Here is a 66,861-nt window from a genome sequence, read left to right as displayed (position 1 = left end):
AGCGAAGACAGGATATGTATGTGAGAGGTGGCTGTGGAATCAGAGGTGTGAACTCACAGGGCTGGATGTTTGAGAGCGGAGAGGAGCAGAAGGAAGAGAGGATGAAGGTGAGGTCGAACCATGATACCACTGCTAACACTTTTCGTTGACTTTGCCAAAAACAAGCTAATACTGGTATTGACTGTATTTGGCCTTCTCCCACGTTTTCATGGCAAAAAAAACTGGCATGGAAAAGCTCTTTTTTGTAAGACTTTCCTTCGTTTCATGTTGGAAAAGGCTCTGAAACAGCATTTAGAGCCTCGTGGAACGCAAAAACGTTCCAATGAAAGCCGTAATGACATTGATTTTACCACGAGGAGCTCCTTAAAGCCAGCGGAGGCAAATTTCATCGCAGGTTTTTACCGACTGACACCTTGATGCGGTTGAGTATAAGCCACCCACACCAGTGATCATCAGCCGAAATAATAATCTGAAAGTGGAGGGCGTGATCAGATTTTTTTTTTTTTTTTAAGGATGATTTCAGCCAGATATTGGCTGATCCTGAGGGATGGAGCGGAGAAAATGAAGGTGACAGTAAAAGGCTGAATCCAAAATTTTGGGAAAATCACTCAGCGTCAATTAAGTTGGAACAGGTCAGGACAGAGGGAAAATTATGAGAAAGTGATAATCAGCTCCCGAGAGAAAAGTCATGACTCACAGATAAAAGGCTTTCATTATGAATGCTCTGTGTGTGTGTGTGTGTGTGTGTGTGTGTGTGTGTGTGTGTGTGTGTGTGTGTGTGTGTGTGTGAGCTTATGTGTGTCTATCTGAGTGAAGATAAAGAGGGCGATGGAGCGATTAGATATTGCATAATGCCAACAAGTGATAATCATCTCCTCCGCTTCATATCTCGCTGACATAAATCTTTATCTCGCACCATTCTCCTTGGAGAGCTGTTTCAGTTTCAGGTCATATCATTAACACTTTCAGCCGGCTCGGCAACTTAAAACTATATTAACCCCGCTAACCCTCACCTCATCGGGCAATCGGAGTTATGTTAGCTCCACCAGGGAAGTAAGAACACCCTGTATGAACGGCGAGTCAAGTCAGACCAGTCGATTTAAAAAACTAGAATTGCACTCATACCTCCGCCAAGGCCAAACATTGACGAAAAAGTCTCAAAATGCCTATATCGCAATGTTAAGGAAAGTGATAACATAAATTCCTGGATCCGACCCTTTAACATTTTTCCTTTTATCAGCTGAACTGAAAGTTTGTTCTTTGGTTGTTTTTATTGTTTTATTGTAATGTGTGTTGAGATACTTTCATGTGATAATGAAACTTGACTTGACCTTGAGATGCTGGTAAGTGGATTTTGTTACCTTTAGACAGTCGGGCTAGCTGCTTCCCCCTGTTTCCAGTCTTTATGCTAAGCTAAGCTAACCATCTGCTGACTATAGCTTCCTATTTACTGTACGGACATTAAAGTGGTATCAACCTTCTCATTTAACTCCTAAAACTGAAACTGAATAAGCTTAATACCTAAAAAAAAAATAAAAATTACTCCTTTAAATGCAGTCATTTAATTATTAAACATGGTTAGCTCGATAATGGCTCAACTTAAGTGTGGTTGGTGAATCTCCTGAGCTTAACATCCATGTTAAGCTATACAGACTAGTGAGTTAATGGGCATTAGGAGATGGGAAACTTTATTTACTTTACTGCTGGCAGTGTTATGTATGATTGCATGCCCCCGCCTTGGCACAATTTACTGTGGAGTTATTTGTATGCTTGCAAACATCTGACAGCTTTCACATTTAGGTATCTGCTCTGTCGGCAGTGCCATTTGCAATAGCGTTTGTTGTTGAGTCTCAGATTTAAAACACAGCAGTGTGTTGTACACACAGGCTATGTCATTCCCTCTTTTTAATGCGTGTTGATATGCAACTGTGCTGCGTATACTGAAATGCTGTTTCTCGACTTTAATCACCCACTGGTAGCCTTTTACAAAATACGGAACAGCAGTTTGATTAATCATTGCTGCTCTGAAAGCAGACTGTAAAAATCTATATATGATACATGCGGTTCTCGTGGGTTTGTTTTATGTGTGTCCCAGCCAACAACCAAAGCTCGACCACCAGATTGATCCTGGTATTAACTCTATGGTAGCTAAAATGACCACTAAATATTGGTTCTAATTGGGAGTCTTTAACATAGACATTATATTAAAAAACTGAACGTTACGCCTTCACCAAAACCTGATGTTTACTGCTGATGGTTTGTTTGTCTCCCTTTCAGCGCGCATTAAGCATGCCTGTATTGTAATCGTTTTTTAGTGACACGTGAACTCCAGCTGTAAATTTACCCATTATGCGCTCCGGCTCAAATGAACAAATGAAACAGGTGGCTGGTCAGCTCAAGTAGAAACACACTTGTCAAAAACGAAATGTTAAGATATTCATGTATGGGGAACAAGAGAGATGAGGCGTTTAACATCTGTTTTAAAAGACGCAAAGCTCACAGGAGGAAGTGGCATGTTTAGCAAATCTGTGTTTTGGCAAAGGAGAGGTGGATTTGATATCTGTTTGCTGACTCAAGAACCAGTGGCAAGGTGTAAACGTTATCCAAATAAATCCTGTCTCACAGACATAATTACGCGCTCATGCCGCAGTTGAACTTGCTATTGGCGGCAGAAGACGATGAGCAGAGGCAAATGGGGCTATGAGGCAGCATTCCTTTTTCTACCTGAGGGGTTTTTATGTGACAAGAGTGAGGGGGGGAAATGAGGTTACTCTGCTGGGTGACTTGCTGGAGTCTTGACCTGGTTCTACTAAGCTTAAATCTATCGCTGGCTTGTGTGATGCCATCAAAAGACTGATATCCCACCAGCACAGTGACATTTAACTTCCCTCCCTCCCTCTTTTTATCTCTCCTAAACACACATGTATCTTCATGTGCTCTATCTCCCTCTCCTTCTCTCTCTCTCTCTCTGGTTCACCCTCTCTTTTATGTAGGACATAGCATGTATATAGATAGATATTTTCAGTGTCTTGGTCCCCAGGAAATTTCACTGGGAAACTTCCAAAGAACAGATCGCCCCACTTTCCTGCCACTAAACTGGAACGGCCAATTTTCCTCTCTCCTTGTTTGACATCTACACACAAAATGACACTCTGATTCACACATATGGACACAAATCTCCTTTACAACCTGTTTGCGTGTGTGTGTGTGTGTGTGTGTGTGTGTGTGTGTGTATGCCACAACAAGGAGTTACACACACATCCATTGTCGCAATCCCCCATGAAGCTGTGGATACAGATGGATGAGGGCTAATAACGTGTGTAAACTTTGACCCTCTGGTTAGCTGAGCACACACGCAATGATTCTCCTGCACCAAAGTGTCCACATGGGAGCTGTGTGTCACAGAAAATGCCAATCTAAACTGCAAGGACCCAGGGGGGCTTGAGCAACGGAGAATGGAGCCACATGTTCTACGAACGATCTGATGTAACCTTCCCTTGTGCTCTTAAAATAGGGTGAGCGCTGGTGGAGGAACCTGGTTTGAGTTTGAGAGGAAAGGGCGGGGTGAACAACAGCATCGCCAGTTCTCTCATCATGGGAATTTAGCAGAATTAGGCCCAGGACAGATACGAAAAGAACACCAGCGCATTTGGTTTCCCAGAATCTCCCTTCTACACTCAACCATATCATCATATCTACACTCAGCATGCCAACAGGAAGACTAAAGGGGGCTTCATACTCCCCTCGGATAGCTTCAGAAACCCACACCCCCCACGCCTTTCCGACAGACAAATTCTGTATCTTTCTGAAACCGATGATCAGACATGGCCGCCCACTCCACGCCGTGATCGGCCAGCTGTGCGGAGGTGAAAAAGGAGCCAAGTATTGAACTTCTCTCTCTAGCTCTCTTTTATCATTTGTCACCCAACTATTTGTGGCACATTAAATGTGAACCTAATGGACGTGCTTGAGGAAAACTCAGGGGATCACCAAAGTCATTAGGATTCATCCTCTGGGCACCATGAATGTCTGCGCAAAATTTCATGGCAAACCAACTGAGAGATTTCAGTCAGTTGTGGACCGACCAACAGATCAACTTTCCCACCCCTAGAGCCACACCACTAGCATGGTTAAAAACCATAATGTATCATAAAGTTTATGATGTTTATGAAGTTCATGAAGTTTACGAGTGGTTTATGACATAAACCACTGACCCCTCTACTTTCAAACAAACTAATCAAGAAACTATATTGTTGCTTTAACCCATCTTGTAATTTAAACCAAGGCCAAAACATTCCAACTGCAAAACAGAAGCCACGACATCAATGCTTACAAGAAATCAAAAACCCTTCATTCCGACAATAAAGCCAAAGACATCTGCCCAATTCAGCCTCTCTGATTTTTGAGCATGAAAAGAAACAGCACTGTAGTACAGGAAGAGGATTTAGAGACATGTTGGGGAAAAGCAAAAAAACAAACCCCCGGAGGGCTCGCTATATATAGACAACAGTGGTTTATAGTGAAGATGTGAGTGGGTGTATCAAACTACATAAAGAAGGAAATGATCGTGTGAAATCTTCCTGAAGGCTAAGAGTGACCTCGTAGCCTATTTCCCTTTGGTTTAAAATGGTATTGTCCTCGGGCTACCAAACTGAGCCTCCCAAAACAGTGACGTTTAAGGTTTTTCCCATCAAAATCATATTTTGCAGACTATAAAGTTCAGTAGCTGGAAGCGGCGTCAGTCAAATCAGAAAAAAAATATAATCAGCATCCTAATTTATAAAGATTTCTCCTTTTGTCTGCCTGTCCTCCGTAGGTCACCTGCAATAGTAATTTGTATACAAATATTATTACAAGGTTGCTGATGTCCCCTGAGCCACACAGCGGCTAATCTGCAACTAGTTACGACTCTTATTTTGGAACGTTATGGTTGTGGCAGTGATAATACAGTATAAAGGCTATTTTAGCATTTATTCAGCCAGGAATGAGACTACTTCTGCTTCATTTTACTCCAAACGAGCTGAAATTGGAACTCTTCACTTCCTGTTTCTGACATATTTTTCAAACAAAAGACCTATCCGAATCTCAATGTTTGCAAATGAAATGTTAGGCAACGGGTTAAATCGCCATTATGTAGTATCAGTTTGTGCAGAGGTATTTTTACCGTGTATTTATTACTATAAGAACACATACTGTCAGGTAATTTATAATAGGATGATAATTTTTCAATTAATCATTGAATCGTTTGCCCTATAAATGTCAGAAAATAGTGAAGTATTTCCATCAAAACTTCCGAAAGCCCAAAGTCACATCTTCAAATGGCTTGTTTGGTGTGACCAACAGTTCAGAACCATAAGATATTCAATAAACTATCACATGAAATAAAGAAAAGCAGCAAATCCTCACAAATGAGAACCTGGAGCTAGAATGTTTGGTGGTTTGTTTAAACAACGATTGAAATAGTTTTTCTGACGATCGACTCCTTGATGAATCAATTATTCTTCTCAGCTCTGCTTTATAATAAAGCTGTCTTGTACAAGCACAAACAGTATCTCTCTGCATGTATGTGAGGGAGCACAGTGTTTGTTATAGCTTCTCTATTCTCCACAGAAGAGATGAAGACATTGAATCAGCTGGGGAGCCAGAGAGCCGAGATCACATTCAAATAGCCTGCTAATTAATTAGCTTTATTCGTCATCGGCACTAAATCTCTGTGGGACTCCACAGAACAAGTACTTGCTCCCTCCTAGCAGCTATACAGTATATGCTGTCTGTTTCAGAGAGCTGAGTAATATCTTAAATCACACAGACTCATCTCTCATGTCTGGCTGAAGAGCTGAAGTGGTGGCTTGGCTCGGAGTGGCAGGACCCACTTGCTGATATCTCGGGGCTCACTGAGGGCCAAGTTGGGGCTGTTAGTTGGCAGCGTATGAGGAGCTCATGAATAAATGAGCCACAATGGGAGTAGCCGTAAGGGAGGAGACTGCCTGAACATACGAGGAGCTGTGAAATATTAAAGGTGGATGCTGAGCCACGGCTTGGGGCGCCGAATGGGAGCCTGACCATGTGGCAACCTCCAGGTTGCCCCTTTTTGTTTTCTACAGGCCAACAGAAAGCAAAACCCCCCCATCCAACTTCACACGTCTCACTGTCGGTCGCATTCACAAGAGCCTGCCGGATTTCTGCTCTGCTTCTCTCCTCAGAACAACATCCTTTGAAGCCCTGTCAGAAAGTGCCAACTGTCAGCAGAGTGAGCGTGGCAATGGAAGGTTTGATCTCAACCCGCTGGGAGTTGACCAAAGCCGGGGTTGTGATGACCGTGCAGCACTGACAAGACTAAAAAGTTTTATAAGGTGGTTGGAATTAAACACCTTCAACGGGGAGACAGGTCGAGAGCTGCGATACACACTCACTTATACACACTCGAAATGATTTAGAAACGAGCGGAGGGCCAAAAGCTGGACCAAGCCGTCATGGATTGAGAAAGCCTTGTTTGACCAACTGAAGAGAGTTTTTTAGCTCCCTGCGGTGCAGCACAGGCTGAATCAGCACTTCTTCCAGGAGGGTCTGTGGTTTCACGTTTCAAGGCTTTTAAATGGAAAATCTATTTCCTTAGACAGATACAGCATCCCACAATAGACACATTGCTTAAACACATTTCTCACCCACTCTATCCCACTCTAGTTCTTCACTATGGGATTATTCCATACAGACTAGCCAAATGCAAATTAATCATCAATGCTCACTTATAATAACAATTTTATATCGATTAAGGATTGTCATAACACATACTCACATAATTACTCTTTACTGCAATCTGTTACTGTAGTACTGTACTCAAGTTAAAGTTTGAGCTAATGACATGATGCTAATGTTGGCTATATAGCAAAAGCAAGAACTTACATATAGCACCTTTAAGCTTTTGAGTGTAACACTTTAAATCGTACAGTGTACAAGGTATTTTTACATTGTGGTATTTCTACTTTGAGTACTTCCACCACCATCATCTTCATTCACATTAATCTCAGTTGATCTTTAGGCAGCTATGTCATTGTCACAAACTTGTCATGGGGCATTACTGTTGTTCTTGCAGCTGCATGGTATTACTGTCCTTTATTTCCTAAGATTCCCTGCTGTCTTGTACAAAAACATGTTCACCTCCTTGTCCTTCACTTCAGCAATCCACGGGGACTCGCCCGCTTTGGATGTGCAACTATCATCTATGTTTCTTGTTATCTCGCTTGAAAGTGACAGATAAGTAAGAAAAGAAGATGAGGAGCCAAATGACTGCGAGCCGCAGATTCAATCAGACTTTTTAAACTCCAACAACAGAGGGGGAAAGCCATCACGTGTTAGCCGTTTAATCTAAGCTATGTAGGCCAATCAATATAGCTTCACATCAAACGAATCCTATGGGCCATATCTCCTTTGCCTCTATCCATATGTTCCTCCCTCCATTTTCAGCTTGTGTCTACTTCTTCTCTATATGTTCTACTCATTCTCAGCCTATAGCTTTGACTGACAATCTCAACAGCTTTCTGATCATCAGCAGCACTCCGCTGATGAAACACCTTAATTTCACATCCAGCACTGCCTACCCTACTCACACTGTCTGACGTCCAGGCGAGCTGGCAGGATGTACTGTATCTCATATATCACTTCCCATTCACGCTGCCACAGCCCCCTTCCACTGTTACTATAAATACTGCCTGCTGTGCTTCCATTATTAATGCAGCAAGATGCCCAAACCTTCCCTGGCCCTAACATCGCCGGTTCATCATCTCCCATAAACTTTAAAACACCCACTGCTGCCTACTGCTGGTGCAAACAGACACACATAAACAAGCAGATAAGGTGCATGCACACACACCGACACACGCTTCTGTCCATGACAAGTTCATTGGTGGAGGAGGAGGCAGGCAGAGAGGGAGAATCAGCATGAAAACCAAAAATAACACATTTCATCTTGATGACAGATCAGTTACTGTTTGAAAAAGACTGTAATGCAATATGGAAGCAGAGGACTGCAGCTCAGTGGAGGTGAATCGAATTAGGCTCCATTCTTTCTTGCTTAGATGCAGTAACAAATTGAGACACAATACTGTTGTTTAAAGAGGTTGCAGAGAGAGGAAAAAATAAACTCTTCTGGTAATGCCAAAGCTAATCACTGCATTGGAAAATGTAGTGTCAAAAGCTAAACCACACAGACTGTATTTTGCATTAGCTGCAGCCGTTTCCCCAACAGGGTAACACTATGACAAAAACAAGGCGATGCAGCTTGACACCTTTCATCCCCAAGTAGAAAACCTTAAACCAATTGGAGTTTGCACAAAGTGCCGAGTCACACATAGTGACAGCAACGTCAGCAGAAGTCTCAGCTACACCACAAAGGTCCAGGGCTGAACTGACAAGCTAGCTGACATGTATTTTATCATACGGACAACTTTAACTACCGACTTAAACATAAAACAAAAATAAAACATATTCAATAGAATAATTCAAAAGCCTAACATTTATTATGTGGCATGCAGCAATATGCCAAACAAGATCACCTGCTTATCAGAAATTATTTGTCTCCAGCATATGGCATAATGCTTTTTACAGGTTACACAGATCTTGCACATTTCAGTGTTTGGCTGAATCAAATAAACGTCGCACAAACAAAAGAACATGGAGCACTCGCTGTGGTTGGACAGTTGTCGAACACAGCACACGATCCTATCAAGCTGTAATGCTAGACTCAAGGCTTATGGGAATAACTGTGAAAATGAATTCAGGATTTCCAGCAAACAAACGTGGAAGTGCTTGTGTGTCTGAACTCCTTTTCAGGTGAAAACGAGAATCAAATTTGCATTTTTTCTGCTCAAACTGCATGATGCTTTACAGGTTTTTGCATTTAACACACATGTAATTAGTGGGTGACGCAGTGGAATTCATGTTAATAAAGTAAATTAACCATAACCTTCACTTACTCATACAAAATACACCTATCATGGCATTTAAGTAAAAAAAAACAAAAACAGGAACAATCAGAGACTAATGTACTTAAAATAATTCATCGTTTCTTTTAGGAATGAAAACAGCATCTAGCAATTTGCTATATTATTGGCGATGTTGCAAATCCTTCAAATTTACCACCCGAAAGCTGATGCGAAGAGTTCTTTCAAGTAAGAACTTCATGCCTACTGTCTTTCCCACAGGATGTGAATGCAGCATTAGATCCTGCGGCTGATGCTTATGCTGCTGCTTTCAGTCATGCACAAATACAAAACACACACACACACACACACACACACACACACAAATCATACCCCACCCTACACTCTGATCGTCATCCCGGGCCGGCACTGCTCCACCGACACATGCATCTGCTGCTGCTAATAATAGCATCCCCACTTTGATGATGCAGCGGTGACTGTTGGGAGAATTCAACCCCCACCCCCTCTCTGCCTCTCAATGGCGCAATTAGCCTTAATAAACTGAGAGTGTATTCATGATGCATGGCGGAGTCTGGTCATAACCCCCATCCCCACCCCCGCCCTTCCACCAACCTCCCCCCTAATTACCATGAGTGGAGTCTTTGCAACAGGACAGATGTGATCTATTTGTGAGGAGACAAGGTAGGAGAAAGTTACATTACAGAGAAATGCTAGTGATAAAGAGATACAGGTTGTGTGTGTGTGTGTGTGTGTGTGTGTGTGTGTGTGTGTGTGTGTGTGTGTGTGTGTGTGTGGTGTGGTGGGAGGGTAAGGGGTATCCTCTTGGGGACCAAAGCCTGGCAAGGCATGGTTTCTACATTGACATACAAAACCAGAGCATCTTGGAGGGAGGATTCAAATCAGACGCGTCACTACAAATAACCTGGGCAATACACGCCCCCATCATACTGTACAACACAACTTTTTAAAGTAAGTTTTTTTTAAAGTAAGTTAAAGTAAGACACTAGTGCATTTTTGTTTTCAGTTTGTTTTGTTAGTAAGCATTAGAATCTGATCAATACGTGAACTTTTGGGGCTGATACTGAAATCGATCGTGCGTGCGGCACGGGTCTGTGGATGGCACTGTGGGTGCGTCGGTTGGTCGGCCTACAACTTTGGTCCAGACTCAAACATCCCACAAGAATTAGATGGATTGAAATGAAGTTTTGCACCGGGATTCATTGTCCCCAGACGGTTGACATTCGAGACATTTCAGAGTAAAATACCTGCCTCCGCCAACCAGTCAAGTTGCAGTTCATATCCATGGCTAAAAAGACTCATATATTATATGTACTGAAGACTTTGAAGGAATCTAAACAAAGGACTTTGTTAAGCTTTGTTTTCCTTGTTCTGCTCTATGTCTACTGTTTATTAGTGTGTAAGTTCACTGAGAGAAACAAAAAAAACAAGAGTCAAATTCCATGTATGTGGTCAAATGCTTGGCAAATAAAGCTGATTCTGATAGAACGCAAAGTTGTATCCATGAGAGTAGACAATGCTTCAAAAAATGGATGCTGCTGAAGAAGCTACAAATTCTAAAACATGGATGCTTCACAAACATCTTCAACCAAGCAGCACAGACGATCCATACAATCATCACAGTTTCAAGGTGGGCACCCAAGATTAGTGTCACCAATTCAGTTCCTGACCAAATGTGAAACATGGTCACAGTCTCCCCCTCTGTTCCGGAGTTATGGTGTAGAATAAAGGTCAGAAAATTGGTTTTGCAGAACATCATGATGTCACAGTGAAGTTGACCTATGACCTTTTGGATATAAAATGTCCTTACTTCATCATTTTATTCTATTAGACATTTGTGTGGAATTTTGTCATAATTAGAGTATGAATTCTTAAGTTATGGCCAAAAACGTGTTTTGTGAGGTCACAGTGACGTTGACCTTTTACCACCAAAATCTAATCAGTTCAACCTTGAGTCCAAGTGAACGTTTGTGCCGGCTGAAAAGAAGATCCCTCCATGCATTTCTCATATATCACGCTCGCAAGAATTGGATGGATTTCAGGTCACAGTGACCTTTGACCTGTGACCATCAAATTCTAATATGTTCATCCTTGAGTCCAAGTGAACTTTTGTGCCAAATTTGAAGAAATTCCATCAAGGCGTTCTTGAGACATTGCATTTATTAGAATGGGACGGACGCACGGACTGAAAACCCGAAAACACAGTGCTTCCGGCCACGGTAGTTGCCGGCACGAAAGCATAAAAACTCTGAAGCTACGCTTACTCCTAATCATCATCTCCTTTCAGATAAACGGAGAGGTGTTTCATGGCAGACAAGCATCAATTTTCTACATCACGCCAGGTAGAGAAAAATGTACTGCTGGTAATGATGGCGCCTCTGTCTCCCAAACAGCCTGACAGTCTATTAACAGACAGAACCATCACTCTGGTATGATGAAACACACGCACATGGCGAAATGATTAATAGACTGAGACAGAGCGAGCCAAGAGATAGGTGGACAGAGGGAAACGACAGAGGAAAAGGAATAAGGAGAAACAAGTGAGAGGACAAAGCTGAAGTAGGACAGAGCGCAGGGGAGGCCTGTCTGTCCCAGATCAGTCGTTTACCGCCGGCGAGAGAGGGAGAAGGAATGAGTGACATAGGAAAAAAGAGAGGAAGGAGTAAGAAAGTAAACGAGATGGCTAAATCTGGAGTTATGAACTACATCCCCCCCTGAGCAGCGTAGCAAATATTGAAAAGAAAGTTGAGCTCCACTCCCTGCACTTGGGCAAATAAACCAGGAAATAGCTTGAAAATAATACAGAAGCAAAACCTCAAAGAAAACAGGGCTCTGACAGTGGGGTTGAGGTTGTCAGCACAGCAGCAACTGAACCGAGGGACGATCACCCCAAAAGACACAGCATTTACCCCCTTTGTTCCTTCCCACGCCCCTGTGGAAGAGGATTCTGAATAAACATGATGCTTGAAATAATCCAATTAATTCCAAATAATCAACATATATCTCCGTCAAGGCCTGTTTTTCTCTCTGAGTCAGGTAAGCTCTGCCCTAGTGTGCTGATAAATCCTCTTTCTGTCAAGCTTTGTTGAATTGAATGAGTGGCGAGTAGAGATTTCGGTCCCCTGATCCCCAAAGAGGGATCTGCATGGGTGGAAATGTCATCTGTGTGCTGGGTCCTCTGTGTCTGAGGTGGAACTTAAGTGTGGCGTTCCATAACACTTTCCTGCCAAAAAGGAATTAATGGTATTTCCCCACTAACTTGATCTAAATGTTAATTCATCCATTGGGGCAGCAATCGTAGGTGTCTGCTAGACCTTGAATCTCTTTATGCCAAACAACATCTGAGGTACAAAAACAACATGACAGACAGTTAATCAACACTCAGCAGCGGCTGCACCGGCCTGTTGAAACACATCAAGTCGACTTACAAAGGCCAAGTTAATTGAGCTGCCTGGGAGTTGGACTAAACAGATCTGGACTCTAAACTGGGCCGAACTGCCAGACATCACACTTACTTTAGCTATTTGTTTGAGGCTATTTCTCTGTTTTCCCAACATTCAGGACCTCAAACTTTATTCAAATCTGGCCAACCGGAGGAGCAGCTACGTGAACAGCCAGATGTTCAGTGTCGTACTGGTTTAACAGTGAAGGAATGGCTTCGTTCATTGACAGGCTGCCAGTTGATGAGGTAAATAAAAAGACATAACATGGTGTAAACTAGTCGTAGAGTATTGCCGGATTCCAGAGATATCAGTTGTCAAAAATTCCCGTTTCTTACTTTCTACCGGAAAAATGCAGTAAGTTTTTCAGATCAGAAAGTAGAAACGATTTGGCTATCAGGTAGTAAGCCAACATGGTGGAATACAATTAGATGGTAATAGTGCCTGTAGCTAACCATGAACAACAAGGCAGCAATAACTAGGCCCGCGTAGAGAGCCGGAGTGGAACCAGAACTTTCTTTGTTCTGTTCCAGAAATAAGAAAAACTCTGTGATCTTTGATGAACACCATTTTCCACAAGCCCCACAAGCCCAACTTCTTGAGCTAAGCATCACCACTTGACAAAAGAAGCAGGACACGAAAGTAGCAAATGGTGTGGACATTATTAAGCAGCAGAGATGACAACTAGAAAGATGAAAATATGACTACAGAAGAGAGTGTTGGTGTCTTTTATGAATATGGATGAAACCAAGTTATGATGGCGCGAGTCGTGGAGTGTGTGCTAACAAAGTAATCATTGTTTAACTTCAGTTTCTAATAGTAAGTGCTGTAGCAGATGCTGATCTGTCTTAGAAGATGAACACTAAAGCAAAGGATCAAGTTTCATTTTTTTGGAAAGATCGATGAAAGAAATGTTGAGTGAGACATTGCACTGAATTACTGAAGCCAGTGCAACGGAGGCTAGCCAATACCTGACGTCATGACTTTGACTCTCTTTAGTACAATTACAAGATTAATTGTTTATTACAACACAGTGGAAATCTTCAAAAGTAACTTACAAAAGTTACACAAGAGATTGATGATGGTGGTCTTGACCCCTATCACATAGCAGTCCCATCCCAATAAAGACAGTTCTATAAGGTTATGCCAAAGGATGCATTTTAACCTCAGAAACCAAACTAAACATGACAAATTCACAAACCATTAAATGGTTAGTGATCAGTTGGACCTTCACAACTCCGGCCTTTATCCCCCTTAAATCTGCCTCAGCAACGTGGAATCTAATGTGTCCGGCAGATTAAGACTTCTTTCTTCCTATTAGCAAGCGAAGCACCACTGACACTGATCTATGGGGAGCTGGCAGCAACGGGTTAGCGTGTAGCCACGGCTTGACATCAGTATGTGATGAGTATGTTTGAACTCATCAAACACTTAAAAGAATTATCACCACAAATGTGACAAAAGCACTTCACTTTCACACATCAATACCGACTAGACACTTCTCCTAATCCACCATTAATGGACTGATGGTGGAAAGTTTTCCCTGCTACAGATTTTGCTCATGGTGTGATGCGTTGGCTGTCTTCTCTGATGATCCACTCCGCCATCCTCTACCTCCCTGTCCACATCACGTACAGAGCACGAACAACATGAGCATGTGTGAGTTACTATGACTGTGTGTGGGCGATGTGCTCGCCGTGTTTCATCGTCCATACCTCTGTAGAACTGACACTGAGCACACAGCCACGTCCCTCACGCCCAGACACCTCCAACAGCAAGTTATTTGCTGTTTAACTTTCAGTTCTGCTACATTATGCTGAAATCCTCCTCGCCTCTCGGTGCAACACTCCACAATTCAGAAGTAGCTTGTGTGTAATTATGGGTGCCCTGTCAAGTGACCTGCGATCACCTTCCTGTGGGCTGCGTTCAGTAGAGACAAAGGCATCTATAGATAGACTAAACTCAGGTGGAGAGATAATGCCAGGGGCAGGCCAAACACTTGTTTCCTGCTGGCAGGGTGACCCTTTTCTTGTAGAGGTAGCCAGTCAAGTCAGAGGACAGCAGTTTGAACATCCACTATCAGATATATCTGCTGTTTTAATGCACGGCAAAACCACCTACTACGTCTCCTGAGTAGAAACACTCCACACATTTTGAATGCTAAGGTGCATCTGGGCCCGTGTCCATCCATGCATACCCTGCCATTACATGCTACAGTCAATGTGTCAGGGTAGCCAAAGTGTGATTTACTAGGTGACTTCATGCACTGGTTAGCCTTTTAATGTGAACACTGAGCAGCGAGCTGCTCTGTGCACCAGATCATTAGCAATCCCGGGCATGTATGCAAATGTATGTGGGAGGGATGATCACTTTGACACGATGATAAATTCAAGAACTGACAAGGATCTTCTCTCATACATCTGCCTAGCTCTTATAAATGATGCCACATAAATGGTCTGAATCCCTGTCTTGTCTTGTGTTTTCATGATCTACAAATCTGTCCCTCCACTACTGCCTCCTCTTCTTTTTATTCTGCCACTTTCTCTATTCGCCTCTCTTCTTCTGCCTCTCTATAAAGCTGGGATAGTGTATTCATCTGCTGGCATCAAGGAGTAATCCAACACCAAACACTGCTCGGTTTGCCATCCTTGTCTGTGTATCCCTCAGCAGATCCTCTCAAGGCTGTTTTGTTTTTTCTCCTTTCATTTTATTTTAATTTCAGGTGTTTATTTTGTGCAACTGCTGCATATTTTCATTTAAAACCAGGATATTGCCTGCACAGACAGCCATGTGACAGGGGAATTAATGTTTCACATCAATGCAGTGAACTTGAACATGCAAACCCCCTCCCACCCCCTGCTGCACACACATACACACCCCTTTGACTCCACCAGTATCCCTCCACAAACATAAAATTTGCCATGCAGCCCCCCTCCATCTCCATGCATGTCTCCTTGAGAGAAGAGGGGAAAGCAGAAAAGACAGAAAACATTCTTACTGTCTTCTACAATCCCTGATGAAATACAGAAATCCCTCCTCTGGAAAAAGGGACAGAAGTAGAAAAGATAGGAGGGGGAGCCCAGCGGTTGCCAGTTGCAGAGGAATAAGGAGTGAGGAGGGGCGAGCGGGAAGATGATGAAGAAGACTATGGTAAGAGCAAAAAAAAAAAGAAAAAAAAAAAGAAAAGAAATGACAATCACTGCTGCAACAATGAAAACCCTCCTCCTCCACAGCTGCCGCTGCAGCCGCGAGAAATTACAAGGCGTCCGGCGTGCCGCTGTACTCTGAGGGATGGAGCATTATCCTCGGCTCCCAGCCCGTCCTCCAACAGCAGCAGCTCTGTAGTAACACTTCTATCCGTTCAGTCCGGCAATCTCCCCATCCCTCGCTCGCTATCCTCCCCTCCTCCCTCCCTCCGGCATGTTCAGAGCGCCCCTCTCTCTCTCTTTTTCTCTCTCTCTCTCTCTCCTTGTACTGGTTGGTTGGTTTCTCTCTCTCACACACCCCCCTCCCGTACTTCTCTCTCTCTTTTGTCCCCCTTCCTCCCTCCATCTCTCTCCCCTCCATCATTACCCAGATACAGGGCATACCTCTCCCTCCCTCTTGCTCTCTCTCTCTCTCTCTCTCTCGCTGTGTCTTTGATGTTTTGGAGTTAGACACTTAGCTGTGAAAAGAATCTGTTTTTTTTCCTTCTCACGGAACTGAAAGCACCACAGAACAAACTGGGATCCACCCAACAGTGCAGAGAAATACACACCAACGCACACACACACACACACACACACAAACACACACACACACGCAAACACATAAAAGATTATCCAATAATTACCACGCAATATTTTAACAACAAAACCGCACACATCAATTAGAGCAAAATTTCTCATTTTTTCTATATTCCGTCAATAATCCAACAACGCAATCTGCAGCAGTGCAGCCGACATGTGTATTTTCTCTCTCTCTCACACACACACACACACACACACACACACACAGAGAAATATGAATTAGCAATGAAAGAGATGTGTATAAGAGGATGAAGGAAGCCACTGCTGCAATGCTTATTACCATACATAGTGGTGGGTGAGGGAGGAGAGGACTGTGGGTGGAGAAGGAGCTTTCTACTGATGAGCTGAATTGAATAGCAAGTAGAAATCAACTCCATTATGCCAATCAGTGGTGAGTGAAGCATGTCAAACTCGCCTCGGAGGCTTTGATGAGCTGACACCCCTTTAATAGCTGGGGATGGGGGGGGGGGTCATGATGATTGTGTATAATAACAATGATCACAGAGAAAAACAGATGTTTTTTCAGTCAGATCTCGTTGCTAAGGGTGATCAATCTGAAGCCTGTGCTGCTGGCTTCCTTGAAACTCGCTTAGTCAGAAGCACTTGTGGATATTCCAGTGAATTCCAAGTGCCCCAAAACTACCAAAAAAACCCCAGAAAAAACACCTTGCTTGTGTAATTCTGCAGCTGGAAAACTGTCTGGTTACGGTTGATGTGGACGAGGGCCAGGCTGCGCGTCAAATATCGACAAAATATCCCTGGTTCAGAATCCAGTGATGACTCGAAGAGGACAAGCACTCCTGCGTCAGACTAATCCACATTGTGAAAAATTAACGTTGGAGCATGAAAAATGGCTTCTCAACACACTGTTTCTCAGAGGTATCAGTGAGAATTTTGATCAGCCCTTCAGCTAAATTTTGCCTTTAATTTACAGTTGGACATTTTGCTGGATGTGATTTTCATTCTCCTCAAATATTTTCCAGGACTGTGCTGATCTCTTTGATGTTGCAGGTCATCCTATAACTGTGATATAGCAGTGACATTTTTCCTGTTTCGCGAAACGATATTTCTAGGTAACGATATTTCAATAAAGTTGCAATAAACGAGCTATAAATCCGTGGGCTCATATCGTTAGGGCTGCAACTACCTAATCATTATTTTATTTATTATTATTTTTATTATCTGTTAATCCTGTTTCTCAATTTTTCATTTTGCCTATGAATCATCCGGAACCAGTGAAAGATGTCCAGCACGCCGTCAGCCGCCCACCGCGGTGTTATTCTATCTACTGTTGTGCTTTTTTTATAACAGTCCCAAAACCCCCATTTTTAAAAACGTCCGGACGGAGAAAAACAGCGAGAAATATCACAGTCAAGATGCCGGAACAATCAAATGTTTGGCATTTTCTCTTGAAAAATTGTTAATTGATTATGAAAATAGTTGCAGATTAATCGGTTAATTGATTCATCAGCTGGTCATTGCAGCTCTAGCGATCCTCTGCTTTTTTAAAACTGTGTATACCATCCTGCACCTGGACTAAATATGGCACGAGGTACTCATTCAAACATACTGCATGTTTCACACCATTAACATGAGTGAAGCAAATGCCATGTCACGGCATCTTATCTCAGGCGTGGTGAGGCATTCAACTCAAAGGTTAATGCTGACACGCCAACCCTGACACCTCAGCTCTTGAGAGTGGTATTAATTAAGTACAAATATCACCATCCGTCACTGTATTTTCTCTCATTAACGTTACATCCATTAGCTCCAACCTGCGCATTCAGAAAGGGGTGTGAATGAAATGAACCCTCACACGGTGGGGGCCGTACACCTCCTCACTGAGCCAGTGACTCATGCGGAGGTAACTTTCTCGCACATTATTAAAAGTATTACAACATCTGATCCAATGGTTTCTCTAAATTAGGTTTGCATCGATTGGTCAGCCTGCATTTGCCAGCGCCACTCCTCTGACTGACTGAGTCTATACGCAGCAGAGGAGGGTGCGATTTAACAGGTTTTGTTCGTGCCGATCCAATAGTATTAATTGGATGATAGTATAGAAGCATGCAGTAGCAGTGAGCTAAAAAGGATGGCCGCGCTTCATCAAAACAACACACGCGACTGCAGCTCGTACAAGGAGACCGAGTCACCTTAACAGCCCTCAATAGCAAACAGTCAGACTAAATAAAGAAAGATGGCCATAATAATGATAAGAGCAATATCCCTGCTTGTGCAGTTGACATATTTATTCAGCCCCCTCTGTCAGACACACAGGGCTTTGTTACAGTCATAATTTACACTAATGCACTGACATATCAGCCAGTAGCCAGTCATTTGGAGCTTCTGCCACCTGTCACCTGGGAAATAATGTGCAGTGCCAGTGCCGCTTTCTGAAGCTCTCTGAATGTGTTTTTCCTCTCCGCTCCCATCCTAAGCTTGTTTCTCAGGGCTACAGACAGTTTGCGTTTCCCTGCTGCTTCGCTGCTAATGGTGATGGTGGTTCAGGCACTCCAGACTCATACAAAATCCAACAGCAGCCCAACACAGTCGGCCATTTCGCGCGGCTACCGTTGCTGTGCAACTCCCATATCCCATGACGGATTATAATCCCCGGAGCCCTGAGCATGGAGAACATGGAGTCATGTGGCTACAAGCTTGCATGTCGTTAGGGTTTAATGGAATTATGATGTACACAAGAGTAAGATGAAGAGCAGGTGAGGTGACGTCTCAGTAAATAATTTAAATGTGGAAACCTATCAGCGTTAAAATGGTTGGGAAACGTTTCGTGTGGCCCCAAATGGAATTCCGCTGTACTCTGTTTAACACAGAGGAGACCCTGGTAAAAGCAGCAAGTACATTTACTCATGAGGTGAATTTAAGTACAATTTTGAGGTACTTATACTTTACTTGATTGTTTCCGTTTCATGGTACTTTACACTTCTATTCCTCCACATTTCAGAGGGACATATTGTACTTTCTTCTCCGCTACATTAGATGTCAGTAGCGGGACTTTCTTTTCCCCCTTAATCATCTCACGACCCCTCAAACTTATCTTGTGACCATTCTGAGGGACTCGAACACAAGGCCAGGAACCACTCGAGTAACCTATTAAACCATCCATAAAGTAAAACTAAAAGCTGTGAAACTAGCTCCGTCTCGACCAGCTCCAACAGTAAAATGCTGCTTACACATTGATACATCAGTATTGACAATCTAATAATGTCATATATAATACGCCAGTCACGGGGGACTTTTTTCCAGTACTTTTACCGTAATGGAGTATTTTTACATTAGCATATTGATACTTTTACTTACGTAAAGAGTCTGAGTACTTTTTCCACCACTGTTTAAAATGAGATAAAAACTGAAAACGTCATGTTTTGATAATTTGCCGTAAACAGACTGGAAACACTGTAGAATTCATGGGTGCAAAAATCTAAGTGATGCGGTCCTGGTGGAGGGGACCCCCACCCCCACCCCCCAGCCTTTTTCCCCTGCTCTTTCTGCCGCTTTAACTGTAACATCTCCAAGAAACCCATTCCCTTACTGCTGTAACGGATAATCTCTCCTCTTTCCGTCCTCATTTTGAGAAAACTGTTATACTTGGCATCAGAATGAACTGCTCGGCTGCTACTCAGAGTCACGAAGAACAGCAGAAGTGGGTCATATGCTGGGAGAGGGAAGGGGAACTAGGGGAAAATGGGAAGAAGAACACAAATGCCGGTTGGGTGGGATGAAAGCGCAGGTAGAGAGGAAGGAGGTAAAGGCTGAGCACTAAACCAGGAGGATGAACGTTTGCCCCAAGCTTTGCAATTAACCAGATGAGTGTGTTAGAGCAGGAAGAGACTGAAAATGAAGCAAAACCGAACCTTACAGAGGAAATGACTGGGAGACTCTGGGAACAACTGATAGAAAAAGAACAACTTTTTCTCCCACACTTGCTTATAACAGCGATTTAAGGATTATAATTTATTTTTATGATTGTATGCTGTAGTGGACATATCACATACAAAAACAGCTAAAATGTAAACATTTGATCTTAATGTCTATTTAACAGTGGCAGCGGAGTACTCAGGTCTTTTACCTAAGTAAAGGTAGCAATACCACAGTACAGAAATACTGTTACAAGTAAAAATCATGCACTCAAAATATACTCAAGGTACCAAAAAGCAAAAGTACTCATTATGCAGAATGGCCCATTTCATCTATCTATCTATCTATCTATCTATATCTATATATCTATATATATCTATATATCTATATCTATATATCTATATCTATAGATATATAGATATATCTATATCTATATATCTATATATCTATATCTAAATATATATCTATATCTATATATATATATATATACTATATATCTATATATATATAGCTATATATATCTAAATATATATATATATAGATATATACATATCTATCTATATATATATATATATATATATATATATATATCTATATATATATATTAATTTTAACGACTTTATATAGTGCTTGGTAGCTTAATCTATAATATTACATCACAATTTATTTGTTGATTTTATTCTACATTAATAATCATAATCTTCAAAATAACTAAAGATGTCAGATAAATGTAGTAGAGTGAAGAAGCATGAAATGCAATTACTCTAGTACTGTACAAGTACCTTTGCAGTACTTGAGTAGTGAACTAGAGTAAATGTACTTATTGCTTTTTAATCATTTCATAAACTAATGCCAGGTGTAATTAAAGGGGACAATTAAAGAAGATTTCTAAAAAAAAAAAATTAAAAAAAATAGAGACCTACAACATAAAAAGGAGTGTCCAGTATTAAGATTCTTGAAGAATCTAAATCTGTTTTAGAGCTGAAACAATTAGTTGATTAATCAATCAGTCACTAGACAGAGAGTTAATCAGCAAGTATTCCGATAACTGATGAATCGTTTCAGTCTATTTTCAAGCACAAATGTCAAACATTTTCTGGTTCCAAATTCTCAATTATAAAGGATTTAACGTTTTTTGTTTTTTTTTTGCTTTTTTTTTTTTTAAGCAAAGATATACTGCATTTAACATTGTAAAACTGCAGAAATAATGCAACTTCAGCAATGCGAAATTTTTTATATTATGCAATTAATTATTTAAAAAATGTCTTTTAAAAAAAGACTCAAAGAGAAAATACGAAAAAGAATTAAGTGTCTTTAATGATATAGGCTACATTTGTACATTTCTACAGCAGACTTTCAGTAAGACTAACTGCCAATTAGAAAAAAAGACAGAGAAAGTTTTACCAGTAACAACTGAAAAAACTGGATGTCAAAGGCTTTGAAATTAAATACTCAATGTAAATATTCAGTTCAGTATTTTGTCCCGTTAAATAATAATAAAAAACATTTAATAGTTTGAACAATCAATGTGAAATATAAATTACAATAAAGCACCGTTTCAAGAATGAGGATATTAAAATAAATAATTGGCCTTTCCATATCAAGACAGTAAGTTTTCATGGTAGAAATGTAAGGCTGTGCAGTCACAATGAACACTCCTGCCCAATGATGTCAAATGGGTTCAACATATAGAACATCATAACATGATAACATGTCTTCCACAATCGACAGCGAGTAACTGTGGTTACAATATAAACACCTATGAAAGTGTAGCTCCATCATCAATAACCATTGAAGGTGATGTTCAACTATTCCTTCTGTTCTTTCCCTGGAAAAAAAAGACCAAATAAATGACAAAAGTGAGTTACTCTGTGAGAAGATTGTCACTTTTTTAGGATGTAACACGGTAATATTTAAATGTTTCTTTTAAACTTCCAATCGGTAGAACTCCCATTACAAAGATCTGATATTGTACTATCCCTCAATCCTTTAAGCAAAACTGGCCTGAAAAAACATATTGCAGTTTCTCCCACTCACTCATCCACACGGGTTTTCAACAAAGCAGCTGTGATCAACTGCAGCTCTTCACCCAGAAGAGTTATCCTAGAATATTTAATAGAATGATTCAGGTCTGGAAATCATTTTACTGTACACTATTCATGCACAAGCCTCATATATGCACTAATGACTAATGATCTTACTTAAATCTGGCAGAGCAACGGCCACGCTATCAGGTACGACAACACACCGTACTTTGATCCCTAAAGATCTGCCTGCCAAATGCATGCACACACTCACACAGAGTTACACACACACACACACACACACACACACACACACACACACACACACACACACACACACAAAGTGAGAAAAGAGCTTACTGTGAGTATAAAAACGAAGGTAGACTGTTTCAACAGGTGCTTCAAAAAGTCACAAGAACATATCAAAGACTGAGGCACAAAGCTGCCTTTTTAAAACCCACCAATACAAGTACCAGCAACCAATGATGGTGCTTCTGTCTCTACTGCCATACATGGTATAGAAAAATTCATACAGCTATGTTACAGTACAGTAAGAGGGCTTTCAATGTTTACAGGGCCTGTAGGTTCAAACTCCTAGTCACAAATATATCTAATGCTTTGTTTTCTTGAATTTGGTATTCTCAGCAAATTTGTAGTGGCTATTTCATTTTTAAAAACTCATACAGTAGCTAAAACACAGATACGCCCACTTTACATAAAACCCTGTACAAGCCATTCATACAATAAAAGTCCATCAAAATAATGATTTAGAAAAATGTCAATCAGTCAGTGGGCTTTAATAACTATTAGACTATGAATTACATGTTTACAAAAACATTTTGTGGCAGATACTGTATAATCCCCTTCGAGCAAAACAACGTCCAAATATATGCAGTGTTTCCGGCAGGTATAAATCAATCCGAGTACTGGAGATCTAAGTCTACTGTGCCGTCTGTCACCACTAACCTCACCCTCTTGGGTTTTGTGGCACCCATGGAGTGAGATGTTGTAACAGGTCCATAGTGTGGTGCCCCTTGGTGTTCCCCAGCCTGGCACTGTTGCTGCATGTCCTTCCTGCAATGTTCATCCTGACCTTTGAGCCCTGAAAAACCACCCAAGGATATAGACGCTGGGTTTGAAAGCTGGGGCCCACAGGGCTCGAGAACCAGCCGCCCCTGTGTGCCTGAAGGTTCCATCAGGCAATGGTAGGTGTAGTTTGTCGAGCCGAGTCCTGGGTAACCATCAGCACCATCCCTGAGACCCAGGGTCAATGAATGATCTCCGCTGAAGTTTAGTACGTAAGGAGGACCTTGACAGCCATAGGGGAAAGAGGCTGAGGAGGTTGTGGACTGGCTCTTGTGTGCTGGTGCTGGCGTACCAGGAGGTGTACTGTGGGCCACTTGGGGGCTGCTGTGCTGAGACATGGGCGTAAGAGACGAGCCAAAGCTGAAATCAAAAGCGTCTTGCTGAGTGTAACATGGCTGGTGTTTGTCTGAGGTTGACGGAGTGGATTTATCATGTTTCAAACTCTTGTCATGTGGTGATAAATAACCATCAGTCACTTTGCTAGGAAAGAAGAAAGGTCTTGGCAGCGCAGCAAAGTTTTTGTATGTCATGTTAGTTTCTCCACTGTCATGTTTATCAGATGACATCTTACTTTTACTAAAAGACTGAGGGAAAGAGGAGTTGGCTTTGTTGAAATGAGGGCTGGACCTGTTGGGGTTGCTGGACGAACCAAGATGGCTGACATCTTTTCCAAACCCTTGAACAGACATGTTTCCTTTATGATGAGTGTCTATATTAACACCAAGTTTCTGACTCTGCTGTGTCTTCTCAATAGCACGTGATTTTGTACCAAGTGTCCGGGACGCGACAGTCGGGCTGCCAGCAGCCGTTGTGTCTTTACAAGGTGCACTATACAAGTTCTGACTCTGATTCCCCCCCTGAAACTTAAGCACCCTGTGAATAACTGTAGAGGTTTTCTCATGGAAGTTGAATGGATTGTCTGGAGGATTGTGACTTTTCACAGTGAAGAGCTGAGGAGAGAAGAATTTGTTAGACATTTGAGATGTTGGGACGGACTTTGTCAAGCAACTCTGGGACACTCCTCTAACTGTGTTTGGCTGACTACTACTTGAAAAAGGCTGAGATTTACTAGGAATGGTCATACGATGGAAGGGGCCCTGGGTTTTAAGGTTAGTCTGGGCTTTTGACTGGCTGGTGCTCGGCTTGATGTTGATGGAGGGCTGGGTTAAACTGACAGGATTTTGAGATGTACCAGAAGATGATGTTGCACCAAACAACCGAGGCTTGCCGACTACAGGCAAGGACTGAGCTCTGAGATCTTCTCTGGACAGCCTCATTGCTGGATTTTTACTTATACTTCGATCTTTAGCAATAAAGTCAGAGTTGCTGAGAGCTGAAAAACTGAAACTGGGGTTGGGTGGGTTTCTGTCTTTGGAGGTATCTTTCGCTTCACATTCCAGAGGAACAGAGTCACTTTTGGAAGAAATTAGACCTGGAAAAAACTGCAGATCTTCACTGGTAAAGTTATTTCCTGGACTGGGAGGGCCAAGGTACGGCGTCTCAGTTGTCCATGTATCAGATGGGCTGTGAGAGAGGGGACTGCTGAAAGGATCTGTGGGGGGATCCAGTGAACACAGATCTGATGGAGAAGATGGAAGCATGTTCTGTGGCTGATAATACCCTTCAAAGTTGAGACACTGAAAGTCAAGAATATCATCGCAACAGTTTGTGAAGCTGGGCTCACTGGAAAGCATGTTATCTGCATTTGTGAATGGAGGAAACTGGGATGAGGGCTGGATCACAGAATTAGAAGCACTGGAACTTGTTGGCTTTTCCAAAGTCTGAGATGAACACAAGCCTTCGGAGAGCCTCGACAGACTGTTGTCAATTTGTTGGAGGGTGTGACTAAGACAAGTGGTGGGTGCTTCTACAGGCCCACACTTGCGTGTACGCTCTATTTTGTGCCTTTGTTTCCTTCCTCCACTGTTCATCTCTAGCCTTTCAGTGATTCTATCTGCAGCCGAGGATATAATTTCAGTTTTATTGTCATTAAGAGGGGAAGACAGAGAAAGTGGTGACAGAGACAAGGAAAATTGTGGAGGTTCTGTTTTCAGAAGGGCTGAGGTGCTGTTCAGTCTCTGAGAGGATGGACACTCTTCTTTGAGCTTGCTAAACTCAAGACATCCTCTATTTTGTTTCCCTAAAATGTGACCCTTCATCTCTTTCTTAACTTTGGGCTCTAATTTAAGATCAGCGTGCATGAGCTCCTCTTTGCTGTCCACCTCCCAAATATCCTCTGTCTTTCTGCGTAGTTTAATTACTGGTAACAGAAGACCATTTGAATCCAATTCTGGCTCCTGTTTATGTTGTGAGCCAGTTTCAAACAGGCAGCAATTCTTTATAAAACGATCTTCAATTTTTGTTTCTTGGCCTACAAGTGACAAAGGCTCCCTGTCATTTTTCTGACACTCCATTTTTTCAGGCAGCTGCTTGACTCCAACCAAAATCTCCCTATCAAGCTTCTCTTTAATATCTACTTTGTCATTGGTAGATTCACTGGTTTCACATGCATTTTCAACATATTTAAGGCCTTGGTCTTTGTCGGATTTTGCCTCTGATGAAATATTTGTAGCTTGCCTTTCACACAGCCTCTCGCCTCTTCTTTTCAAACGATGCAATCTGCTCTTTGACTTCTTACTGGCGTGCACATGAGCCTGTGCTGCCTCCATCTCCATGTTTAAAATTGATACAGAATCCATGATGGCTTTAAAAGGATCACATGTCACCAACTCATCTCCCTTTTCTGTTTTTAATGCCATATTTTCTAATCCTGCACTTTGCATTTCCCATACTCTACCTCTCCTCCTTTTCAAACGAATCTTAAAATTAAGGTCAGGCTTTGTCTCCTCCAAATCGCTTTGTTGGATTAACATTTCCACCTCATTTTTCTTTTGAAATTTATTTAGAGTTGGATTTTTACCACAATGCTCTATGATTACAGCAGGATCCTCAGCTTGTTTGTCCTCTGCAAGCTTATCACTCTCTGGTGTCTGAGCTCTGTCAATGTCATCCTCATCTTGCCTCTCCAGTTTACACCTTCGGACTTTCCTCGATAAACAGCCTCGCTGAACTTCATTAGCTCTGGAGCGAAGCACTCTGGTAAAGGAGTTTTGTTTCGTGATCCTTTTGGGGGTTAACTTCTGGACTTCTGTTCTTCTAAATCTGCCTCTACTATCTCTTTTCACTTTGCTACTTTCCCCTGAACACAGGGTGAAGTCCTGCCTCGGCACTGCAGACGAATTTATCTCAGTGGCTTCTTTAGTAGCTTGACCCGAAGCAGAAGTCAAACCTTGTTCAGATTCTATTTCCACAGAACTGCGAAATGTACGTTTCTTCAGAGGTATGTTGGACTGTAAGTGTGCCTGTGGATTGGTGTCTGGATGCACATTATTCGTAGCTTTCATAGCTGAAATTAGTGACTTATGAGGTAGTGGGCTGAGGCAGGTGGCCAGTGGGTCATTATGCCTCTGTGTTAACTGAAGACATGAACTATCCTCACTCAACACTGTCTTAACTGGAGCTGGAACTTCTTTGCTAACATGTCCCTTGGTGCTTTGCTTACCTTCTGCTTTTGTTTTTGCTGCTCTGGGCCTCATCTTTCGTCTTCTCATAATGCTCCTCTGCACTGAACGATGGTACCTGCCTCCATTTATTTCAGTCTGTTCGGCTTCCTCCTCAGCACTTTGTGTTTCTTTAGAGGCAGAGGTAGAAAAACCTTTTCCTACAATATCTCCATGTAATCTCTTACCTATTAAGGGTTTATCTTTTCTTAAAATATCAGACAGCAGAACCTTTGCCTGCTTTATGACAATATCTTCTCCATGCCTACTTACTGGCTGTTTACTCGCAGTCCTAGCCATTTGTTCCGATAGGTTAACAAATCCCTCCCCCTTACATGCATGCTTGACTTTATTTTTAACACACTGGATGATATTTAGTCCTGTAGTTTTTTCACTGGACACTATTTTACATTCAGACTCTTTCACTTTTTCAAGGGCTTTGTTACTTTTACATTCCATAACTGCAGATGCAGCATTTGTGTTTTCTTTCTCCCCTTCAATTTTGCCTTTTAGAATGTCTTGCTGCTCCTTTTCTAAACAACCTTTTTCTTCATCTGACACTGTTTGTATTTCAATAACCTTGTCATTCCCCCTTTTCTCGCCATGGCATAAAACACCCACAGTTTCACTTGCGTGTCTCTTCCTTACATTTACTTTATCGATGGCCTTGAAAAACATTTCCCTCACCCCTCTGTTACCTTCAGCTGTGTAGATCACTGATCCTCCTCCCTGCCTCTGCTGAGATCTGGACACTCTTTTTTCTGGCTCTACTGTCAAAGTCGCTGGTCTAGGACACTGGCTCTGCCTGCTCCTTCCTCTTATCTCCACTCTCGCTTTCCTGTCTTCAGGCATCTTTTCTACTTCTATACTTTGTGGCACTGATAACCTTGTTAAGTTGACCGTAAGGTATTGCTTCAGTGATATTAGTGGATTGTCCCCAGCTTTCTTGGATCCGTCTGTGACATTCTGACAAACTTCTAACAGGGATGGAGCTCTGATGGTCTCGTGCACCGTTTGCTCAGCCGCTGGGTTTTGAGCCGTAGCGATGACGCAGGATTCAACGCTGCTGCACTTGTTGCTTTGACTTTCTGTGATTGCTTTTTCAATCTTCTCCTGTTTTACTGCACTGCAGGTTTTGTCAATCTCAACAGGGGGAGAAATAGTTATAGTGTTAGCTGTGTCACTCGACCCTGTTTGATGTGCGAGCGTGATCCTTGTTCGTGAAGAGGTCCTCATGTGGACTACCCGTTTGTCCACGACTTTGACAGACTTCCCATTCAGACCAGCGCTATTTACTGCAGGTCTACTTTTCTGATGAACCGGCATGGAGGAATTTAGAGTGAAAGGCTTCAAGTTGACCTCACTGCTGTTGTTTTCTTCAGCAGTGGAATTCAGTTCACTCAGCCTGTTAACTTTTGGCTTCACTTCCTCCAGTTCTTGCAGCAAGGCCCTTTCTTTGCTTTTTGGATCCTTACAGTTGAGTAAGAAATCCACTGAGTGGCGCCGTACTCTGATTCTGAGGTCCCTCAGTGTAACTTGGGACAAAAGTGGAACTGTCCGGCACTGTTTGACTGTGGAGGATTTCAGTGGGTGCTTTCCTGACCGTCTGTGCTTCTCTCGTCTCCACTTCTTTGTCTGACTCAGTTTTCTGTTCTTCAAGGCATTTCTCCTCATCTGCTGGGTAAAGGAATTCCTTGAGGGGATGGCTATGAATGAAAGACAAAAAACAAAATAGCAGTTGAACTTGATGCTGTTCTATAAAATAGTATTTCTTCTGCTGATAAGTAAGCGGTGCGTGAAAATCATGTTTATTTAAACAGTAAAAATTAAAATAAATAAATAAATGAAATTAAAAACAGCCTAGCCATAGATATGACCTGAGTGGCTGAGCCCAGGCCCTGAGCTGAGATGTGAGTGTGGAGACACATCAGCATGATTTCAAGTACCCAATTCATTAAATTGCTTTAAATAATTTTCTGTCCTGTGAGCAATTAACTGCACAGCAGATGCCAAGGTAGCCCATGGTGCTAACAAAGCATGTGATGTTGAAAAGGGTGTGGGGCAAAAGTTAACACATTCACACAGTGTTCAGGATGTACAAAGACTACACCGTGAAATACATCTAGCAGGTTTTAGCTTATTTTCTCTTTAGCAGGAAGCAACCTGGCATGTCTACTGGGGAGAATACATTACGGCAGCACTTTGACATATTACAGATGGTATGAGTCTAGCATTTCAGTTTATTATTTGGGTTGAAACCTATGCTTCATACAAATGTAAGTATACAGGCACTGAATGTGAGTAAAGAAAAAAAAAACAGCAGGAAACATTACAGAATATTTCAATGGTGTTATAACTTCTTAAAGACTTTCAGTATATAGAGCTTGTAGCAAAGGAAGTGCTGCTTCCTGCATCTGCAAATAAAATGTCCAACAGCCAAAGCAGCCGAAACCGATATCATGTTCCATGCAATACTTCCTCCTGCTGTGTTATGCCACCATTAAGTTAGCTCCTCAAAAGACTCAGGATCACATCTAATCTAATCAAAACTATAGCTCCTGTTGTAATGTAAGGCATTACCTACAGTATTATTCAATGACTTTAAAGAAATCTAACCAAACCTACTTAAGAGTTTGAATCTACCGAATTTGTGTGTGTTCTCACTTGTTAATGTTCATGATGTTCCTTGTCTCCTTGTTCCTTGTCCAAGTCATCTAATTATTTTAAATCCTACATGGTAAATCCTTTGTTTTGCTATGGTTACATGAGTATATGCAGACTGATTATAACCAAACAGATAAAAACATAAAGAAAATAGAAGTGGTTGAATATTGTGAGAAATCTCAGTAATCATACTTGCAGATTCCATATTACATGGAGTCTTTTGATCATATGAAAGCAACAGGAACTTTTTCCTAAAAAGTTTCATGGTACCAGTGAGCTTGTCGCTCACTGTCTCAGTTTAGATCATATTTCAAACATGTATTCGGACAGGCTCTGGATGATTGCATTCACCGTAATTACAGAGCTATTCTGCACTCCCATCTGTTTCCACAGACCGACACAAAGTTGTTCATCAGCAGCTAATTGACTTCACGAACTGATCTGGTTTCTGGTCTAACATTGTACAGAGATGTCCAGTTGACTTTAACAATTTTTCAGTGGGAGAAAAACAGCAATGCTAATTTTCAACCTGAATCCCGTGATTTTGGGATGTCTTTTTGCAATTATACTATCATCACAGGATTGCAATTTTAATATATGAAAACTATGAGTATATGTATATTTTGAACCAAAATATTTTAAACCTGGACACAATGGTCAGAACATGATTAAAGCTGCTAATTTGCTTGCATGCTGTGTCCATAGAAATCAGTCTAGCGACATTTTTAGAAAACAAAGTGAAAATCGAGAAATGTTTTTTGAACATTTGTACAACAAGCAATCACCTTTACCTTTTAGAAAAAGTTTATTTAAGAGATAATCCGTTGTCTTTATTTTGAAGGAACGTAGTTTTAAAACTGGAAATCTGGTGAGGTTTGTACAAATTCTGAGCTCAGTAGACCTTTGTGAACAATCTCTACTAATTGTCCTTGACACTTTCAATTTGATGGTGCATTTAAAAACCACTGAAGTGATGAGCACACTGTCAAGCTTTAACTATCACAAGCTGTTTTTCATGACATGATTGCTATGTAATTGCATTGTACAACTAATATTCCTGTTAGTTGGTTTTGGTGGTGCTGACAGGGCTTTCAGGAAGCAAGCAATGCACATCTTGTTTGAATTGGCTGACTGTCAATATTTATCTTGTAACTTTACAAGAGAACTCTACAATTTTATCAATGCCGTGTTTGCAATAACGTTTTAGCTTTTTATGATTGTTAATAACTGATTTCAGAAACATAATTTCAGAGAAAATCCTAAACCGGTTACCTTTAAAGATACCTGAGTGTATTCCTGGTATTATCGGCCTTGTAGGAAAGTGCCCCTTCTCTCTGTGATGACGGAGATACCGCTCTCTCAAGCGGTACTTTTGGCCCACAGGGTCCTTTGTTTCTTCACATTCAGGCTGCTTCCCTCTGTGTCTGAAGTGACCCTCTCCATTCCTAAAGAGGCATTTAAGAGGCAATTAAAATTAAAAAATAAGGAAATTTAAGTTAAAAAGTTTAAGTTTAAGTTTCTTTCATATCTGATGAACAAAACCTTCAGTTTTGAGCAAAAAGCAAGCTATAATAAAGACGTCTGATCAGATGATGGACACACCTCTCGCAGGTGCAGCATTCACACATTTCATTGCCTTCGCCAAAAAAGCTGGCACCATAGTAACACGTGATCTCCTCCCCAGGTGAGATGGGTCGAATCACTTCAACACATGCGACATTCTTCTCTCCAGGGACAAACTGGGCGGGTGAAAAAAAAAAAGAAAGAAAAAAAAACAGAGCAAAAGACAAAGACAAAGGTTGGTTGGCCCATGGGATACAACAACACAGCAGTTAGGAAACACAAGGGGAGTGTAATTCTGTTTTTTTAAAATGGGAAAATGCAAAAATTCCCTGATGATAAATCTTACTAGAATATGCAAATAAGATGTAAGCATTTGTCAGAGAAATACATCAATCATTTCAATTTTTCAAGACTCTTTAGTGCATGTGATAAATGAATGGTGATTACCTTGCAGTTTGGTTTGCAGTCTTCAACCCAGAAGGACAAACAAAGAGAGACAAACACAGAGATAAAAGATGTCAAGTTATTAATTCAATCACAGCAATGACAGAGAGACTCAGCATTTTCTTGATCAGCTCGCTTGCACTGAATTCATTTTGCAAAGGCTCAAAGGCTAAACTGATTAAATCTCAAATATTATTAAAAGATCTCAAAAAACTGCCCTCTGAGTGGATAAAAGAAATAACTCAAATTTCACTGGATCTTTTGCATAAATCATAATTCAGTTCACACCGCTGACTGTAACGTGGTGTGTGAAGAGCAAGTTGCTTGTGTTGTAATGATTTATACGACTGACTTATTCAGCTTATGATCATAGAGGACCATGAAAACCAGCAAATATTCGCATTTCAGAAGCTGGAATCGGGGCATTTTGTGCACTGATTTTATGCATTTGTTTAAATGATAAAATTATTCAGCACCAAACAAATTATTGCCAAATAATTTTCTGTTTATCAACTAACCTGTTAATCAACTAAACTTTTCAGCTCTATACTGGGCAAGTTTTGACTCGTGACTAAAAACTTGAGTTATGATTCAGATTCAGTCACGGCTACAAATAGCATTCCCTACTCCCCTTGAATCACTGCACATTTTCTCTGTGGTGCAAAACTAGTCTGTGGTAAATCTGTGGTTTTGGTGTGAACTACAAAACATCCTTGTTTATCTATCTGAAATGGGGTTTTTTCAAAAATTACTTCATGGAACTGTGTAAGAATTGCCATAAAAGGAAAGACTGGAGCAAACCAGAGAACTTCACAAGTCAGATAGGAGATAAGTCTTGTCACCCAAAGATAATGCAGAAATTAACAACTCCGATATTTTTTGACACATCTGAAAAATTCTCTACATGTTTGTGAGATGTGATCTAGGAGAATTGACAGTATAAGGAAAGAACACCATTCAGAAATTGGTGCTAATCCAGCTCTCAAGCACTTGTAATGGAATCAAAAAATGCATCTTTCTCAAAGTGGATACAGTATTTATAGTCAGTAATCGACTAGCATTAGAAAATAATTCACTAGGACTTAATCGTTGTGTCGTGTGAGTGCTTGTAATAAAGGATGTGTCAATCAATTTTAAAGTGATAACGACTTCCAATTTTGTCTTTTGATTGTCGGTGTATTAATTACTTTTTGTTGACATTTGGATTATAGTACCTTTAAAAATGTACTCCTAATGATGAAACTCACAGGCGAGCGTTCCTATCAGCTCCTAAAATTTTGAATTAGTACATCTGTGTGTGTGTGTGTGTGTGTGTGTGTACAGGGCAAGAATGAGTCATGAATGCAAACAAACTCACCATGGTTAATGAAAGCTGCTGGCCCGAGCCAGAGCTGAGCGCAGCGTTTGCGTGTGGAATACATCACGCTGAAGTCATTGACTCCTGCCCTCAGCACGGCACTGTCGGTGGGGCTCAGCTCTGCTATGCAGCCCAGCAGGACCTCCACCCGCTCTCCTGCAAACCTAAAGAGCAACAATTCAAGCGTCACATACCTACAGTACAAAAAAAAAAAAAAAAACACAGCCCAGGAAATGCTGCTATAACAGCTGCAGTTGTCATTCATACAATGTTAAATGTGTAAGTGATTACCAGTGCCTTGTTGAGGTTATCTTTGCTCCGTTGGTCTCTGAGGAGTATCTGTCACAGGAATCTATTTTGACACCGCTATCCAACAGGAAGGCACTGAGGTAGCGATACACCTGCAGAAATCATCGATGCTTTAGATTCTGTTCTCACATTCAAGTGAAAAATTCAGGAGCTGAGGGTAGCTTCCTATGACCCTAACACAGATACTAAGAGAGACTTAGAGGCACTGATGTCATGATGCAACATTTTTTTGTACTTTGTGATTTTATATGTATTTATTTTATATCAATACTGATCTGTAAGTTTAAACATGAGCCTACATGTTGTCTCAGCAGCTCCTGTCGATGGCTCCCCAAAGCATTAAAGTAGTCACCGGCCAGCTCGCCCACGGTCAGTGCCTCGAACGTGGCGTTGAAGTCATGCGTACGCTGAAAGCGCAACAGGGTCTCTTTGAGGTTACCCCATCGCCGGATCTCTGGTGGGGGACTAAGGAGAAGAGAAAAGCAGATAAGGGCACATAAGAAGAGCAGAAACAGTCACGAAATAAAATCTAAACAGAGTCTTTGTTAGTCCCAGGCGTGTCTTTGTAAAATGCCATTTTTAACCTTGAATTTTAGATATCGATTTCAGGAGACTGCATCACCATGTATGCTTCATGTCCTCAAAAACACTGTGGTTCTAAGAGCCTAATAAAAATAAAGAGACTAATAATAGATTATTATTATTATTATCATTATTATTATTATTATTATTATTAATTTTATTATTGTTGTTGTTATCATTACTATTATTATTATTCTCATTAATAGTAGATTTTTCCCTCCACAGAAAATCCACTTACATTACAGTTGCAGGTGGCCACAGTCCATTGAAAACAGAAAGCATCAGTCACTACAAACTTTTGACCTGTGAATAGGGATGGCTTGCATGCGCATCCTGTCTGTTTTCCCTGAAGCCAAAGTTTTAATATCTATTACAGTATCTGTAACCCAATTGCTGTGCAGAGCTGGACAATACTTTCAAATAAACCTACTTTAATTGTAAACGGAGTGGACAGTGTACAGCGTCCACACACCATCATTTTCCAAATAAAGAAATGTTTAACTCCTATCTGCATATAAGACACCTTAAGCGCAGGTCTGAGTGTCATGACATGTTCATGCATGTCACAGCAAACATACACTCAGTCAGCAGTTTATTAGGTACCTCTAGCTAAAACTAATCCAGTCTAATACAACAGTCCTGCAATAAATCCTCCTTCATGGAGTTATAATGTCCACTTTTTTCATCGTAACTGTTTTAGAGAAGTGCTGAATAGAAAAAGCAAGAACTTTATTGATGTGGATACCAAACAGAATGATTAATAAACGTTTGATTAAAAACTTAATGAAACTATAGGACCGTGATAGTGCTGGACTTGCCAGGTTACCTGATGTTCATTTTGTGAGTGCTGAAGCCCAGCAGAGGGTCCAGCACCAAACCGGTGGCCAGGTCATCGGTCTCACACAGCTCCTTCACACTCATTCTAGTGCATCCGTCCATTGCCTCCCACCATCAGCATGCTGCAATCACAGGTTCAAAGTAACGCTATGACAACAACAACAACAAACCACAAGCATCAATGAGTTGTGCATTTCTGCAGATCCGGTCTGCAAATGACAGAACGCTCGGTACCTGCTCAATTGCTGAAGTCGTGCAAGTCTACTACGCTCTCGGTGACAACTAAATCGTAACGGTGTGCGTTAGAGTTAGGAATGCGCCTGGGTTCACGTTAGCTTGCATAGCACATTAGCTTAGCATGTCCGCTGGCAGGGGAAATACGCTGGTTTATCAGCTGAGAAGTGAGGAAGCTAACATGGTAGAACCAGCTGTCTGCAGCTAACGTAACATGACTGCATTCGATCGCCAATGAAATACAGATACTGAGAGCCGACCCCGTGTAAGCAATACGCTCTCCCACCGATGCGTGATGGACAAGCGGTATTCGAAAACCTACCTGGGAGTCTTTTGTAGTCAACGAAAGTATCGTCAGATAGACAATTTATCGCAAGCCGTCCGCTTGCTCTGACTCCCGTCCGCCTAGCAGGGAAAGTTAGCCTAGCAGCATCTAGCTTTCCGGTAGCCCGACCAGCCGCATACGAAAATGGAGTCTCCTCGTCACTTCTGGAATTTGCTGATTTGTTGATGATTGTAAGCCCCGGTCTGGATGTCAGAGGGCAGAAATGCCAAATACGCAACGACAAATGAGCGTTAAATGTTTATGTTATGTAGCAAGCTAACTAGCTTTGCGCAAGGTTCGTTTACTAGCAAAAGTTGATGAGCGACGTCCAGTGCAACCGAACTCTCGTTCGCCACGCCCACGCGCTGCGCTATTCGCTGAGGTCAAGGTCAATTTTACGAATCAAGCCCAGAGCCGCGTTTAAAGCTCTGCGATTGGTCGATGTTTTTTCATGGGTGGGGCCACCCGAGTCGGTAGCTTTACTATGTTGATAACACACAGCAGAGGCAAGTATTTTCCCTCGGGTACACTCGACTCAGCTGGGAAGCGCTTCGCGAAAATAGCTCAGTTTACAGGAGGGATGCTCTCACCAGGAGCAACACCACAACCTGCCCGCTACCATATGGCAGGAAGCCCACACACGTTTAACGGCCGTACTCTAAATGAGATGTCTAAGGTTGGGATTGTTAAGTACGGCTAGGGAAAAGCATTTGCACAAAATTGTAATTAGTGAGTAAGTCGATACGTGGAGCTAGTATTTCAGAGAGGTACAATTTAATTTCAGATGGACAATTTACTGTAATTAAAAAATAGATGTGATTAAGGGTTAAGCAATGAGCTTTTATTATAAACCAGCTGGAATTAGGAATTCAGGGTGCACAGCTGAAAATCATTTTGCAAAATTGAAGCCTTCTTTTTAAATGTGTTATAACTGCAGCTTTAACTGATGTATGCAAACCATCAGAGCATCAAAAATCACTGATGAGAGATTTAGTTTTCTAGTATTAGTCTGTGTATTAAATGACCCGCCAATCCATTTGAGCGTGATAAAAATGTTCTAATCTTGTGTACTGAGTTTTTCTGTTTACATTTGGATCATTAATTTTAAAGGACTAAAGTATATCTCACACTGTTTGAAAAGAAGAGGGAAATTTACCTTTAGAATCTGGGCTGTCAAAGCCCACTTGATAGAGCCTGTCGTCCCTAATTAATTCCTTTCAGTAAATATCTGGGGGGAAACTAATTGTCTAAGAGGCAACGTTTGCATTACTCTTATACTGTATCCTCACTCACATCTATTATAAGCCAAACCAAATAACGTAAGCATATACATTAATTTAACACTTAAACTGTTCAAATGATTACTCCTTTGAAAGAGTTTTTATCCAGAGCTGCTAGGGGAAGATAGGGTTGAAAATATGGAGTTCGACCAACAACTCATCTGGAGTGTCGAAATGTCTTGGAAATCAAGAAGCCCCCTGCACGCCCACCCCCACCGCCACCCTCCCATTCCTTGGACAGGTTCCAACTGGTAAACAAGCCAAAGTGGCGCTACTGCATATTTCACAGGGCGTCAAGGCACTCGAGCTCCCAGCAACTGCAATCTCCAAGGACTTAAAGCGGAAAGCACCAATCTCTCTATCACCACAAAGGCACAGCTGTAGTATTTTATACTGCTGAATGAATTCACCGCAGATAATAATGGTCCAGGTTTACACCGTTACCGCTGAGTCTTTCACCTCCGTGGAGCACGAGATAATCAGCTGCTCCCTTAAGGACCCTTACCACAGCAAACACATCATCACTGTCTAGTAATTTTATATATATATTTTTTCTTTTTTTACCAGTTCACACTTTCCCAGCTCATGTACTCTCTCTCTCTCGTTGGTGATTAGTGTTAGGAGCACTGCATGCGCAGGATTTCACGTTTTAATGCAGTTGTTTTGGCTCATTGCCCTCCGAGACTGAACTCACAGCATGCTTTACATTTTCTTTTTATCCCAACGAGCGACAGAAAACCATAAAAGATAAGCAGAACGGAAAAGATAAAGACTGCACAGACAGGCACAGAAAACGGAAGCGTACCGTGCTGCCCAACTCGAGCTCCAGCCCCAGTCTTATATCAGGCGAGGAAGGAAGAGGCTGGCAACATGAATGGAGAAAGACTGTGTTGCCTGTTGATGTTTTGTTTTTTCTTCTTCATAAACCAGTCCACACTGAACATGGTCAAATGACTGCCTGAGCCAGGTGACATCTGATAAATAAATAAGTAAATAAACACGAACATATACCACGCTGGAGTGTTTGTCAGACAGTAGAGGAAGCCTCTGCAAAAGAAGAGGGGGGAAAAATGTCAGCCTTGAGGCAAAAAAAAAAAAAAGAAGTGAAAAAAAGGACTGCACTCCCACTGACATTGTCTTTCCCCACAGGTATTTTCTTCTTTCACTGTTCTAGTCAAAGTGAAATGTTACATTCAATATCTCTCACACTGCCATCACATTTGAAAAGAAAGCCAGACACAAAAATACAAATTCTATGTTTTATTTTTACTTTGTAACAGAGACAATTTGTGATCGATTTGAAAACAAATGAAAAACAAATAAAAAATACTATTAATTTCTATTGTTCCTTTTTTTTCTTAACTGTAATAATCTAATAATTTCATATCTACCCAGCGACAGTGCATGGTGCAAAACATCCCTGATTGATTAAAAAATCCGACACTAATAAGCTTGCAGTACCTAGCATTAAATTTGTCAGTAAAAACAATATGAACAAAAAAGTGATTAAAGAGCAGATTCTTAGATGTAATGACAACAGTAAATATAGAGTAACTATTAAAAAATGACTAAGCAGAGGTTTGTACAGCAATGGAAAGGGGAATGGAAGAGGCCCGTATTGGACCATTTATTCAGATGACCGATCTACAAGTTCCATGTTTTTTTTAGTGCTATATTAACTCTTTCAGGAGTCACATAATTGTTTTGCATTGTTGAAGACGGTCTCTCCCCGACGGAGAAACGTCTCCACAGCATCATAACGCTCTGATTATCCAAGTGGACTTTAGTGCCACACATTTCTGTACATTTTCAGAACTCATTCTTCACCGTGTCACCTTCATCCACAAAAGGTGGGTCTGTATCATTGGCGGATCAGAAGGAATGACCTTCAAAGCAACGGATCGCTCTGAACATTGTTCCCCCGTGGACTAACCAGCAGGCCAAGGTTGGGCTCCACTCGTCTAAATTTAGCCACTTTAAAATCTCGTACACCTCCTGTGATAACGATGTTTATGCATATATTTTACTTAGCCTATGAATCACACCATTGAACTTCATTTTTAATTTAAACATCACTTCCTGAGTTGATCTTACTGGATGTGAATTGAACGTGAGCACACAAGTCCAATGATGTTTTCTTCACCTGCCCACCCCTACACAATACCCGATGCAGTTATGTGTCGCACTGTATGAAAAATAGAGTATGTTAAAAAAAAGCATTGCAGGATTCCTTACTTTTCGATTACTTACATTGATTTCATTAAAAAGAAAAAAAGAAAAATCTGAGGTACTAAGTTGAAAACGTCTGGCTGAGAAAATGGGGGGAGAAAGGTGGGGCAGGACGACAGCTGAATTTCAACTTGACCAATATTTAGTGGCTTTGCAATCTGGAGAGCTGCGATTGCGTGTGTTCATTATTGGACAGGGGGTTGAAGAATGAGGACAGACGGCAGACAAATTAAACCAGACACACCACTTATGTAATGGAGGGAAAGAGCGTGTTTGGGTTATTAGAAGTGGGCGGCGAGATACCCTGAAACACTGCAGAAAGAAATACGGTTTCGCCAGCTGCCACAGCCTGCGCTGAACCATGGACTGCTTGCACAGGGGAAACCCTGTATGCCAGCTGAACTTAATAAGCAGTAAAGGTGATGCAAAATGGCCAATGGGGGACGTGAAGTGACAGAAAGAGATTATTCCTATTTTTCAAAAAAAACAAACAAAAAACTAGCCTATAGAAACATGCAAAAACAAAATGTCTTTCTGAATCTGAATTCAATCGAGGAAACTGTATTCAGGGTTCCATTTTCACAGGATCAACTCTGATAACATCTTATATGTAAGTTACTTGATTCTGTCTATGGCTCTTTATGCTTTTTTTTTCAACAGCACGTTGCTGAATGAAAAGTAGAACATACCTCCAGCAACTGAGAATGACGATCGCAGTCAAAAGCAATGCAAGCACTTCCATGTTCTTATCAATATATTTTACATAGCACATCATAAGCAGCATCAAAACTATTTACTAATTACTATACAGCAGTAGTTCAGCAGGGAATTAACTGGCGTTGCAACCGAAACTCTAAGATATATTCATTGGAAGTCTGCTGTGCATAATTATCCTGTGCATGTTTGTCTTACACTAACACAAGGATTTTGTGCTCAGATTCTCCACCAGGTTTGAAGGACTGTCTGCTAACTGTCTTTAGCTCTGATGTTCTCTGTTTTAGCTTGCACGCAACCCCCATTGGGCGAGGGTTTATATTTAAATAAGCCCACTCACTCCAAGTGGACTTGACGAGAGCATTTCCAACTGGAAATGTCAGAGCAATGATTCACCATCTCACCTCCCATTGGTAGTTTTTGCCTTTGATCACGACAAAATATATGGAAACCAACCCACTTTCTCCTCAGTAGGCGTCTTGAGTATACAGTACTGGGTTAAAGTTCAGTGTAGATTAAATGTTGGATAAATTGTGGCATCTACTTGTGGAACATTAACTGTACACGGTGATGTTGAATTATACCGAGTGCTGTGAGCTTTCGGATTTCCCATAACATTTGTGAGGCAATGAGTAACAGATGCTCAGTGACAGAGACCCTCACTCCCTTTCTCTGTCAACTCTTCCTCCTAAAAATTTAGTAACTAGTCATTCTTCATAATCATCCAACAGTCTTTTGAAAAAAACATTTGGCATTGAATAGATTCGTAATGAATCCTCTTTTCTTTTTGTGATAAAACAGGTTATGTCTGGCTGTGTTTTCCTACAGTCCATGAATTTCCACGAAACATAATCTTTGGCTACATCACAGTGAAGCAACATGTGAAATAACCTTTTGTTTGACCAGTATGTAAAGCGGGCCAAAATCTCACTTTCCAGCTTCTACATTTTTGTAAGCCTCATTCATAAAACATGCTTCAAGCTGGTGTGTATTGTCAATCCAATCTCACAGACAAGAGCAGCCACTATGCATGGCAAAGGTCGCTGACAGACAGGACAAAGCAATGGCAAACACAAAGTGATCAGCGTGATGGCATAATTCAAATAAATGGTTATTTTTATTCAACTTAACCGTCAGTGAACTAAAAAAGAAAAAAAAGAAAAAAAAAAAAAGAAAAAAAAAGAAGAAAAAAAGTGGTTTTGTGTATCTACAAAAGAAGCAAAACTATTTCACATCCATGACTGTATTCTCAAATCATTGGTTTTCAAAAGGAAGAGAAAACAAAAAAAAAAGAACAAAACAAAAAAAAACCGCCTCATTGTGAATCCATTTCATTCAAGGATTCACAATGAGACGTTTTTTTTGCACATATACATCCACATCCACCTGTGCACACAGTGTGTGGTATGTGCCATTAACGTTTGACCGTGCAACTTGACCCCATCCCCCGCTCCCTCCCCACCCATCACACAGACATACACAGACCTCTGAAACAGGATGTACAAAAGCTTGTGTTTAGCATTAAACAGTGCGGCGCCTTAACATAAACAGCTAAGGCTCCTCTTTTTCTCCCCCTTCCCCTCCTCCCCTGCACCCAGGTTTGAATTTACATCACAGATAGGTTGGAACCCATCTCTACAAAATGACAGGAAAACAGAACAGAGGGTAGCCTACAGAAGGAAGAAAAAAAAAAGAAAAGCAATTCCCTCTGTATCATTCTCACTTTTTATACACATTCATACACAAAAAAATACACGCAAACAGCCAAACAAACAGTTAAAAATAGTTTTAAAGAGAAAAAACATGATTGAACCCTGGACACTTGTTTGCTTTGTTGCCGTTTTGTGACGAGGGAGAAACAAGTTTGGGAGGTAGAGGAAAAAAGAGCGTTGGGCCGACAGGGGGTGGCAGGTTGTTGGAGGGGGGACCCAGCGGGTGTTATTTCTTGGCCTTGGCAGACTTGGCTGAATTTCGTGGCGGGGTGACCGGTCTCCCAGATCCCATTCCTCCCCCTCCGCCATAAGGATACAATTTCTTATCTGCTGGCTTCAGAATCTGTGAGAGAGTCAAAGAATCTCAATTAGTTTTGCTGAAATAAATAATAAACTTGTTATGATTCACGGTAGAGAGACACCGTTTTGTTTTTGTTTTTTTTTATTTTTTAGTTTTCCTGTTGTACAGTAAAGGTAAACTAGATAAAGTGAAAAAGATAAAAGCATAAAAAAGAAACATGTGCCAAGCAAATTTGTTTCATAACAAAATTAAAAGTACTAACACAGGCTCCATTTTAAGATAAAATAAACCTCTATTGCCCCAAGGGGAGATTTGTTTTCACAGTCTGTACACATTCCACACAGAAACATACAAATATTCAACCAACAACATAGTCACCCAGCATTTATGTCTCTGCATATGTCCCAACCCATATACCTATACGAATGCAAGCGCGCACACATACACACACACCTGGAAGGAGCACATGAGTGTCTCATCAACACTCATCATGGCACCAGCGTTGTCAAACTCTCCACAGTAGTTGGGAGCCGAGAATAAGGTGACAAGCTGCCTCTTTGCGAAAAACTCATAACCGTCTTCTACCACCTTAAGACAGAGATGAGAAAGTCAATACTACATACAGTATAACCATACAAAAGCAAGACAAAAAAAAAAAATAAAAAGAGTCAGTCTGGGCTTGAGTTGTTGGTACCATTTAGTCCAGGCGGTTGTGAGAAGCAACACTGATTCAGATTTTCAGGTTGTTTAACAGGAGTACAGAATATTAAATATTAGCAACTTTGTAATAATCATCTGCCTTTTTTGTTCATTTTTACTAAAATAAATGTAAAACAATTTTAGGTTTTATGTTTTGGTTTGAATAAACTGAACTAATGAAACCCAGTAAAAACAGAACTGCCACAAATTCTACATTTAAGAAGATTATCATTTTCAGTTTCTGTTGACACTGTCAGAGAGGTGTTACTTCTACTGTGTGTTTATTAGCAAGGGCGTAGTTAGCGGGGGTGTTTTACTGGACTGCATTATTTTTAAATATGATTCTAATATTCTTCCCCCTCACGTATGCAAATAATGAAATGCAAAATATTAGAAATCACCTCTCACTACAACCTCAATAATAAATATATAGTTAAATTAATACCTCTCTGACAGTGTCAATCAAAACTGAACATTATTTTCTATGTAAGAGTAAAATTTATGGCTGCGCTGTTATAGTGGATTGCATGAGTCTTTACTGGTATACCACAATCCCTTTCATAAAAAATTAAAGAGGACAAGTACACATCCCACTGCTGCAGTGGGATGTGTCAGGCAGGGGTCAGGCCTCTGTACACAATAACTAGTAAACATTACCTGATGTGCCCTGCATATTAGGTCCATGTCGTGTTTGTGCAAAAATTTTGCCACCACATCTGCCCCGAATGTGAAGGAGACACCACGGTCATTTTCACCCCAGCCTAGCACATCTTTGTCTGGATCGGCCCACAACAGGTCACACAACAAACCCTGGTCAGGAACGTCTGTGGGTCGCATTACTCTGCGGATCTGCTCCATCGACTGAAGATCAGGAGAGAGGCCTGGAGAGAGACCACACAGAAAACAAACACTTGGCCTGGTTCTTGTCATCTAATGTGGGCATCTTTGAATCTTGTATTAACGAGGCCCACCTACCTCCATGACAGCAGAAGATTTTCTCATCTACAATGGCAGCCACAGGTAGACAGTTGAAGCAATCTGTGAAGGTCTTCCACAGCTTAATGTTATACCGTCGCTTACCTACCAACGAAAAAGGAGAACGGAAATTTAGTCAACAGTAGAGAATGAAAATTTATGTTTTTTTTCCTGTTAATGGGTTCTGGGCACTTACACTCATCATAGAAGCCGTAGATTCGATTAATAGAGGCGCATTCATGGTTGCCACGCAGCAGGAAAAAGTTCTCTGGATATTTAATCTTGTAAGCTAGAAGCAGGCATATAGTCTCCAATGACTGCTTCCCTCTGTCTACATAGTCACCCAGGAACAGGTAGTTGCTTTCTGGGGGGAAGCCTCCATATTCAAAAAGCCGGAGCAGATCATAGTACTGACCATGGACATCACCTGCAGGGGGCAGCAGATAAGTGCAATTTAAACACCATACCTTCACTGCTACTGGGTGTAGCTGCTTTTGCATGCAGAGTCCACACTTATCAAGTGATACAAGTGGCAATTACAGATGAGAAAACTGTCGACTAAATTATGAACAAAACCTCACATTACGACCATCTGGTCTTGCATCAGAGTCAGTCAACAGTGCAGCCGCTTACACTTGATATTTCACACTTGGTCTTGATGCTTCAGTGAAACTCTGACCGATCCATCCATTAGAACTCACCACAGATTTTGAGGGGAGCCTCTAGTTCAAGCAGGATTGGCTGACTCAGGAAGATTTCACGGGACTTGAGGCAAAGGCCACGGATCTCACTCTCTGTCAGCTGGACGTTCTTCCCTGGCCGAGAGCCCTTGACTGAAAAAAGGGAGACAAAGGGACAGACGTTTTATTGGAGACACAATAACACCACAAAGACACATCTATGCTCAGAGCAGTAAGAGAGCCTGACACAAAGCACAGCAATGAAATGTGGTCCTGGGATTTTGAGCCCGACCACCAAACTGGAAAGTTAACACCTTGCACCAGCCAAACACTGGCAAATTCTGTTAGAGGTCCACTCTAACAGCCACTTCAGCAGGTAACCACATCGTTTAAAAAGGGTAACACTGTACTCTAAATTTTGAAAATCATAAGCCATGAACACAAGATTCACCATCAATGTTTACCAAACCACAACACAATAAGATTAGTTTATAGTATGCAAAGGGATGCAACATCTGAGAGAACGTGACCAATGGAAACTAGTCTGACATTGTCAGCTGCAAAAGCAAGTCTTTCTGCTTAAGTGGCAGTTCAAACTTAAGGTAGGAGAAAGAAGTGAAACCCACTTCCCCCTTCTAGCTGATTTGGCTGCAGCAAATACACTGCAAACATGCAGTGCAATTAGTACTCTCTTAATATGTACTGCTGTGAAACAAATGGCACACCATGGGCTGTAATAATACTGTTTCACATCAAAAATAGAAACAAGAAACAAGAAACAAGAAACAGGTTGCAACATAAAAGTAAATCAAATATAAACTGTATTTATCATGAAATAATAAAGATTACATTCTGTTCCTGTCTTTCATCTGCCTCCACTGATACTATCTGAAGAACTCAGCAGGTCTGTCAAGTCTCTCTTGTCATGCTTTTCACACTTTTACCAAACACACAGAGTTGAGCCAAACACAAATCATTATAACGTCTTGAACAAGAAACCCAATTTATTCTCCTGACAGATTATTTGTCGTAAAAATGACATCACACCCCACAGCAAATGTGTGGTGTCAAGGTTCAAACGCCATCAATGACAGCAACATAAAAATTCCCCTTGGGGGGGAAAAAAAAAAAAAATTTGTTGGTAGTCTCAAAGGCAGTCTCAAATCATTTATACCAAACTAGAACTGCTGCTTATAATTCAGATCAAAATGTTTAGCCACTAACACACCAACCTAAGGGTGTGGACAGGATACCATGGGACTATCTCTGTGTGCACTGTGGACTTATGTAAGAGTGCTCCTGATGGAGTTTGGAGTATGGTTTGTTTGTATCACTGACAGAATCAATCACACCCCCATTCCTACATGTGCTGCTTGATACCAAAACAGCTCCTGACAAAAACTATACAAGTGACTAAATATGAGTCTTGTTCCTACCCAACAAGTTCTACAGAGCATACTGAACAGTTAATATATATATAGTGGCGACATAACTGCCTCCAACCGCCTAATTGACAAGTAGTTTCAAGCTGGGTGTAAAGAGAGCTCTCTCTAATGGTAAATGGTAAATGGACTGCACTTATATAGTGCCTTTCTAGTCTTATCGACCGCTCAAAGCGCTTTACAGTACTGCCACATTCACCCCGTCACACACACATTCATACAGAGCTTTTCGATACAAAACAGTGCTTTCTATACGCACACAGTCACACAACGATGATACATTGGGGGATATTTGGGGTTCAGTATCTTGCCCAAGGACACTTCGACATACAGACTGGAGGAGCTGGGGATCAAAGCCTTGACCTTCCAGCTAGTGGACGACCCGCCCTACCTCCTGAGCCACAGCCGCCCACCCCACCCCACCCCTAATATGTTTAAGGACTGTATTAAACAGGTGTCAGTGTTTACAAGTTTACAGATAAATAGACCAAAACTTTTGCCTTTAAATGCCAAATAAGCAGAGCAATGCGCATCAAGAATGGATAATAGCAGCAGCAACTACACCTCCTAACTACACATCAAAAAAAAATTTGTTTTACAACAGTAAGTCTCTTATTGTGATTCGTATTATTGGCAAAAGGTTGAAGCAAATTCAGAGGTAAAGCTACACAATTATGTCTGAAGTGATAGTTGCTTGGTAAAAACTGAGATCACAGTTACTCATGATGGTATCGTTCCAATAAACAAGATATTCCAATTAGAAAATTATCACCACTTTTACAATGTAACTATTGAGCAATTAACTGAAACCTGTTTTAAATGGACCCTACTTTCAGTTAGCTCTCAAACCAAAATATGAAAAAAATAACAAAACTAGTGCCACCATAGCGGCACCCAAACCGAAGGATTCAATATCTATGGACAAAATTCTGTTTTATTAATGCATTTGTCTTTAATGACAACTGCGTAGAGAGGGCTGTTAATCTCAACATGCTCGAAAGAAACAATTGTGACCGATTGGACAATTTTCAAGTGACTAGTCAAGAAGTTTCCAGGTGAATGCCAAGCACTTGACTTGATGTACCAGAGCAGGCACTTTGAACACAAAACATCTATCAGATCAAATTAACGTGTGGTATCTTAAATCACAATAACAATTATCATACAATTAATATCACCCCATCATTGAGACCAAGGATGATTAAATTACATGTAAAAAATTTGGGAATCAAAATTCCACAATTTGCTGCAGGTCAACTCTTATATGGCAACTTCTGATAAACTGTGTCAGAGATAATGGTGAAAAATAATTGCTGACTACTGACATTTGCTTGTATACATACGGAAACAGAGGTACAGAATATGTGTTTTTACCAAGTGATAAGCCGTAACTGGAGGAAATCACAGATCACTTTACGTCTTGTGAATTGTTGTTACACCCAGAGTAACTGACACTTAGTTACAGACCATAACTCAGTAAAACATCAAGTTTTAATAGTGCTTGCAAAGTACTTAGAAAGGGAGGGCGAGAGTAGAAATCAACAAATGGATGTAGAATAATGGCCCTATCCTGAAGCAAAAACCAAAAGCAAGGTCCTAAATAGTGAAAAGTAGGTATAAATACTGCAGTGCTGCTTGTCCCTTTAAACCTGGATTACAGAAGGCTAAGCCCTGACAGAGCTTACTCCAAAGTTAGCCACATAGCCAGTGGGCAACAGTGAGCTTATCATGAGGGATACAGACAAAAGGCTTTCCACTGCGCTGATCAGGGGACAGAAAACAAAGAGCTGGACCAGCACGACAGAAAAGCCGCCGGGTGTCAGGAGTGCTGGAATCAACAGTTGGTTTGGTCCAGCACTCCTGACTCAGTGCTGGGTGTTCTGCCTGGGCTTATGGGATGTCACGCTCTCCAGACATGCTATTAACAACACACACTCCCAGAGTTCACTTTAGATCTACACAAGTAATCCAATTGAAACCACTCATTATTCAAACACATTTAATTGGTTTGGTCTTGAGAAACAGTCAGCAAGCAAGAGGGTTACCACTGTCCTTATAGGAGACTGAGCTGGTGTGGGATAATTTATCAATCTTTTGATGCAGCGCCTGCAGTAGGCCAGCTGTTATTGAGTCTAGTATAGTCTTAAACAGAGTACATGAACACAACCGTAATATTAACTGGTGAGTGGTTATTCTCAGCAACAAAACCCCAAATCCCGACAAAAAAGGTCACATAAGTTACATAAGAGGATATAAATACTGCGACTATCAGGCTTGTTTGTCTTCTTCTGTGTTTGGCAGACAACCTTATCACAGCCAGAGTATAACAATCCATGTACAAAACACTCTGACAGGAACCCCAGTCAAAGTCAAAGTATGATTTCACATGCAAATTTTTAAATAATCCCAATTACCTCAAGTAGTTGAGTTCAGGTCAATCTTACAGGGCCTATATTTCAGAAGGTAAACAAACAGAGGGCTAAGGTCACATTTATTAACAGTGTTAGACCTGAGAAAAATCTCGGTACCCTATATTCCTCATTTACTGCATTTACTGCCCAAAACATCTTCTGATCCTGGGACTACAGGAGCAATTTTAAGGCCTAACCAACATACATGTTGCTTTTGTGAAAACAGCCACACAAAGATGTTTCTGATGTCTACAACAGTTCCACAGGGGACACACATATAAGGGTAAATGTGAAGTGGGCATAATTTCCGCATCCAGTGCACCTGCCTCCCAAGGACAACTACAAAGGTCACAACCTAATTTCTTGTGCTCTTCAGATGAACTGTACACTTGGGTCTGAAGAGATTTATGCTTCTGTTTGATGTCCTCAGAGCTCCTGTTACACAATCATCATGTGGTTGTGAAGATAAAACGGCCGTGTTTTCCCCCTCTCACACACAAACACACATACACACACACACACACACACACACACACACAACTCCAGCCATAACAAATCTGTCTCCACGCATTGTATACAGTGGGCATTTAGACATTTAAAACCAACTACTTATGAATGGTTTGTGTGGGACTCGTGAGGCCAACACAGACTACCAATCACTCCACATCTGCCTTAAGAACGTCTCACGTTGACACCATTTGAGAGTATTTGGTTACAGCTTGAATAATTCACACAAAAGATGTTTTATAGCCACTAGTCACAACATAAAAATTACTTTTATAACGAGTCCAATGTACGTATTTATGGAATTGTTTTAGCTTTGTTTTTTTATTTTTAGCTGGACCACATTACACTGATTTGTGGCAACAAGAAATGATATAAGCAGTTCATATCTTGCTTCAAAAAGCCAAAGAAAGCTGACCAGCAGTTTCTCACACTATTATGGCGAGCATGTGCTAATCAAAGCATTTTTGATTGTGTACTTCATTAACATTTCGTTCTGGGGAATGTTGTGGGTGCAAACTGAAATCAGATCCTTCACAATCCAACTGCAAAACAGTAAGCACAACACAAGGCATACCAACCATGTAACTGAGAAGCCCTTTTGGGGAAGGGTCTACATAGGGGGTTTAAAAAAAAAAAAAAAACTATGACTACAAGACTGTTCTCCCAGTAAGTCAGTGTCAATGAACGTAACCATCTACAAGTCAAAGTAATAGTCCCTCACTGCTGTATTGCCTCTCTCAAATCCCCCAAATAACAACGGTAATTTTTCAGACTGAGGATTTCTCTTATTCAGAGTTGAAATACGAGGCATGGAAAAAGCTGATGCATTAGTCAAAAAACATAGAGCCAGTAATGTATAAGAAGGTGTAATTTGCATAAAATGTGTCAGTGATGTAACGTCACCTATTTCCCCCTGATTTGCAGACAAGACCGTAACAATGCATCCCTACTGAAAATAGAAATGGATGACAACGATTGAAAAAAAAAATTCTCTCCGATCAAATAACATTTGCTAAACAATCTGGAAAGAGAAGGGTTGATTTGGCTGCATCTTTTCATCCAAATCCAATCATCGAGTCTGAAGTAGGCTGCTACTACAACATAATGTGACTATCCTTAACTGCAGCCGACTTACCTGGTATATACAATACATATTTCACTACCATCAAGATATATCATAATATAGTAGATGTACAATGCTGCACAATGGGTTTAGTCCTCCTCACCTTCCAAGAGACGCTGAATTATAGAGTCGATGTTTAATTTGTCCGGCTCCGCCATTTTCTTTATTTTCTGACGTTCTCGAGCAGTGGAGACCTTGGTTTTTCGTGTTGCACCTTAGATTCCAAGAACAGAAAGAAAAAGAGACGGACACTTTTAACTCTTACTGATAATAGAGGTGTTGACTCACATCGGTTAGCGAACGAGTGGCTCGCAGAGCTAATCGAGCAATGTTGGCGGACTGGAACAATCAATGAGCATATGCGAGCTTGAAATAACCAAGCTAGCTAGGGTACCTACTAGCCAAGTAACGTAAGCTACTCATATAAACCAGCAGCAGCTCAACTGAACCGCGGCTACTCGGCTAACGTTAGCTATGTAACACAACTTGCAACCAGATAAAATGTCCCCGAACCTTGTCTTCAATTTAACACCAGTCCTCCCGGAATGAATAATATGTAAATATTTATCCTGTGAGCTCAATCTTGGCACCTTTCCCTTGGTTTGTCCGAGTCTCTTCACTCTTCCCCCAGGAACTTTAAAGGAGGGCCGTTTCTACCGAGTTGTCTACGGTAACGCAGGAGGCTGAATCAAACCGAACTCCGCACACATTTCTCAGAACATGATTGGTCCGTCGTAGAATTTAGAATCCGAATTCTCGCATCTGATTGGACGCGTGCTGGGTCCGTCTTAGATCCCGCCCCCCCCAGCCGTCCACAACGGCATCAATGGAGATTTAAATGGGAGCTCAAAGTGCTCCACCCAGTGTTTACAATTGGATTTGCAACGTAAAACCTAAAAAAAAAAACCCTTTACTACAATTAAACAAGGTTTTCCCAGAAGTTAATTTTATTGGGTTTCAGTCGTTGATAACAAACTTGTAAAATAACACCAGGCTTATACATTGTTATTATCCAGTATCTAGTAAGGCCAAAGAAGTTCATTTAAAATTAATCCTGTTAATGTCTGTATTGCAGATCTTTGTGCTTTTTGTAATCAACAGAAAAAGTCTATATCTCACCTTTTTTTCACTGTGGTGTCGTTCAGACCTTTCGTCAAGAGCTTGCTAATCATGTTTACAGTTTTCATTCACAAACCTTATTGTAAGGTTGGTCGAGTAGCGAAGGCAAAGAGAAAAAAAAGGTCTTTAAGCTGTTCAACAGTCCAAATGTTTGTTTGTTGGGTTTTTTTTCTTTAGCAGTGGAGTAGGTGCAGCATATTTACAATGCAGATCGGCCGAACTGAAGAAAAACAGAACTGAAGACTGATTCTGTTTGAAGAATGACAATCAAACTGGAAAGTGGCGCCACACCAGCATATGCCCTCTTTTCATTTAGGGCCCTCGGCATGCTCATGCCTGCAGTGTGAACTCCTGGGGGACCCGCCAACTGCTGTTTTTATAGACAGTAGCTCCTCCTACTCCAGGAAATGGCAATTAGTAAATCAATTAACTCGTAGCAGTGATTTATCTTTTACACGAGAGAGAAAACATTACAGGTTAACAGTAGAAAAATTCTCCTGAACAAAATGAAAGAGCTCAAAATCAGTAATTTTCTGCCAAACACATCGCAAGCCCTCTCCATCAGCCCATCTCCACAGTTGGCACATTCCCCCAGGGAACCCGACCATAAAAAGAGCCTTAGTGGGCTGGAACTGGTTTGACAGTCCCCGGGTCCGAACCACGGGATGGCCAAGCGCAGTCTGGAGGAGAGGTGAGAAACACAGACGGGTCACATTAATCAAATCAAAATGTCCAAATATTGTGTGACGCTTAAAAGACATTAAAGGCACGTGTGAATATTGTCACAATGTGCAAACACTTTAAGTTAAACACCAACAGCACTTATTACCCAACAACCCGGCCGACTGCCGGTTAGATAATGAGCTGGATAAAGTGCTGTGTGTTGTGTCTTACTTAGCTTAGAGGTTATGGGGCATCCCTGAGGCACTTACACTTTTACTTAATGTGATGTAATTTTTCTTTTTCAGACACAATAAGAAGGCATTTCAATACGTTGTCAATTTCTATATTTTTTATGGCAAAATTTTACATCCACAAATCCCGACATACTCTTCTGAATTTCCTTCCTCAAGTCTTTTGAAGCACCACAAAAGTGCCTTGCTGCTGTAACAATAATTTTTTTGATTTGTTTGTTGATTATATATATATTTTTTCGCCGTTCAGTGCCTTTATGCTTTGTGCCATTGTCCCTTTAGTTCTTGTTTGTTTTTGTTGGACAATATATTCTTACGATTTCCACCTCTACGTGTGATATATGCCTTGCCCTGTTTTGTTCTATTTGTATGTATGTTACAATTATTGCCGATAAAGTTGGACAGAAAAACCCTCTGCTACAATTTCACGTGACCCTCCCAACATGAGGGGGGACACACTCAAAGCAATTCCCTTACAGTCAAAGGAAATCTTTCAGAAAAATAACAAAAGCTCTGTAATAAACACCTTAAGGAGGCTCAGAGTTTCAAGCTTTCGTTTACACTCTAAATAGGCTCAATTCAAACCTATATTACTTTGGCACCACTTTCTTTTAAGGCAACGGGTTTTAAACTGTAATTAATGGCTTCATTAATTTTAATGAATCATTTACACATGCTTTAAATTAGTTATAAGCCATTATTAAGAAAAGACCGCTCCAATGGTCTGTATGACCACGTGCCTTCTGGAAAGGGGTTGCAGGACATCTGGACCAAAGTCCGTTTACAAACTGCTTCTTAACATTTACATCTGCAGACTTATTATATTATAACCAAATTCTAACTTACACAAGGGCTTTGAGTAGCTAATTATACGCATGCAAAAATAATACAAATATAGAGAGAACAATAAGTGTTGATGGTAAGAGCTGTTTTTTTATTACATTTTAAAATAACACACTCCCACTGAGACTCTCCTACATCATTGCATCCTGTTTAAATTAAATGTTTGGGTAATAACACGGCTGTGTATAATAATAGAGTTACAAATGTTGGTTAACCATTAATTACTACTTCAGATTTCACGTTTCATCAGGTTTGCAGTTATTAATGGTAGAATGACATTAATTGAGGGTAATGGGTTTCTGATCATTTATAATGACCTCTCTAATTAGTCACATTCAATTATAAATGTTAATAAGTCCTGGCCATCACGTCTGCAGTGCTACATGTTAATAAAGTGGATTTTAATCCAGATGTCCTGCAGCTCTTTCCCAGAGGATAAGTGGCCAGTTCATTGGAGAGGTCTAACTAATGAACTAAATGGCTAGAAAGACAAGAAAAATGTTGTGCTGGAGGAGGTTTTCCCACAGTCTGGCAACCTAAAAGTTTTTTTGATCTGTAAAGCATTAGCAAATGTTTCATTAACCATTAAAAAGCCTTAACTTATTGTTGAGAAAATGGGATAATTCCTACTGAATTACAAGTAAATGAATTCAGTTAACATCCATGTAAAGTTTCAAATGTATGTGTTAGTTTGCGTTGCCCTACACATAGGATTTTGTCATATAGGGAAAAAAAAAAAAAACTCTCTCTCCCACTGAACCCTCTTCCGAACTACGATCTAAATTTGTACATACAGTGTATTATTCAAACCAAAACTATGCGTGTATGTGTCACTCTGTCTGAATGTGCCAATAGAAGCTGCACATATTTAGTTTCACAACGATCATTTTCCGCATTTTTTCCCCCCCTTCCCATGATCCATGAAACCGTGTTTGTAATCTTACGCAAAAGCTTAAACCCACTCAGTCTCGGTTTCCTAAATCAGTCTCCTGACGTTCGTCATCACAGTTTCGACACAGGTAGGTGTAGCTGGGGGGGGGCAGGCGGTGATCTAGGATGTACAGGTACAGAAAACCTGTAGGTGGTATTTGTGTGCACAGAGAGGAAAGTGGGCAGCGTTCCAGGTGACTCCGTTTTCTTTTTCTGGCAACCTGTAATGGATACAACCAAAATGATTCACTCTGCATCATGATCAACATCATCAGCAGCAGCAGTGTAAATACAACAATTGTATCCGTGCATGGTTTTTGATCAGGTTTGTTCAAAAACTGCCGATTCTAAGACATCACAACCTTTTTTTTTTTTTTATTTTCCTTGAGACTCTGAGGTTCACTAAGCAAGCAGATCTAAGGTGGAAAAAGAGAGGGAAACATATGCACAAGACATGTCCAGTCTGGTCTTGAGGTTCTTCCCTCCCATGTACTCCCCAGTTGGAGCTTGGCCCCACCCTACACCTCAGAGTCCGCCACAAATACCCGATCTTCTTACGCACAAGTCTTATACATTAGAAAACAGCATCTTCTGAACAACGCACAGGCAGGAAGAAAGGAAGAAAAGAACCTCAAGAGACACAGCACCTATTTTTTCAATTTTCACATCAGGTTCACAGGACACAGAATAAAAGGTAGGCATCCCTTTATCATCCACGTTTTATTCAAACGGACAGCCTGAGCTCTGAAAAGAGATGTGATTCTGCAAGAGCTTGAAATGACAGAGGATGAAAGGATTGTTTGAGGATTAGTTGAATACCTTTCATAAAAAGTACAAACAAACAGCTGTGAGAATGGAAGAGAAAAAAAAGGTATGAAAGGCTTTTTTTCTTCTTCTTTTAAAAGAAACTGTTGGTCTGTGTCCCTGTTTTAAGGGTGGTTTTGATAGGACTTCACATGCATCACCTAATTAGAAAAAAAATCCACGAGTGGATATTAACATTAAAACTGTCGGTAATGTTGAGGATAAAATGATGGAACAATAAGGAAAAGAAAAAGATCTGATTTTAAATCCAGTGACCCACATCAGATTAGTTTTCAGTTTTTAATCTGCTCTAAAAGTTTTGATCTGGGGCGGGTCACATATGCTTAAAAGTAAGATATTTTTGTCCCGGTCTAAATCCAGCACAAGTTACCCTGCTGTTCCAGACTTGGTTTAATGGTGATCTGTGGGTATGATATGAGACATTTTGTTTGGTTGACATTTATTTTGGGTTTTTTTTTAAATGCACCAAAATGTTCTCCACTGGGTGTTTTCAGGTGGGAAAGGATTATTTGGATTGTCTGTATGGGCGAAGAACAAACGAAAGGGATTTGTTGCATAAAAGAAGATTATTTCCCTTATAAAACAAAAAATTAGCATGTTTCATCTGTTTAGCTTGAAATTTAACAGGTGCTTTTTTTTTCTGGTACTTGAATTCAATGTTTCTTTAATGTTTTATAATTTTTTAATTTTTGTTTTCATTTTTCCAATATCAAAACATAACATTTATCAAAAATGAAGCAACTGCAATTAAACTATTAAAACATTTAATTGGATATCTTTAATTAATTAAAGTTCTTCTGATGCGATCAAAAGTAATCAAACTGCATCGCTTTTCATTCAAAGAAGTCTTTTTATTCCTCAGATTTCCTTCTAGTTTTTTGTATTTAACACAAACATTAATTTTCGCCTGAATGAAGATGAATCATAAAGTGACTCTAAAATAAGCGAGTAAGGCAGAGATTTTCAAAGAAAGAAGATGTGAGGGAGCGGATCAGCCAGTCCTGGGCGGAGATCCGGGAGGCCGGGGCCTGTCAGGACATGAATTTGCTCTAAAAATGTAGCCCTAAGTGACATTATCCTGTGAAGGCCTGTCAGAGAGAACTGGTGTTTGTCTGGGTGTGTGTTCAGCTATGCGATAACAAAAAAAAGATCAACAGTAACAGCAGATGAATAGCCCTAACATCCTGAATCAGTGGAAGGGAATCAACAACTGTTCCTCTGTAACCAGGGGAGCGAGTGATAGAAATACTAGGAATTAAAAGCCGGATTTAAAAAAGACTTAGTTAGTCATAAATGAGCAATGAAGCAAAAACAAATAAATAAACATCTTGGGATCTTGGGAGAGGCAATTAAAAAGGGATCCACCCTCCTCAGATGGCTGGGAGAAGTTGTGGAAAGAAAAAGACGCTTGCAAAAAAGAAACAGTTACATAATGATTTAGCTGAAAGCAGCAGAAAATGTAAAGACAACAGCCCTAATGATCTCCCCTCATACCTCTGTGTTTTTTCTCTCCGGCTTGTCTTTTCCAGAATGGGATCTGTTGGAGCTCAGATCGTATGTGTGGCCCTCGGGGTCCTCGGCCTGATCGGGGCCATCGTATGCTGCGTTGTCCCTCGCTGGAAGGTCTCCTCTTTCACAGGATCCAACATTGTGACTGCACAGGTAAAGAAAAAAAAACTTGGACAGCCTCTCGTTATGAATGGTAATGACTGGGAAGAAAGACGTGAGACTTTTCCGAAAGTACAGTATATTCATCCTCGTCACCAAATTTTACAACACGGGACCGAAACCCGCCGTCACTCCTTAAATTTAACGACAGGCCTTTTAATATGGGCACTTAAACTACACAACACAGTACAGCAGTTTATTATTTTCGATGCTGTTAAAGAAATGCTTCCATTAATAACGTTTGTGAACACATCCTATAATCCCAAGTACCATCAGTTACTTATCGAACAAAATATTAATTTTCCGTCATTATATTGTACTGCATAAGGAAATGCTACATATATATATATATATATAAGTCCTATGTCAAAGAATTACATTCATGGGCTTTAATGCTTTACAGTGGTCATCAACCACAGTCTGTACAGTTACCCACTAGTTTGCTCTTTTACAAAAAATTCACTACTATACGTTGTGGTGATTCTTTTTAAGGTTTCCAATTTCGTAGGCGTAACCACATTGAATTTATTAACATTCCATTAAGACCGAATGAAAGTTTACTATCATTATTGAAGTACTCAGAACATTTGCTCAAGTAAAGGTACTAATACTGCAATACAGAAATACTCCAATAAAAGTAACAGTCCTGCATTGTGTCACTTAAGTAAAAATATTATAAGTATTATTAGCAAAATGTACTTTAAGTATGAAAAGTCAAAGTACTCCCCCTGTGAGTGTCATACTATTATGTATTATGTCATTAGATTATTATCACTGATCCATTATTGCGAAACTGGTATTTTATTGTTATGGTTTTTCGAGGTGGAGCAGATTTTAAGCATTAAATATACTGTTGGGTAGTTTAACTATAACAGTGCATCATATCCTATAAGGTCATTATATGTTTTGTGAATCTGACTTTGTAAAGGTGTCAGGTAAATTAAGTGTAGGAGAAAGTACAATATGTTCCTCTGAACTGTCGTGGAGTAGAAGTATAAAGTAAGATTAAATGGAAATACACAAGTTAATACACAAGTTGGATGATAGATGAAATGACTGATAGTCCCTTTCTGTCTGCCTGTGTGTGAGTAGAGCAGTCAGGAGGGCCTGTGGATGACCTGCGTGGTGCAGAGTACTGGCCAGCAGCAGTGCAAGAACTACGAATCCCTGCTGGTGTTGTCCTCTGACCTGCAGGCCGCCCGTGCCATGACCATCATCAGCTGCATGCTCAGCTGCCTCAGCCTCCTCATCCTGTTCTGCGGGGCCGACTTCACCACCTGCGTGGAGAACGAAGACGCCAAGCCCAAGATCAGCCTGGTGGCCGGGGTGGGCCTGCTGCTGGCCGGCCTCCTGGTGATCATCCCCGTCAGCTGGTCTGCACACATTGTTGTGCGAAACTTCAACAATCCCCTGGTGGCTTCCTCCCAGAAGAGGGAGCTGGGAGCGTGTATCTTTGTGGGCTGGGGGGCCGGCGTGCTGCTCCTTCTGGGTGGAGGTCTGCTCTGCTGCTTCAGCAGGCCCAACTCCGGCAGCTCAGGGGGAACCGCCAAGTACTACAGCAACAGCGCCTCTGCCCCTAACAAAAACTACGTGTAGTGCCTTTATGAAAAGGGGTGGATTTTAAGGGGAAAGGATGGGAGGGTGATTTAATTGGTGAGAGATTGGGAACCACACTAGGGGTTGTTTTGGAAAAAAAAAGAAAAAGCCTCTGTAAATAGTGAATCCTGATAATAACTGGCTCCAGTTTTTTCTTTCAAATTCAAAGCTATGCTGGTGATTTTTCAGTTTTTGCAGCTGTTTTACATTAGGTCCTGGGTCATGCATAAGATGTGTGAACGTAAATGGTGTACAGGCTTTAAATTACAGATCAAACTTACAACGCTGTGCAATCTTAGGATTAAAAAGGTTTTATTTGGGTTGCTGATTTGACATATACAGAATCATCTATGATATTCTAGCCACAAAACTGTTGCATTCTCCTTGTTTTTCTTTTCTGACCTCAAAATTGTCTTTAAAAGACCCACACAAGCATAAAGTAAAAATTCAAGATTATATAAATTTCAAAAATATATTTTTGAGAAGAAAAATGATCTGATAATCTAAACCTTGAGCTCAACATTTAAAGCTAAAATAACCATTTTGCCTCTGTTGTATGTCTGCACTTGTCTGTTCCTCATTCATCTCTTAAGTTTTTTTTTTATACACAGTCAGGAAAAGCTGTTAAAATAGTCTTTAACCAAAGGCACCTCAGTAGAGGCCTCAGGGAGCATCTGTGTGCACTTCGTTGATGACCCATTCTCAAATGTCCACATAACATTTCAGAGCATTTTATTAAAAAAAAAAATGCTGTTGCTCATTTGCTCATTTTGTTGTGTTCCTCATTTTGTATTATGACGAGTACAAAAATATTAAAAGTTGGTTTCATTCAAATGTGTGTTTCCGTGTGTGTTTCAGGTGCTGGTTCAAAACAAAAAAAAAGTCAAAAATGTATTTTCGAAATACAGAAGACTTTAATTCAGACTAAAATCATATATTAAAATAGGAATTTTTAAAATTGATTGAACCAAATGAACAAATTCAAGCTTTAAGCTTCAATAACACCTGTTGCGTTAATCTCTCCCGTCGTGTCACTGCACACAGAACTTAACAAAAGCTCTCTCGCTCTCATTGTCTTTCGTCGCTCCTTTGCTTCTCTCTTGACTTCAGCTCTTGATTGATTTTTCTTGTTTAGCAAACTTCTCTAGTTTAATGTTTGCTCTCCAGCTCACTCACACGCTTGGTCAGCTCCTCTATCGCTGCTTTGAGATCCTTCACCTCCTTCCTCAAGGACTGAACCTCCTGAGACAGGAGACAGATGCAGGGTTACGGTGTGATGGAGCCTGATTATAAACATGTTATAGAATTCCTAATTTGCTGTCAAGGTTACAGTTGTGGTGCTAATTTTCAAGCCAAGGACACAATTGTTGGAGGATTTTCCTGAGTCAAAACCAACTAAAATTAAAGAGACTTCCAGCTAATCAATGGTAGAAGAAGTATTGAAAAATAGTATGAAAATAGTTTAAACCTGATTTTAAGATAGAATTTGGTTTTAAATGTCTCACCCCACTGTTGTCCTGTTGACTACCAGCAGAAGCAGATGTGGTCTTCAGGAGACTCTTGTGAACTTTGAACTCCTTGGCTTTGGTGGTTGCTACGAACCCATCCTTTAGAGATATCAGAACAGGCTCGCCATTCTTTCCTTGAAACCACTCATCAGCTTGGACCGAGGGCTCAGGACCGATGGTGTCCGGGTACAGATCCTCCTGGAACAGATCGGACTACACAGGCAGGGAAGGAAAGGGGGGGTTAAAGACAGAAATGCAAGAATGAACCTAAACCCACAAACTCTGATAAAAATACGCTTTACTTTGGTAAAACTTTACCTTTCGTGGCACCGTCATGACTATGGGCTCGCATTTCCTCTCATGGAGTTTGTAGAACCTGAAGGTAGAAATATTTGTTCATATGTTGAGGTGGTTCGCATCGGGCCAGCTTAGGAGGGAGTGGACTAATTTGACCCTAAATACGTCAAACACTGTAAACAAGACTAAGAGTCTCCAGCCATGCTAGCAGCTCTGTGAGCCTGTACTTTGACACAGCAGTGCTTTGAACTAAATGGTAACGTCAGCATTGTAAAACGCTCAAAAAGACAATGCTAACATGCTGATGTTAAGCAGATATAACGTGTACCATGTTTTACCATCATAGTTTAGTGTGTAAGCATGCTAGCGTTTGCTAATTAGCACTAAACGCAAAGTACAGCTGAGGCTGAAGGGAGTCAGCCTAGTTTTGCCTGATTAGTTTCGCAGGTATTTGGTCATAAACCAAAGTAATGGGCAAATTCAAAATTTGTTAAGAGATCAAGAGTCAAGAAATCATCAAATCATCAGGTCGGACAATAGAAAAGTAAGGGGGATCTCCAAAGTCATAAGGATTCCTCCACTGGGGACCATGACAGTCTGTACACACTCTCATGGCAATTCATCCAGTGGCTGTTGAGATATTTCAGACTGGACCAAAGTGGTGGTCCAACCAGCCAACTAGAGCCACCCTGCTAGTACGTCTAAAAACACTGACCTATTTTCTGGTTTTATAAAAGGTACAAATGTCACTACCTGGCAATTTCACATTTGTTGACCTCCAGGCCCCTCTTGGGCATGTATCCCATTCCCTTCTGGCTCTCCTTGCTGCTGTACATGGAGAGGTAGTGGACAAAAGGAGCTTCATCTGTCACCTCAAAGTAACGGATACTGCTGTCCCCCTGTGACAAAGATGTGACAACCAGGTCAGCTGCATGTGGCCGTGTGGATGGGACAGACACAGAAAGAGCATTATTTCAAGGCCCGAAGCCAACCTTGCCGCAGAGGTAGACAATGCCAGTGTCTGGATCATAAAATGGCAGAAGGACGCCACTACTGGTGTCCAGTTCCTGCAGTGTCAGCGGCTCTCCAAAGTTGTTCTGTTAAAAGAGATTCAGAAACACAGAATTAGAAATCTCATTGTTTCCGATGTAATATCCTCAGTAAAAAAAGGGCAGCCTGCAGCTAAGCCAAGGATTTATTTAACCGATCTTGATGCGGGATATTTCAGAGCCACACCGCCCTTAATGCCGTAACATGGCCGTTGCGAAACAGTAGTGTTGTATATACACTACGTAACTCTAGTAACAAATAACAATCACTTGGATGTTTGAGCTTCACCGTGCAGAATGATGTACGTGCAGAGTTTGACACTAGAAGTCTGTCGTTCGCATTCACCCGCTGAAGGGAGAGAGTACCTCTGTGCTCACCTTCAAGCTGAATTTATGAAGTGTAGCATGGACGATCGGGGTTTTGTCACATCACTACTTCAGATGTCCTGTGTTCAGTAGTTAAAAAGTTTAACTTTAAAGTTTAATTTGAAAGTTTTTAAGTTTAAGGTTTAAGTTTAAAGTTTAATTTTTTAAGTCATTTTGTTCCTAGATTCTGAATGTTTAATGCAGGAGTAGGACTTTGTGTAACTTTACAAATTCTTAACAAGGTCACTGAACTTTTTTTTTGTAGAAAAAAAATATCAGACACAAATTCTTATTCAAAGCAGAGTATTTTTACATGTCTTAAGACATTTCTGGAGGGGTTGTTTTGCTGGGGAGTTTTCCTTCAGTTTTGTTTTGATGACTTTTCTGGGCTCCAATCAGAATTTAGCAATGCTTGAATCAAAACGCGAGGACAGTTGTGGCAGTTGTTGCTCATGTTGCAAAGCCGCTATAAGTCAAAGAACACACCCACACAGTCCTGCAGGAGCACGTTTACTGAGTTTTATGGGTTTTAGACTTTTAATAAACAATTCCTAACTATATTTGTTTCCAAACAGTAACTTTGCTCGCTGCATAGTTAATAATGAATGTTGTAGAGAAATACTGAGATTTAGAAAACATGTTTTCATGGGCTTAAGGGATAAGAATAATGATTATGAATCTAAGTAACATTTAGTTAATAAAGAGGTTTTTAGCCTGTGACTGCAAGAGAGAGAAGTCTTCATAGACTTGAACATGCCGGCCATTGACACTCACCGGATCCCACAGTGCCACCTGCCTCTCACTCATGCGACTGAAGCCGGTACTGAGGATCTTCCCGTCGGACAAGAACACCGCCCTGACAGGCCTGGAGCCCTCATGAGGCTTGTCCTTCTCCTGTTGGTGTGTGAGGCAGAGCGGAGTGGGAGGCGTTACAGACAGAGCTAATTCACCACTACTCCTTGTTTTTTTTTAAGTTCTCTGACAAGAGCTGCTGTTCATAAAAAGTTCATAAGTTCATAAAATGGCTGCATATAGAAGCAGAAAGAGTAACACATCCCTTAGCAGCAACAGCGTGATTCATTATTATATCCCAATGGTTTTATTTTATACTTTTTTAAATAAAATACTTAATCTACCAACTCACAAACTATAAAACCTAAAAGTTTCAAATCATTATTAAACCTGACAATATAACTCGACTGACAGAAAACCAATCAGTAACTATTATAATGGTCAATTCATTTTTTAAGTCATTTTTCAAGCAAAAATGCTACACGTCCAAACAGTTACTGCTTCCAGCCACTGAAATTAGAGAATTTGTTGCCTTTTCTTGTCTTACATTTTAGTACACTGAATATCTTTAATGGTCAGACAAAAAAAAGGCGATGGTGGGAAATGGTGATGGGTATTTTTCATTATTTCTGACCTCTGAAGCCTCAAGCTCTAATCATTATGGCAGTTAAATGTCACCACAGACGACCTACAGTGACACTGGTGACACAGCGGAGTCACGGTGAAAGACAGCAAAAGGAGGAAACGTACAATGAGGACGGTGCCCTTGCGTGGGTCCAGCACCCGCAGGGTCTTGTCCTTGCAGGAGGTGAGAATCCTGGAGCCGTCCCTGTTCCAGCAGGCGCTGTAGATGAGGTCAGTGTGTATGTTGTCAATCCTTATCACCGCCTCCCCACAGGCCACGTTCCACAGGATCACCACGTTATCACAGCCTGCATGGAAAAAAAACAGTGGCAATAGTGGTGATGGAAAGAGCGGCAAAGGGCTTCGGAGCGGGGTCATTAGAAGCCCATTTATTTACAGTATAAGTCCAAGTCAAATGCATGGCAGGTAAAATTCTGCCTTAGTTTTCAAAAACTGTAGACAACTGATGAAAGCTCTCAAATTTACTTTCCTCAAAGTTTAGAGTTTATGTGTGCTTTCTCGGGAAAAGCTCCCAGGTTCACACGGGGTTGACGTGTTTTCACATTTCCAGTGTCTTTGGAACAAACAGAGCAGCAGGGATCGGGAAAAGAAAGAAGCACCACATACCGGCCCCTTACAAAGACAAATCTCGTGAAAAAGTCTTGACAGCGCTGGATACACTGTTTGACTGGCTTTGGGGGAAAAAAACATCTCACATATAATTTCCCACATTAAGATTTGCCAGAGACTTAATAAATCAAATGTTTGTACTGTATATTAGCAGCGGTTTGAGAAAGATAATTCAATACTGTTTTCTATCTACGTTCAGTGGAAATGCATCATGATGGAATGATCATAACCTGTTACTGAATACAAAATTCTGTAGTTCAAATTAAGGAGATTAAGTTTTGTTGTATGTTTGTTATATGCATATTTTCTATGTGAACATTGTCGAAAATATTTGTATTAATATCATTATGTTATCGCAGCCCTCAGCTCGTAGCAGTATTATTTTAGCATGGGTCTAGTGTCTAACACAGACAGACTTAGAGGTCCAGGGAGTCGTTTTCAGTGCTGTGAATTTAAGTCAGTGTCACCCACCTTCTTCACTCTGAGCACAGATCAGAGTGAAGAAGGTGGGTGGAGGCACCGAGAACTTCCTGTTCAACGAAGGTGCGAGTCTCGCTCAACAAAGCATCTGTGAGATATCGTACATTATTCCCACCGCGGTTGCTCGAATATACACGCTACATTTCTGCACAGGAGCTCCCCGTAAGCTGTGGCTGCGTTTTTGGCAGGCTCACGGAGTGGAAATGTGGGAAGTACCTGCACTCATCAGCACGTTGTGGGCGGTGGGGTGCCAGCTCAGGATGCCAACACGTTTGGAGTGGCCTTCCAGCTTGACAACAGGATCTGTGAGAGAGGAGGTCAGCCCGCAATCCGGGATCTCCCAGATCTATTTACCGACAGAGATATCCAGACGTGGAACTTACACATCACGTTACAACACCAAGAATATGTTTTGTCAAGCTTGAGTGAAGTTTAAAATGCTTCAAAGATCATATCAAAATATCAAGTCATGTTTGCTGTTGCAATATTGTAATGCCTTACCATGATACTGCAGTCCTCGGAGCCACTGGCAATGATGTTGTCATTGTGAGGACAAAACTCAATGTCCAGGACCGGACCTGTGTGGCCACACACAGTGGGGTAGGACATGTCAATACGCCCCGTCTGCGGAGAGAGGACCAGCAAGGAGGACATTGAACACCACTCTCAAAAACCAGAACTCGGACATACAGTACACACAAACAAGGCAGGTACAGAGTGTAAAGAATGAAAAGAATGATAGCAGGTCGGCTAAAGCAAAGAAACTGCAAAGTTAACACACATTTGTGATGGATGAAGGTAAAAAAGAAAAACATGACGATCCAGCCTACGTGGGAGGAGGAAGTTGATAGTCAGCTGATACAAATTCCACAGCTATGCCACCAATTACTCCTAATGGCCAGTAACCGGGTTACAGAGGAGCATGAAAGCGAAATCCCATGGTTCCTTTGGTTCTCCTGTGGCCCGATCTGGGTAGGCATCACGCCTGACTCAGGGCATCATGACAATTATTTTTCTGCTGCGTCTCTTTGATTTAAAAAGTCTGAATAAACATTTTCTAGCATACTGTATCAGTTGCATCTGAGATTCTGAATCTGGCTTATTAACTCTGGTAGCACCAATATTTATCTCACGACAGGAAGACTTTCCATGTTTTCAAGGTAGATTTCTCTGCAATTTTACACCTACTGATTTGTTGACTCCCTTTTTCCCTTGAAAATAATTTAATACCAGCCATAGTATGAAAGTATGATACGAGGCCTAGAGATATTTATTAGTATATCACATTTTTCTTCAAACTTCCCAGGAACATATAAAAATATAAATAATTAATTATTATTCATATAGATACTAGTTATTAATATATATATTAATTAAAGTAATACTTTTGTAAATGAAGTTGGAGACTTTGTAAGGCCTTCTAAGGTCATTTGTAGGGAACTGAATTTCCACGGTTTTTACCTGCAGATCCCCTAAATAGATCAAATTCACGAGCCTGTGAGGACGTGCAGGTGATCTTGAGAGAAGCTTGTTTTAGTTCACATATTTTGACAAACTCAGATGTTCAGATGACCGTGGACAAGGCCGCGAGGGTTGCAGTTTCCCACTCTTTCAGGTACATAAAATGCAATGAAGAGGTTGCCAGCCAACTCACGTACTTCATAAAGTGACAGCAGAGTAACCGGGTTGAGGCCACATCCTGCCCTGACTGAGCTGACAACAAACTCCTAATATGGTGAAAACTTCTCAACAGCAGAGCGAGTGACGTGTAGAAAGACTCAAAGTCGGCATCAAACTTCCTTATTCAGCTGAATATATGATGGTGACTGTCAGTATTCAAATTTTCAAGTGTAAGCGTGGTGTTAAAAAAAAAAGAAGCACCATCTTGCATCTGAAACGATCGACATATCCAAAAATGGTATTGTGAGAAGTCAAAGGACACATTGAGCCAAGCGGCAGAGATATTTTTCTTCTTTGTGCCAATGTAACCAGGGTGTTTCCTGTGACCCACCTTGCTCAGGGGCAGCACCATGAAGGCTCCTCCACCACTGGCGTCCACAATCATGGCCACAAACTTGGGGTTAACAGAGCAGAAGTTGCTGTCCCAGGTCATCTGGGAGATTCGGATGTCATCGTAGCACTGGTCAGCTTTCACAGCCTGGCCAAAGACGTGACGGAACTTACTGGTCCTCACAACCTTCCTGGACATGGTGAACTGAGAAATATAGCAATCGATGTGAGGACAACGTCAGAATGAAAAGGCAGAATCGCACGTGTTTCAGACAGGCTGTGGTAAAACGTGAAATAGTGTCCAGCATTGCAAAGAGACATAACCGACCGTCATCTTTTGAATGTGCATAATAAGACTACCTTAAAAAATGGTGACCTGTAGTAGTTCCTCCAATGTCCCTTTCTGTTTATGCTTTTTGATTTTTTTTATGTAGAAATAAACTGGCAGACACAAAGCTGACGACACAGCTGAAAGAAAAGACACGGAACATCTGAAAAAAAAAAAAGAGGAAGCTAAAGCTTTCACAACTACTTCCCCTAGTCTGTCTGTAACTGGCACTCTATCCCCTTCTCTCTCTTTAATTTGGGATTCTGCGTGCTACTTAAATAAATGTGCATGCTGAAGACAAGTGCACAAGACCACAGTACGAAGATGACACACAAAAAACGCTGCTATTTGTCACCAGTTGACTGCACATGCTGTGTTCGTCAAAAGTTTGATAAATTACCCAAAGCTACAGTTACACCACATCCTTTAGAGTGAGCAACAAAACCACCAAGCTTTCGCTCCTGCCTAATTTATCATTCACACACTCGTGCTTTGATTGATTTTTCCCACGGGTATACACACTTTAAAATATGTATTTTAACATGAAAGTTAAAACACGTACAATGAATGCATCCTCTGTCAAAGCAGTAATCAAACCTGAATGAGTTACGAGATCAAATCGTTCAGACGTTCATTCAGTACCAGCTGCAAAATGAGCAAACCATGCACCATTTAGCAACTTTCCCACCAATCAAAAACACTGAATATGTTTTGCTTTACCTCCATTTGTAGATTTTACTTCCTGAAATCTGCAGCCGCGCCTAAACTCAGACTCAGAAGCCTACAACAGTTTTGCTGCAAGTGCATCACAAGACTTCTCCGGCTGCTCTGCGCCTAATTTAATAATCCTTTATAGAGTGGGCTGTAATTTTATCAAGAGCCTCAATGCATGTCAATAATCTCACCCTATCACTGTCTCTCTCTGTTGTGAGGAAAAACACTGCGTTGTAATAAGTTAGAAACAATTCACTAACTTGAAATAGGAGAAACTCAGGCCATGTGGAACAAAAACGCCAAAAAAAGTCAATGACATTCTGTTCTTTACCTGTTATATAATAAATGTATCTATTAAAAATAAAATTATTTCTTCAGAGATGTCTTGCAGGTGTGAACGATCAGTCAGAACAAAGTGCAGACGGATGTTGCAGGCCTACCTGGGGGTCGCGTCGAGGCAATTCAGCTCAAGGAGTTCCGGGCAGCGCACCAAACACCCTGCCACAAGAATGAGGACTTAGAGAAGACAGTAGGTTAAAGTAGATCACAAAACGACATGGCGGAAGTGAGAGTTTCAAATGAAGGTGGAAGTGGGAGGTGTCTCCTGTGACATTTGTGGGTTTAAACGACTGCAGAGGGCAACATGAAGGGAAAGACGCTGTGACGTTTATGAGCTCTTTTCTGAGATTATATCTCAGTGTCGGAACAATGCGTGTTGTGACTGTATGTAGTTCGGTCCGCTGTACCCCTGGCTACAGGTGTCAACAAACGAGGGCAGATTCGGGCGATGGGTTGTCCATGTGTCACCATAATGTCAGAATCACAAGTGCAGTGACGCTAATAAGGGTTAAAAAAAAAAAAAAAACATTACCTGCTCACAGAAGCTTCGGATTAAAGTGATGCCTTGCCGAGATGCACAGTTGAGGGCGGAGGTGCAGTTTACCCTCAAATCTGAGAGGAAAGGTTTTGATGCAGCCTCCACCGCGACGCGATGAGACAGCTGGGAGACTGCTGAGAGGGCTTCATGATTTTTCTTGATTATTACATGC

The 66,861-nt window shown here is 41.0% G+C and overlaps 4 protein-coding genes across 12 annotated transcripts; 1 reads left to right on the top strand and 3 right to left on the bottom strand.

Annotated features, from left to right (window-relative positions):
* Positions 1 to 21,360: 21,360 nt before the first annotated feature.
* On the bottom strand, positions 21,361 to 35,390 carry kmt5c (lysine methyltransferase 5C). 7 transcript variants are annotated; one of them, XM_040117797.1, is made up of 10 exons: positions 35,044 to 35,390; positions 34,477 to 34,609; positions 33,368 to 33,533; positions 33,051 to 33,160; positions 32,760 to 32,923; positions 31,406 to 31,425; positions 30,998 to 31,134; positions 30,668 to 30,840; positions 26,734 to 28,437; positions 21,361 to 21,889 (listed from the first exon to the last, which is right to left on the bottom strand). In XM_040117797.1, the coding sequence occupies exons 2-10, from the start codon at positions 34,587 to 34,589 to the stop codon at positions 21,870 to 21,872; spliced, it is 2,607 nt and encodes an 868-aa protein (XP_039973731.1). In that variant the 5' UTR covers positions 34,590 to 34,609; positions 35,044 to 35,390; the 3' UTR covers positions 21,361 to 21,869. The 7 variants fall into 7 exon arrangements, with proteins under 7 accessions (XP_039973731.1, XP_039973713.1, XP_039973749.1 ...); XM_040117779.1 differs by having other exon boundaries at positions 21,361 to 26,862; positions 27,430 to 28,437; XM_040117815.1 differs by having other exon boundaries at positions 27,430 to 28,437.
* Positions 35,391 to 38,353: 2,963 nt separating this feature from the next.
* Positions 38,354 to 49,821, bottom strand: ppp1caa (protein phosphatase 1, catalytic subunit, alpha isozyme a). Of its 2 annotated transcripts, none has more exons than XM_040120658.1 (8): positions 49,710 to 49,821; positions 49,223 to 49,333; positions 43,658 to 43,789; positions 43,153 to 43,383; positions 42,957 to 43,061; positions 42,639 to 42,862; positions 41,736 to 41,870; positions 38,354 to 41,324 (listed from the first exon to the last, which is right to left on the bottom strand). In XM_040120658.1, the coding sequence occupies exons 2-8, from the start codon at positions 49,275 to 49,277 to the stop codon at positions 41,208 to 41,210; spliced, it is 999 nt and encodes a 332-aa protein (XP_039976592.1). In that variant the 5' UTR covers positions 49,278 to 49,333; positions 49,710 to 49,821; the 3' UTR covers positions 38,354 to 41,207. The 2 variants fall into 2 exon arrangements, with proteins under 2 accessions (XP_039976592.1, XP_039976582.1); XM_040120648.1 differs by having other exon boundaries at positions 49,633 to 49,815.
* Positions 49,822 to 55,280: 5,459 nt separating this feature from the next.
* Positions 55,281 to 57,014, top strand: cldni (claudin i). The gene is made up of 2 exons (XM_040121548.1): positions 55,281 to 55,412; positions 56,511 to 57,014. The coding sequence occupies exons 1-2, from the start codon at positions 55,281 to 55,283 to the stop codon at positions 57,012 to 57,014; spliced, it is 636 nt and encodes a 211-aa protein (XP_039977482.1).
* A 295-nt stretch (positions 57,015 to 57,309) lies between these two features.
* Positions 57,310 to 66,375, bottom strand: coro1a (coronin, actin binding protein, 1A). Of its 2 annotated transcripts, none has more exons than XM_040123679.1 (11): positions 66,253 to 66,375; positions 64,772 to 64,975; positions 63,262 to 63,384; positions 62,977 to 63,106; positions 61,777 to 61,958; positions 61,009 to 61,128; positions 59,812 to 59,916; positions 59,573 to 59,718; positions 58,841 to 58,898; positions 58,520 to 58,735; positions 57,310 to 58,256 (listed from the first exon to the last, which is right to left on the bottom strand). In XM_040123679.1, exons 2-11 carry the CDS (start codon positions 64,967 to 64,969, stop codon positions 58,164 to 58,166), a joined length of 1,371 nt encoding a protein of 456 aa, XP_039979613.1. In that variant the 5' UTR covers positions 64,970 to 64,975; positions 66,253 to 66,375; the 3' UTR covers positions 57,310 to 58,163. The 2 variants fall into 2 exon arrangements, with proteins under 2 accessions (XP_039979613.1, XP_039979614.1); XM_040123680.1 differs by lacking the exon at positions 66,253 to 66,375 and adding an exon at positions 65,131 to 65,262.
* Between the last annotated feature and the right edge of the window lie 486 nt (positions 66,376 to 66,861).

Source organism: Xiphias gladius, chromosome 3 (genome assembly GCF_016859285.1).
Source record: "Xiphias gladius isolate SHS-SW01 ecotype Sanya breed wild chromosome 3, ASM1685928v1, whole genome shotgun sequence".
Classification (NCBI taxonomy): Eukaryota; Metazoa; Chordata; class Actinopteri; order Istiophoriformes; family Xiphiidae; genus Xiphias; species Xiphias gladius.
The sequence above is the reverse complement of the archived record's forward strand: the minus strand, read 5'-3'. Positions and strand labels throughout refer to the sequence as shown.

Coding starts and splice junctions, on each gene's coding strand:
- kmt5c (XM_040117760.1), bottom strand. CDS start 34,589: ATGGACGGATGCACTAGAATGAGTGTGAAGGAGCTGTGTGAGACCGAT. Junction 33,534..34,476: donor ACTCACAAAATGAACATCAG/GTAACCTGGCAA, acceptor TCTTCTCCTTAG/TCCCCCACCAGAGATCCGGC. Junction 33,161..33,367: donor AGGAGCTGCTGAGACAACAT/GTAGGCTCATGT, acceptor TGATTTCTGCAG/GTGTATCGCTACCTCAGTGC.
- ppp1caa (XM_040120658.1), bottom strand. CDS start 49,277: ATGGCGGAGCCGGACAAATTAAACATCGACTCTATAATTCAGCGTCTC. Junction 43,790..49,222: donor AATTCAGCGTCTCTTGGAAG/GTGAGGAGGACT, acceptor CCCTTTTTTCAG/TCAAGGGCTCTCGGCCAGGG. Junction 43,062..43,152: donor CTACGGCTTCTATGATGAGT/GTAAGTGCCCAG, acceptor TTTCGTTGGTAG/GTAAGCGACGGTATAACATT.
- cldni (XM_040121548.1), top strand. CDS start 55,281: ATGGGATCTGTTGGAGCTCAGATCGTATGTGTGGCCCTCGGGGTCCTC. Junction 55,413..56,510: donor CCAACATTGTGACTGCACAG/GTAAAGAAAAAA, acceptor GTGTGTGAGTAG/AGCAGTCAGGAGGGCCTGTG.
- coro1a (XM_040123679.1), bottom strand. CDS start 64,969: ATGTCCAGGAAGGTTGTGAGGACCAGTAAGTTCCGTCACGTCTTTGGC. Junction 63,385..64,771: donor TGGTGCTGCCCCTGAGCAAG/GTGGGTCACAGG, acceptor CTCTCTCCGCAG/ACGGGGCGTATTGACATGTC. Junction 58,899..59,572: donor AACAAATGTGAAATTGCCAG/GTAGTGACATTT, acceptor TTCTACCTTCAG/GTTCTACAAACTCCATGAGA.